This window comes from Chrysemys picta, chromosome 1 (assembly GCF_011386835.1).
Source record: "Chrysemys picta bellii isolate R12L10 chromosome 1, ASM1138683v2, whole genome shotgun sequence".
In the NCBI taxonomy this organism is placed as follows: domain Eukaryota; kingdom Metazoa; phylum Chordata; order Testudines; family Emydidae; genus Chrysemys; species Chrysemys picta.
In genome coordinates, this window is record NC_088791.1 from 356,347,582 (window position 1) to 356,419,346 (window position 71,765).

General features: G+C 46.1%; 3 protein-coding genes, 1 long non-coding RNA gene and 1 pseudogene across 4 annotated transcripts; 2 read left to right on the forward strand and 3 right to left on the reverse strand.

Annotated features, from left to right (window-relative positions):
• Positions 1-451: 451 nt before the first annotated feature.
• Positions 452-1,450, reverse strand: LOC135972532 (olfactory receptor 52E4-like). Its single transcript, XM_065550783.1, has one exon. The coding sequence runs from the start codon at positions 1,448-1,450 to the stop codon at positions 452-454; it is 999 nt and encodes a 332-aa protein (XP_065406855.1).
• Positions 1,451-10,047: 8,597 nt separating this feature from the next.
• On the reverse strand, positions 10,048-17,047 carry LOC135980989 (uncharacterized). The gene is made up of 2 exons (XR_010597950.1): positions 16,423-17,047; positions 10,048-12,416 (listed from the first exon to the last, which is right to left on the reverse strand). It is a non-coding gene; the product is annotated as an uncharacterized LOC135980989 (long non-coding RNA).
• Positions 17,048-20,673: 3,626 nt separating this feature from the next.
• Positions 20,674-22,800, forward strand: LOC135980988 (myb/SANT-like DNA-binding domain-containing protein 2). The gene is made up of 2 exons (XM_065581920.1): positions 20,674-21,599; positions 22,194-22,800. The coding sequence occupies exons 1-2, from the start codon at positions 21,059-21,061 to the stop codon at positions 22,358-22,360; spliced, it is 708 nt and encodes a 235-aa protein (XP_065437992.1). The 5' UTR covers positions 20,674-21,058; the 3' UTR covers positions 22,361-22,800.
• A 10,814-nt stretch (positions 22,801-33,614) lies between these two features.
• LOC135982344 (olfactory receptor 52R1-like) lies at positions 33,615-34,613 on the forward strand (annotated as a pseudogene).
• Positions 34,614-59,357: 24,744 nt separating this feature from the next.
• LOC112061477 (olfactory receptor 51E1-like) lies at positions 59,358-60,356 on the reverse strand. The gene has a single exon (XM_024114506.2). It carries the CDS (start codon positions 60,354-60,356, stop codon positions 59,358-59,360), a length of 999 nt encoding a protein of 332 aa, XP_023970274.2.
• Between the last annotated feature and the right edge of the window lie 11,409 nt (positions 60,357-71,765).

The window sequence follows — 71,765 nt, forward strand, 5'->3', positions numbered from 1 at the left end:
CAGCCAGGAGTCCTGATGGGATCTCTCTCTCCACAGAGGTAGTAACAAAGTAAGAATAAACATTAAAATTTTAAGCTTTACGTGACTTGCCAGATGTGAGAACATATTGGTTTAGAGATGACTGGGTCGCAGCTGACAATGGGAGGGGAAGACAGGAGAAAGTGACAGGGGCAGGGCCTTGGGGAGCAGGGTTGAGGCTTGACAGAAGAGGTGAGGCAAGATTGCAATTTCAGGGATCCCGCTACCAGCAATTAGAAAGGTGGCAACCCAGTGTAGTGTACATAGACTGATTCCCTAGTTCATCACATTGACACAGCACAGTAAGGACAGGGAAGGGTTTAATGTCTCTCTGTCTGTCCAGTAAGTGATTCAGGGATGAGGCCCCAGCACCAGGCACCAGCCAGCTCTGAGCAGAGCTCAATCTGAGAGCCAGAGCACAAGGAGGAAACATTTAGGTCTCTTTATGAGTAAAGACCTGGAGCAGCCTGTCCCGGATCTGTTTGGTCCTCACCCCGTAAATGACAGGGTGCAGCACAGGTGGAACGAGGTGGTACACACCGGTAATGAGAATGAGGAAATGCAGTGGCAGATTGTGGCCAAATCGCAGCATGAGAGAGGAAAATAAATCTGGGATGTACAAAGCTAAGATGGCACAAACATGAGAGATACAGGTCCCAAAAGTTTTGAGACGGGCATCCTTTGTGGGGAGGCGGAAGATGGCCCTGAGGATCTGGGTATAGGACACGGCAATAAAAAACCCATCCATTCCAATCACAGTGAGAAGATCAAACAGGCCATAGTAACTATTGATGCGGATGTCAGCGCAGGCCAGCTTCACCACAGCTATATGCTCACAATAAAAGTGGGGGATGATGTTGGTTCTGCAATATGGCCACCGTCTCACCAGGAAGGGATAGGGTAATGCGAGTATGCCACTGCGCAGCACCACAGCCAGGCCAATCTTGGCCACCGCGAGGTTTGTCAGGATGGTGGAATGTCTCAGGGGATGGCAGATGGCCACATAGCGATCAAAAGCCATGGCCACGAGGATTCCAGACTCCATCCCTGAGAGGGAGTGAACAAAATACATCTGGGTGAGGCAGGCACTGAAACTGATCTCCCTGGAATTGAACCAGAAGATGCTCAGCATTTTGGGAAGGGTGGATGTGGACATGACCAGGTCGCTGACGGCCAGCATGCAGAGGAAATAGAACATGGGCCCGTGGAGGCTGGGCTCCCTCTTCACGATGAACAGGATGGTGAAGTTCCCCAACACGGCTATGGAGTACATAGCACAGAAGGGAATGGAGATCCAGATATGCGCTGCCTCCAGCCCAGGAATGCCAAGAAGGATGAAGGTGGAGGGGTTGGTGAAGTTGGTTCTGTTAGAATCTGACATGGTGTAGGGGAGAAATTGTCCAACTTTGAGGCATAAGAGTGTCTTCAGCATTTACCATAGGCTCCCCTGACTTTCTATGTGTTCCCAGGATTTCGGGTGATGGTCACAGTAGAAATGCCTGAATGGAGAGACAACGTTAATATGAGACACTGCATGCAGTAGTGGAGGCTGTTTCACACACTGAAAAATGACATTTTCATTATTCAGAGAAAATAACTATGAATAATTACCCTACTAAATCCAATTCCATATTTGTATTGTGCTCCCTGGATGTATAATTTGTACACGTTGTGGTGGGGGAACCTCAAGAGGCACCAGCAGAAAACACAAGTGTGGATACTGGTTATCCATCATTGTTCCTTAATGCAATGAGAATCAGGAAAGGGAGTCCATAATGAAAGGAGTTCCCCTATTCATCCAGTTGCTTGAAATCAGTGAGGGGGAAAAAAACAAAATTTTGCAGATATGTGCTGAGAGAAACATCCCAACTAGAACATACATCAGGGAAAAGACCTTGACACCATTGATAGCAGCTCAAGAGAAACCCCTGCTGACTCACAGTAGTGAACAAAATAAAAGAAATGTTCAGATCCCTAAGATATGGGATGGAGCATAACATGTTCGGCAATGTGTTCAATTTTGGTCACCCAGTCTCTATTGAGGAACTAAAAGTCTGGGACTCTTTAGAGTATACAAGAGACAAAGAAGAGACCACATGATATAGGAGAGGAAAATAAACAAGGAAACTGATATACATTCAAATGGACAGTTCCCAACCAGTACTATCTATACACACTTAGTGCTCCAAGAGGACTAATTCCATAAAGCTGAGGAAAATTGTTAGCAAAACTGATTGTGAGGAAAAAATTAGACAGAAAAATATAAATGAATATTGGTAATTCTTGATAAGAATTTATTAGATATCAGAAAACTCACAATTCCAGAGTCAACAAAGTGAAGAACTTGGGTAAAAACTCAGTTTATTGGTAAAGTGAAGGCAGCAATTGAAGGGAGGGGGGAAGCAATATGTAACATAGAAGAAAAAGGGAATATAGCTAGCCAACAATATAAATCAGAAGAGGTTTTATTATAAAAGAATTGACAAGGTTAAGAAACAATGGAAAAGCGGGTATGGGATTAGTTAAAAAAAGTCTAGATGTGTAAGTAATGCCATTCACCAACAGGATTTATGCAAAACAGATCTTGTCAAATCAACCTGATTTCATCCTTTTATGAGAGTACACATTGGTTGATCAAGGGTACACATTTGGTGGATCAAGGGAACCACGCAGATGGAATGAACCTTGACTTCTCAGAGGCATTTGATTTAGTAGTGGAAAATACTGAGTTGGTGAATTGGAGCAGGGGAAGGATTTTACCTTTGCACATGGGATTGGTGAAATAAACTGCATCCAGTTCGGGGGTCCACATTTGAAAAAAGATGTTGAAAACTTGGAGAGGGTGCAAGAACGAGCCACAAAAATTCTTGGAGGATATAGAAAAAGATGGACTGTTAGACTTGAAAGTATAGAGCTCTTAACTTATCAAAAATATTATCAAGTGGAGACTTTCATGAGGAGAAAATCATGTAATCTACCAGACAAAGGCCGAGCGAGTGCAAAGGGCTGGAAGCTGAAGCCAGGTAAATTCCAGGTTGAAATTAGGGCCAAATATTTAGCACTGATGGTGATTAACCTTTGGGACACACTGAAAAGGGAAGTGTTGGATTCTCTAATTCCCCCTGTTGGCAGATCCAGACTGGATGTTTTTCTGGAAGATCTGCTTGAAGGGTTGTTCACATTTAAAATGTCACAACAGTGCTGCCATAGTGCTTCACTATAGACACTACTTACATGGATGGAAGAGTTCTCCCCTCAGCACAGGTAATCCCTGAGAGGTGGTAGCTAGGTCGGTGGAAGAATTTATCTCATGCTGTCTACACCAGGGCACAGATTATCCAATAAGTTCTTGAAATGTATTGGAGACAATTTTTTGTTCCAGAAGCTGGAGAAACCTACTTGGAGAGAGGCTGTTGTAGACTTGATTTTGACATATAAGGAGCAACCGGTTGAGAATTTGAAAGTGGAAGGCAACTTGGGGGAAAGTGATCATGAAATGATAGAGTTTATGATTCTAAGGAATGGTAGGAGGGAGAACAGCAAAATAAAGACAATGGATTTCAAGAAGGCAGATTTGAGCAAACTCAGGGGAGTAGGTAGGCAAGATGTCATGGGAAGCAAGTCTAAGGGTAAAAACAATAGAAGACAGGTATTTTTTCAGAGAGACATTATTAAGGGCACAAGAGAAAACTATCCCCCTGTGTAGGAAAGATAGGAAGTATGGCAAGAGACTGCAATGACTTTACCAGGAGATCTTGAATGATTTCAAAATCAAAAAAAGGATCCTACAAAAAGTGGAAACAATGTCACATTACAAAGGAGATATATAAGCAAATAATACATGTATGTAGGGGCAAGATTAGAAAGGCCAAAGCACAAAAGATCAAAATAACTCGAGACAAAAGGGTAACAAGAAAACATTCTACAAATGCCTTAGAAGCAAGCGGAAGACCAAGGACAGGGTAGGTCCATTACTAAATAATAAGAAGAAATGTGGAAATGGCAGAGTTGTTTAATGATTTATTTGTTTCGGTTTTCACCAAGACAGTTAGTGGTGTTTGGACACTTAACATAGAGAATGCCAGTGAAAATGGGGTAGGTTCAGATGCTAAAATAGGGAACGAACAAGTTAAAAGTTACTTGGACAAATTAGATGTCTTGAAGTCATGAGCGCGAAATGAAATGCATCCTAGAATACTCTGAAGGAACTGACTTAGGAAGGATCTGAGCCATTAGCTATTATCTTTGAAAAGTCATGGGAGACAGGGGAGATTCCGGAAGACTGGAAAAGAGCACATATAGTGCCTATCTATAAAAAGGGAAATAAGGGAAACCCAGGCAATCACTGACCAGTCAGTTTAACTGCTGTACCAGGTAAGATAATGTCGCAATTTATTATAGAATCAATTTGCAAAGGTCTGGAAGATAATGAAGTGATAAGTGATAGTCAGCACGGATCTCTCAAGAACAAAACATGTCAAATCAATCTCATAGTTTTCTTTGACAGGGTAACAAGCCCTGTGGATGTGTGGAAGCAGTAGATGTGGTATCTTTAGACATTGTTACAGCTTTTGACACAGCTTTGCCTAACTGTGGGGAGGGATAGCTCAGTGGTTCAAGCAGTGACCAGTAAATCCAGCATTGTGAGTTCAATCCTTGAGGGGGCCACTTAGGAGCCTGGGGCAAAAATCAGTACTTGGTCCTGTTAGTGAAGGCAGGGGGTTGGACTCAATGACCTTTTGAGGTCTCTTCCAGTTCTATGAGATAGTTATATCTCCATATTTTTTTTTACCTTTCTCATTAGTAAACTAGGGAAATACCACCTAGATGGAGCTACTATAAGGTGGATGCATAACTGGTTGGATAACCGCTCCCAGGGAGTAGTTATCAATGGTTCACAGTGATGCTGGAAGGGCATAACAAGTGGGGTTCCGCAGGGAGCAGTTCAGGGTCTGGTTCTTTTCAATGTTTTCATCATGATTTTGATCATGGCATAGAGAGTACACTTATGTTTGCAGATAAAAAAAGTTGGGAGGCATTGGAAGTCTTTGAGAATCGGATAAACATTCAAAATGATCTGGGAAAACTGGAGAAAAGGATGATTAGAGGTCTTGAAAACATGACCCATGAAGGAAGAATGAAAGAGATAGGCTTGTTTAGTCTGAAAAGGAGAAGACTGAGGGGGGAAATGATAACAGTTTTGAAATACCTAAAAAGTTTTTACAAAGAGGGAGAAAAAGTGTTCACTTTAACTTCTGAGATAAGAGAAGAAGCAGTGGACTTAAATTGCAGAAAGGGAGGTTTAGGTTGGACATTAGAAAAAATGTTTAAAAAAAGGCAAATGCAATGTTCGGTTAGATTAGCAGAAATATGACATGCAAGTCATGATACGAGATTGTATTCCTCTACTCGGTGTGGGTTAGGTCTCAATTGAAGTAATGTGTCCAATTTTGCACACCAATTAACAGAAAGGATGTAGAGAACCTGGAAAGGATCCGTAGGCAAATAACAAATGTTATGCAAGGGATGGAATACGAGCCGTATGAGCAAACCAAAGAAACTAATATGTTTACTTGGAAAAGAGGAGATTAAGGGGGGACAGGATAGTGGTCTTCAAACACGTGAAAGGCTGCCATAAAAAGGTGGTGGAAAGTTATTCTGTCTTACCACAGAGGGGCAGGACAAGAGGCAATGGGTTCAAATTTCAGCATAGCACATTTAAATTAAATTTCAGGAAAATCTTCCGAACTTTAACTACAGGAGGCCAATGGAACAGACTCCCAGAAAAGTCATGGAAGCTCCCTCTATGGAGGTTTTCCAAAGAGGTGTGAATAGCCATCAGTCTTAGATGACTAAGACAAAACAAATCGTGCATCTTGTCAGGGGGATAGACTAGCTGTCCTTTGCGTTCCCTTATAACTCTATGGCTCTACCATTCTATGATGTAAAATCCTAGTGTAGACCAGACACACACAAGTCTTTCAGATGAATCCAGAGGTAACTGAGTGAAATTTAATGGGCCTGTGTTTTACAGGAGGTCAGACTGGATGATCAAATGGTCCCTTCTGACCTTAAACCCTATGGATCTATTGATAAAGAAAGTAGATCAGGCATTTCTATTTCATGTGTCTCATAACATGAACACAGGAACATTTAGTTAAATTGAAAGTCATCTGAACATATAACATCGAGAAAAGGTAATTGCTACCGTAATTCATATTTGGCCAGTAGAACTCCTTGCTACCAACATTATTGGCATAAAGAACATAGAAGAATGGGATCACAACTGGATTGGCCTTTGTAGGTGGTGCTGGTGACATCACCTGTAGTTAAGGCTGTCTGACACCTTCCATTAGAAGACCTCATTTCCACTTGCTTTTTAGATCTTGCACGATCTAAAAAATAAAAAGGAGTCATATAAAAAATGGAAACTAGGACAGATTACAAAGGATGAATATAGGCAAACAACACAGGAATGCAGGGGCAAGATTAGAAAGGCAAAGGCACAAAATGAGCTCAAACTAGCTACGGGAATAAAAGGAAACAAGAAGACTTTTTATCAATACATTAGAAGCAAGAGGAAGACCAAAGACAGGGTAGGCCCACTGCTTAGTGAAGAGGGAGAAACAGTAACAGGAAACTTGGAAATGGCAGAGATGCTTAATGACTTCTTTGTTTCGGTCTTCACCGAGAAGTCTGAAGCAATGCCTAACATAGTGAATGCTAATGGGAAGGGGGTAGGTTTAGCGGATAAAATAAAAAAAGAACAAGTTAAAAATCACTTAGAAAAGTTAGATGCCTGCAAGTCACCCGGGCCTGATGAAATGCATCCTAGAATACTCAAGGAGCTAATAGAGGAGGTATCTGAGCCTCTAGCTATTATCTTTGGAAAGTCATGGGAAACGGGAGAGATTCCAGAAGACTGGAAAAGGGCAAATATAGTGCCCATCTATAAAAAGGGAAATAAAAACAACCCAGGTAACTACAGACCAGTTAGTTTAACTTCTGTGCCAGGGAAGATAATGGAGCAAGTAATTAAGGAAATCATCTGCAAACACTTGGAAGGTGGTAAGGTGATAGGGAACAGCCAGCATGGATTTGTGAAGAACAAATCATGTCAAACCAATCTGATAGCTTTCTTTGATAGAATAACGAGCCTTGTGGATAAGGGTGAAGCGGTGGATGTGGTATACCTAGACTTTAGTAAGACATTTGATACGGTCTCACATGATATTCTTATCGATAAACTAGGCAAATACAAATTAGATGGGGCTACTATAAGGTGGGTGCATAACTGGCTGGATAACCGTACTCAGAGAGTTGTTATTAATGGTTCCCAATCCTGCTGCAAAGGCGTAACGAGTGGGGTTCCGCAGGGGTCTGTTTTGGGACCGGCTCTGTTCAATATCTTCATCAACGACTTAGATACTGGCATAGAAAGTACGCTTATTAAGTTTGCGGATGATACCAAACTGGGAGGGATTGCAACTACTTTGGAGGACAGGGTCATAATTCAAAATGATCTGGACAAATTGGAGAAATGGTCTGAGTTAAACAGGATGAAGTTTAACAAAGACAAATGCAAAGTGCTCCACTTAGGAAGGAAAAATCAATTTCACACATACAGAATGGGAAAAGACTGTCTAGGAAGGAGTACGGCAGAAAGGGATCTAGGGGTTATAGTGGACCACAAGCTAAATATGAGTCAACAGTGTGATGCTGTTGCAAAAAAAGCAAACATGATTCTGGGATGCATTAACAGGTGTGTTGTGAGCAAGACACGAGAAGTCATTCTTCCGCTCTACTCTGCTCTGGTTAGGCCTCAGCTGGAGTATTGTGTCCAGTTCTGGGCGCCGCATTTTAAAAAAGATGTGGAGAAATTGGAAAGGGTCCAAAGAAGAGCAACAAGAATGATTAAAGGTCTTGAGAACATGACCTATGAAGGAAGGCTGAAAGAACTGGGTTTGTTTAGTTTGGAGAAGAGAAGACTGAGAGGGGACATGATAGCAGTTTTCAGGTATCTAAAAGGGTGTCATGAGGAGGAGGGAGAGAACTTGTTCACCTTAGCCTCTAAGGATAGAACCAGAAACAATGGGTTTAAACTGCAGCAAGGGAGGTCTAGGTTGGACATTAGGAAAAAGTTCCTAACTGTCAGGGTGGTTAAACACTGGAACAAATTGCCTAGGGAGGTTGTGGAATCTCCGTCTCTGGAGATATTTAAGAGTAGGTTAGATAAATGTCTATCAGGGATGGTCTAGACAGTATTTGGTCCTGCCATGCGGGCAGGGGACTGGACTCTATGACCTCTCGAGGTCCCTTCCAGTCCTATAATCTATGATTCTATGATTCTGTAAGTTGCCAAATTTTTGGAGTTTGGACTGAAATATCACATGTTGGGTGTCTGCTTCGAGAAGAATTGGTTTTTTTTGTTTTTTGTTTTTTAATTTCAGGCATAACAGTTCAACTGACTTCTCAAACGAAGCTAGGAGAAATGTGCGTTATCCATGTTGAAAAAATTTAATTATTTTTCTATCGAGGAACAATAGCACCTCCAAGCTTTCCAGCAGATAAAAGTCAGGTAACCGCCCCTGTCCCTCTGCCCCATTAACAGACAGAGACCTGATATGTAAGAGGATAGGGTGACAATGTCTGTATTAACACACAGTTGGCTCCTGACATCTGTACTCAGTTCTTGCTCCAAGGGGAGTTTTGCCTCACTGGGGCCTGAGCAAAGTATGGGCCGTGTCTCAGAATTTGGCTTTGTATTTCACATCTACTAACACCTTTCATTCTGAAGGTTTCACTGTGCCACTGAAATGCACCACCTTGGGGCTGGAGGCCATCAGGCGGGATGCGCAGGGGTGCACAGAAATCAGTGACATTTTGCCCAGTGATACTTTAGCAAACTCACCACTTATGGCAAGGGCCCTGGGATGATTCATGGTTGTGTGGAACGGAAAGGACCACAGACTTTCTCTCTATCCCCCCACACCCACGTTACAAAGGGTTTTTTGATCACGTGAGCTCCTCATCAAGAGATGGGTACCTGTGAATTATGAGATGGAAGTGTCCTCCCTAGGAATCCCGCTCAGGTATCCGTGACCCGCACCGCTCTGAATCCGGCATCTGCAGCATCATCTGATGCCGAGAGCAGACACAGTGTGCACAGTTCATAATATGGCTCTGTGTAATCCCAGTGGGGTTCGCTCAGCCTCTAGAGGACAAGGGAGCATCTGAATGTAAACAGACTGGAGACAAGCAACTCTCCGCTTCTGTGCTAATTATCCAGCTTTAGGAGTAAACAGCAATTAAGGAAGCTTCCCAAAGTGAGATGAGAACTCCTGGGCTCTGTGCTCAGTCAGAGAGGAATTGGCTGCTTTGTAGGTTTGTGTGGATATATTTAAAACATATAGTTAATAAGTAAGAAAACTAGGGATAATGCCTAACTCTCCTGAGGATCTGATATCCTGTAAATTCTCAGGATAGATGGGGAGATAGTAGACAGAGAGATCTGGAGAAACTTGACTAAGAGGACACACAAGCACTTACAGCAAACATGTGGGGCTTCCACTAAGGGATCAGAGATCAGTGCTTCTCATCAGTTACTATCATTATACTGTGTAGCCACTTTCATTGATGGATCTTCAAAAGCTAGCAAAGGAATGTCACTATGAACCAAACCCATTTCACTGATCAGTAAACTGAGGCACGGGGAGACATGACTTTTCCAAGGTCACACAGACATGGACTGACAGAACCTAAGTCTCCTGATTTCCCTTCCACAACCACAGTTTCTCTGTCAGTAAGTGACCACATGACAACAGGGAAATGGACTCCCAGTCTTGAAGGGCCTGATCACTGGGGGCAGAGTGGAAAGGAATTCCCTGGGTTGTAACCTGGAACTGGGGATTGCCAAGCCCTCTCGCATACCAATCTGGGCCCACTCTCACTGTGAGGCTGTGTTAGCCAAATGGGCTCGTTTCCCCCTGGAGCTGCCCAATTACCCCAAGGAGGCACGGGAGTCTAGAAGACGGCTTCAAGTTCTTTATTGATCAGTCAGCTGAGCGGGTGTCCCCCTCGACTCATGCCAGAGGGAGGAACACACCTTACAAGCGTAGAGCAAGCCTTTTTATACCCAGTAACAAATGACTTAACGTGCATACATTCTGCTGACCTATGGAATTTTTAAATTCCTTTTTAGGGGTAAATAGAATACATCTGTTGGGGCCGTAAATAGGATACATTTGTTGAGCCCCTTTGATTGATTGTCTTGCTATATGTTCATATATGGGAAAGGGAGTTTATGGCCATGGGGAACAGCTGAAATAATAGGCGAGTATTTGGCCTTTGTTCTAACAAGGTTCTCCCCCCTTAAAAGCATTTTGAGAGCCCTATGGCCCCCAATCCTCAACTTTAACCGGTTGATATAGTGCCATCATGCGTTGGCGTACAATTTGATTAGCCATTCGTCGGACTAATGCAACTACACAGGGAGCAAAGCAAGCTAGGGATAATAGGGTTGTAATAAAGAGTATAAAGAGAAGAAGGCCTTCTCGGAGCCATCCCATTTGTGGTAACCAGGACGGGAACCAGTCCGTATTCCACCCACCCCATGCTTGGACCGGGACGTGGGCCAGCTTTCTCATTTCTTTTGTTAGCTGTTTTACCGCCTTTCCATTATCATCTATTTGTAAACAGCAATTAGATTCGTTTAATTTTGCACAGATTCCCCCTTCCTCTGCCAGCAAATAATCAAGAACTAGATGGTGCTGGTAGAGCACATTCCTCATCTGAGTGGACTGATCGGCCAAAAGATCAAGAGCTGCAGCCGTCTGATTAGTTATTATTTCTAAAATGGCTTGCAGCCTAATTATCCGATTTAATGGGCTCCCTTGCCCCTGAGATCCACTCATTAGGATTCCATGTGGCTGGACCATAATGTTGTATAATTCTTTCAGGGGGCCACTCTTGAGCTCCCCACGTTTGGGAGCTTCCAGCGGTTAATGCGGGATCAACGGACTGCTTCTCCCTAATCAAGTCGTCATATACCTTAATTCCTAACTTATTTCCCTGAATTTGGGGTAGTAGAAAGAACAAGGGCCTAATGTACCCGACATAACATATTCCTGTCCAATTTGGAGGCAATCTCCGATATGCGTGTTGCCCACATATCCAGTAATGGCCTTTTAGGGCCCATTGTCCTTTTGCAAAGGGGCCATCCCAGGTCTCGGGGTAATCCTCGGGGCCCGGTTCTTCATAATACAAAGAGTTACCCATCTCCAGGGGTCCCCCTAATACAATAGATGTACCGTCAGGATTACAATAGTCACATTTCCAAGGCCCAGCCCCTTCCTTCCAAGCGCAATTACAACCAAATTTAGGGCTATTGGTAGTAGACCAAAAATGGTTAAAATGGGTTACCCGAGTTCCATTAGAATGTTGTCATGCCCACTGATACCAGCGTACCACGTGATCCTTACTGTCGGTATTATCTCGCTGGCAACTTAGAAAGAGGGCATCAAAGAACCCATCTTGTCCAACTGCCTTACAGCCTTCGCCAGTATGCTGTTGGTAGGAACATTGTACCCAGCTATGATTAGTGAGTTTTACGTGGGTATGGTTCCACCGTCCTTGATATTTAGAACAGTCATACGTATGGCAACTAGGGTGATCATAGCAGTCAAATCCTAGTCATAGAGTCCAGTCACATTGGCTTTTGCCCACATACACCCCTTCTGGTTTTGTTCGGTTGAGACAAAGGATCCCCATCTCAGAGGAATAGAGTCGCCAAGGGCTATTATCCTCATCCCAAACTTCTGTTCCTTTGTGGACTATACTTAAATTACTAATCCACCATTTAGCTGGCACTGGCTGGGCTACCCAAGGCCATTCATTCCAATCCCCTGGGCCTCCGCATACCCAACAGTTACTGAGGTTAAAGGATCCTGCTATTGTCTCCCCTAGCTATAAAAACCTATTCTCCCAACCATAATAGTGGTGGAAGCATATAAACAAAGATATTAGCAGCAATTTCATTATCTCTTTCTAAACAGTCCCTTTAGTCCGTCCAAGTACTGGTACTCCCAGGTAGAGTCTTCACCTGTGCCACCCCGGGCGTCCGGAGCCGGGGCGGGCAGAGGGCCGGTGTCCTCTTCTGCTAGTTCAGTCTCCGGGCTAGGGCTCAGAAACCGCTTTACCCGTGTATGGTGTGTCCATTTGTCGCTCCCGAGAACTTTGACTGCAGTTTGGCTGATGAGCGAGACAGTGTGCGGGCCGTCCCACCGTGGTGTAAGGGGGTCACGTTTCCACTTCTTGACAAGGACCTGGTCACCGATCCGGAACGGATGCACGGTCTGGTCCAAGGGGAGAGCCTGGAATGGCGCCGCGTATCGATAAAGCTGCAACAAGACAGATTGCAACCCGGAAACCTGTTTCCATAGTATTATATCTACGTTGTTCAGCCTCCGGGGCCCTTCCATGGGCACGCACATGTATCACGGCAACCCGGAGGGGAAGCATCAAAGCCTCAAGGAGTGTCTTGATGAGACTCCCATGTGCAATTCTTTGGCCTGACGCTGTGATAAATCCCCTCTCTCTCCACAGGGCCCCGTGAGCATGTACCACCATATAGGCATAGCGGCTATCAGTATACAGGTTAATAGTTTTTCCAGCTCCCAACCGGAGAGCCTCGATAAGGGCCACTAACTCCGCCGCTTGAGCGGACAAATTAGGGCTGAGTTTAAATTTGTATATTCCTTTGTCCTTAATTACTACTGCGGCTCCGGTAAACCGCTTGCCATCTATCACATAGCTGGACCCGTCAACGTACCCCTCAATTTCAGGGTTGGACCACGGCAAATCTGAGAGATCAGGGCGGGGTTTGGTTTCCTGTTGCAAAACCTCAATACAGTCATGAGTGGGGCTGGTCTCGTGGGAAACCTCAGGATTGGGCAGCAGGGTAGCTGGGTTTATGGAGCTAACTGTCCTAAAGGTTAAGTTAGGGGCTAGCAAGAGCCCTACTTCATATCTGGTATGTCGACTGGGATTTAAATGCTTTTCCCCAGCACCTGTCCCCAGTATTTGAGGCACCCCGTGGGGAACCACAACCTCAGTGTCCCCTCCCAGGGTCAATTTTTCAGCCTCCTGTACAAGGAGAGCGGTTGCTGCAACGGCCCGTAAACAGGCAGGCCACCCCTTGGCGACAGGGTCCAACACCTTTGAGTAGTATCCAATGGGTCGCCAGGTTGGTCCCGACCTTTGGCATAGAACTCCAGCAGCCACCCCTCCCCTCTCATGAACGTATAAAGTGAACGGCCTCCGAGGGTCGGGGAGGGCTAGAGCGGGAGGCTGAACCAAGGCTTCTTTTAGCTCTCGAAATGCTTTTTCCATCTCTTTGGTCCACGTCCAATGGAGCAGACCCTCTTTAGTTAAGGATTCATATAATGGTTTGGCTCTTCCCCCGTAGTCAGGGATCCAGAGTCGACAAAACCCAGTCAACCCCAGAAAAGCCCTCAACTCTCGGGGGTTTTGAGGTCGAGGGTTATTGAGTATCACCTGGATTCTTTCTTTACCTAGACTACGACTTCCCTGACACAAATGATACCCAAGAAAAGTGACCTGTCGCCTAACCAATTGTGCTTTTTCCTTTGAAACCTTATCCCCCTGTGCCCCAAGGTAATTAAGGAGCTTTACAGTCTGCTCTTTACAAGCTGCCTCTGTTTCAGTACTTAAGAGCAAATCATCGCAATACTGGACTATGTTACATGAGGGGTATCTAGCCAGGAATGGGGCAAGGTCCCTTCTTAACTGGCTGCCAAAAATCTCGGGTGCACAGGTAAGTCCCTGTGGGACCACGGTCCAGAGGTATTGAGCCTTATAGTGAGTATCTGGGTCCTCCCACTCGAAGGCAAACAGTTTCTGAGATTCCAAATCAAGGGGGATGGAAAAGAAGGCATCTTTTAAGTCTACTACAGAGAAACAATTGTGCTCTTTGGGAACTTGGCCCAAAATAGTATGGGGATTCGGGACGACTGGATAGGGAGCCTCCATTAACTTGTTAACCTGTCTCAGGTCCTGAACCAACCGATACTGCCCATTAGGCTTAGGCACTCCCATTATCGGAGTGTTATATGGGGACGTGCCTTCCCTGATCCACCCACACTGCAGAAACTTTTGAATCAGAGGTTTTAACCCGATTCTAGTAGTCAGCTTAAGAGGGTATTGTCAGATTCGGACCGGGCTGCTTCCTTCCTTAAGGGAAATATGCACTGGTGAAGCATTCCGGGCTCGAGCGACGCCTCCCTCCTCTGCCCAAACCTCAAGGTTAACCCCTGACAGCTGGCTTTCTTCATTCCTCCCCCGGCACTCCGGGAAGTGATTTCCAGCGCTTATCAGGGCCATCTGGTAATTTGAGGACTGCTGCTTAGGGATTCTAACTTCCATAGTCCCTTTATCAAACGAGATTTCTGCCTGTAGTTTAGTAAGAATATCTCGTCCGAGCAGCGCGATGGGGCAAGAGGGGCTGCAAACAAATTGGTGGGAAATTTGGCGGTCCCCTACCTTTACTAGGAGAGGCAAAGTTTTTTCCAAAGCTGTAGTTTGTCCCTCTATCCCCTGTACCATGGCACATTCCCGAGCTCTACCTCGGGGAGCCTTACTAAGAGTGGCCCCAGTATCAATAAGGGCTTCAATTGGGCGGCCCTCCACATTAATTTTTACCGTGGGATCCAGACTGGCAGCTTGTGCCGCCAGGAGGGGCCGCTGGGTCCCTCGGCTTCCCTATGGGGAAGATCCCTCCCCTGAACACCCCGTGTTGTTGTAAAGGATGGGAAGGGACGGGGTTTTGTTTTTACGTTCCTTTCCCATGGCCTGTCACCGGGGACATTCATTCTTCCAGTGCCCCTCTTTCCTACAGATAGCGCACTGATTTTGACCCAGGCGGGGGCCCCGGTGGCCCTGGCCATCCCTTAACTTTGTCCCCCCTTTCTTCATATCCTTCCCTTAGGGCCATGGCTAAAATGCAGGCCCCTTTCTTCTGAGAACGGGGGATTCTGTTGCTTCCAATTATATAGATCACTAGTGGTAAAGGGAACATATACCATAGTGAGATTGCCCTCAGGGGCTACAGTTTCCCGCAGTGGACACAAATAATTTTGTTGCAGGGGCCCTTGGAGTACCAGGCCACCCTTGCTCGATGAGCTAATAAGGGTAAACCGAATATCCCCAGGGTTATAGTCAGATGACAAGTTCCACTGCGTTTCGGAGCTCTGAGCTGTCACGGGGCCAGTCTTTCTCCTGGTGTGGTTAGACATTGAGGAGCTCAGAGAGGTTAAAGGGGACTCCTGTTTGGAAAGGTCCTCGTGGTTCGGCTCACCCCTTTCAGCTGAAGCATTATCCTCAGAGATGTGGGGGGGGATTTCAATTGAGGATGCCAGAACGGGGAGACCAGGATACAAAGGGGGAGGGGGCATAGGATCTGGGGCAGAGGGAATCACAGCCCACAGACAGGATTTCTTAACGGGGAAACAGGGTTTCCTAACAGGGGCACAGGCCATTAAGGTTTTAATAGTTTGTATTTTACATTTCTGTAACCATGGGGGAGGATTGGCTACGAGGTCCTGCCATATATCTATATAGGGATATTGGTCCCAATGCCCATCCCGGGTCACAATGCTATGTACTGCTTGTACAATTTCTGGCTTGAGTGTCCCCCCTTCGGGCCATTCCACCCCGAAGGTTGTCCACTCAAGAGTACAAAATCTTACAAGATTGTCTTTACATAATACAGTTCCATAATCAGCCTGGCGTCTAAACGCCTTCCAGTTATCCAGCATACATCCCAGGGGCGTACTGGAGAAGGTACTTTGTCCGGACCCCATTATGTTCTACCCAGGGGTTCGTTCAAGACAAAGGTATCAAGGGGTTTTTAGGGATCTAGTTTTAACTCAGATATCGCTGGGCCACGAGGTTCGGCTGACCCCCCTTGCAATCAAGATATCCTGGTCACCGGGTTTCCCCTCGCAGGAGTCTTGGGGCGGCTGAAGTCAGCTTAAGCCTCAGACCTGTCAGCGGCACTTACTCATTTTACACAGATCCCTTAATCAGTTACAATCTTGGTTTCCAACACACCATCAAGAGGAGAAACAAGATTACCCCTCCCACAAACAAGAGCAATCCCTGAGGCTGCTCCAAGTCCCAATAATTGTTAAGAACGGCCCATGGACTAGTGGAGTTAGTGACGTTACTCATTGGCCGTTGGCTGCTTTCCCTTTACCCACAAACACGACGACAATACACTTACAATACTACGACAATATTAATATACGGGCTGCCTAGGGGATTTCCACCGTCCAACCCACACCTCGGGGGCGTTATTCCTCAAACCCAGGAGGTAAACGCACTTACCGCCCGAAGTGGCCGCGTCCGGCAGTCAGACTTCCCCTTCTTCTGAAGCCATCTTGCTTCCGTGTCCTTCAGAGTTCTCTTTAGAGAGGACACAGCCGCCCCGGCCGATTGTGACGATCCGAGGCCCGAGCAAACCAACCGCTCGAGGTGGCCACTCCTCGGAATCGCCCTCGGCCGTCGGTCAGTGCCCTCTACAGGGAGAGAAGTCCCTTCGTGGTCGCCATTTGTTAGCCAAATGGGCTCGTTTCCCCCTGGAGCTGCCCAATTACCCCAAGGAGGCACGGGAGTCTAGAAGACGGCTTCAAGTTCTTTATTGATCAGTCAGCTGAGCGGGTGTCCCCCTCGACTCATGCCAGAGGGAGGAACACACCTTACAAGCGTAGAGCAAGCCTTTTTATACCCAGTAACAAATGACTTAACGTGCATACATTCTGCTGACCTATGGAATTTTTAAATTCCTTTTTAGGGGTAAATAGAATACATCTGTTGGGGCCGTAAATAGGATACATTTGTTGAGCCCCTTTGATTGATTGTCTTGCTATATGTTCATATATGGGAAAGGGAGTTTATGGCCATGGGGAACAGCTGAAATAATAGGCGAGTATTTGGCCTTTGTTCTAACAGCTGTGACAAGCTGCAATCCTCTCAGGTCTTGCACTTACACAGCTATACACAGACAGGGACACACCCAGCTGCAGTTACATGAATGATTTCACTAGCCAGTCATGAAACAACAATAGAGAGTCTCCAGCCAGTTCCCTCCAGCTCCCCGCCCTGGAACCCAAGAGCTGTACTGTCTTGCCCTGGCCAAAAGCCTGACAAGTATAAGTTTATTTCCCAGTCTGGCCCTCCCTCAGTGTGGAGAAGACAATACATCAGGCTGAACAGATTTCGCTTTTACGTTTAAAACAACATCCTTTATTAAGTATAACAATATAAAACAGATTTATTAATTACAGACAGATCGATTGTTTACGTGATTATAAGTAATAGTGTAAAGAACAAAGTTGAAATCTGAGAAATAAACAACATCAAAATCTAATACACTAGACAGGCTTTGAATCAAACACTGTGTCACCCCGATGGGACAAACAATCCACCAATCTTCCACACACAGGCTAGAAATCCCATCAGCCTGGGAGCACAGCCCCAGTTCAGTCCCAGTTTCTAACGTCTTTTGTATTCAGTTGTGGGGGAGTGAGGTGAAGTGATGATGTTGCTTCCACTTTTTATAGCTTCTGCCATGTGGAGGGAGCTTCATTTTTCCAAGCAAAAGCCCCCAGCACAGTTAGTGGAAAAGTACAGACACAATATAGAGTTCAGTGTCCCAGGAGCTGGTCACATGCCCTTGCATGCTTTCAGAACTTTAGGTACAAAATGATACATGCATACAAATAGTGTAATCATATTCAGCAAATCATAACTTTTCCATTGATCTCTTACATGACATATTTTATATACTTTGTAAAAATCACATTATAGTCATATCACTATGGTAAATATGGGGCTGCCAGGGTGTTGCTTTGGGGCACAGAATGTCACACCTCTCCCCTTAGTTTATTGCAGGAGTATTAGTCACTGACTGATGCAGGAGCAGTGTGCTCAAGGGCCACTTTACTTTTTGACCGTACAACCCTCAAGTGTTGCAAACATTGTAGTTTTTATCCACCGGTGTTCTTGCAAACTTCTGTGTACCTTTCAACACTTTGTAAATCAGCCTAGTGATCTCAAAAGTCAGCAAATGTGTGTTTTTATACTGCATTGTTAAGCATTGTGCTTTTCCAACTAGTTATAACTCAATACATATATTCATCGACACCATGAGGTGTTGTGCCTCAGTTTCCCACTCCAGAGAGCAGACCAGGTTTATTATCATTTCCCTCCTCTGACAAGATTTGAGCCTGTGAACAGGTGTTAGATGAGAAGCAGTATGGCTTAGTCACATACAGCTTCTTGTTGATTACTCCTAGTATGTCCAAAAGCTTTCCTCCAAAATCATGTCTGCTTCACCTTCTCATAGGTTTACCATCACGACCAAATTTTTATGTCATAAGATTTACCATTAGCAATTAACTTTGCATTTTGAGATTTAATAATCATAGAATCATAGACTATCAGGGTTGGAAGTGTCCTCAGGAGGTCATCCAGTCCAACCCCCTGCTCAAAGCAGGACCTATACCCAACTAAGTCATCCCAGCCAGGGCTTTGTCCAGCCTGACCTTAAAAACCTCTAAGGAAGGAGATTCCACCACCTCCCTAAGGAACCCATTCCAGTGCTTCACCACCCTCCTAGTGAAAAAGATTTTCCTAATATCCAACCTAAACCTTACCCACTGCAACTTGAGACCATTACTCCTTGTTCTGTCATGTGGTACCACTGAGAACAGTCTAGATCCATCCTCTTTGGAACCCCCTTTCAGGTAAATGAAAGCAGCTATCAAATCCCCCCTCATTCTTCTCTTCTGTAGACTAAACAATCCCAGTTCCCTGTGGGAAAAATTGGAAAAAGTACAGTCATGTGCTCCAGCCCCCTAATCATTTCTGTTGCACTCTGCTGTACTTTTTCCAATTTTTCCACATCCTTCTTGGACTGTGGGGCCCAAAACTGGACACAGTACTCCAGATGAGGCCTCACCAGTGCCGAATAGAGGGGAATAATCACATACTTCGATCTGCTGGCAATGCCCCTACTTATACAGCCCAAAATGCCGTTAGCCTTCTTGGCAACAAGGGCACAGTGTTGACTCATATCCAGCTTCTCGTCCACTGTAATCCCTAGGTCCTTTTCTGCAGAACTGCTGCCTAGCCATTTGGTCCCTAATCTGTAGCAGTGCATGGGATTCTTCCATCTTAAGTGCAGGACTCTGCACTTTTCTTGTTGAACCTCATCAGATTTCTTTTGGCCCAATCCTCTAATTTGTTTAGATCCCTTTGTATCCTATCCCTACCCTCAAGTGTATCTACCACCCCTCGCAGTTTAGTGTCATCAGCGACCTTGCTGAGGGTGCAATCCATGCCATCCTCCTCATCATTGAACAAAACTGGCCCCAGGCGAGATCCCTTCACTACAGAAACCAATGGAGAGAGAGCACCAGGCCTCTGTGCTGTTGCGTGGACCATATGAGCCATGCCTGAGAGAGACTAAGCAAGAGATTGGTAGCTAGGGACTCCTGGGCTATGTTCCTGGCTCAAGACACTTCCCTTCCTGCTGCCTCAGTTTTCCCATCTGCAAAAAAGTGGGTTATCTCCTGGGAATAGTGAGAAATAGTCTGTGAAGCACCTGTCAACAGTGAACCCTGTGTCCATGTGTTACCGTGCTTCAGTGGGACACAGCTGAGGATGCCAAATTGATGACAAACTGCTGAGAAATAGGGCAGAGTCACCCCAGACTGGTGGTTATTCTATCATTAGATTATACCAAGCCAACAACAAATGTAAATGTCTGTCTGACTTTTAGAGCGGATTATAAATTCAGCTGTCATTTGAAAAGCTGTCTGTGGGGGTGGAGTGGAGGGGAAAGCATGATGTCCCTGACATCTGAAAGGAATGTATGGCTGGAGTTTGCGGAGGTGTAACAGGGTGTATCAGCCCCGCACTGGTGCAGCATGAGTTGTCTCTTCTCTCCTGCCTGGGGAGGCCATGCCGCCTCAGCTCCATACCATGGATTTATAGAGAGGCAATATGATATTTTCTATCTTATTATCTGTCCCTTTCCTAATGATTCCCAACATTCTGTTTGCTTGTTTTGTCTGTCACTGCACACTGAGCAGATGTTTTCAGAGAACTATCCACAATGACTCCAAAATCTCTTTCTTGAGTGGAAACAGTTAATTTAGACCCCATCATTTTGTATATGTAGTTGGAATTATATTCTGCCATGTGCATTACTTTCAATTTATCAGCATTCAATTTCATATGCAATTGTGTTGTCCAGTCACCCAGTCTGCTTTGTACTTAATTATCCCGAATAGTATTATATCATCTGCAAGTTTTGCCACCACTAGTACTGTTTACCCCTTTTTCTAGATCATGGTCCTCTCATGGACTGGTAACTGGTTAAAAGATAGGAAGCAATGGGTAGGAATAAATGGTCAGTTTTCAGAATGGAGAGAGGTAAATAGTGATGTCCTCCAGGAGTCTGTACTCGGACCAGTCCTATTCAATATATTCATAAATGATATGTAAAAAGGTGCAAAGAGTGAGGTGGCAAAATTTGCAGAAAATAAACTACTCAAGATAAGAAGCAACTAAGGCCCGGTCTACACTACGGGTTTAGGTCGACTTTAGCAGCGTTAAACCGAATTAAGCCTGGACATGTCCACACAACGAAGCCCTTTCTTTCGACTTAAAGGGTCCTTTAAACCGGTTTCTTTACACCACCTCTGATGAGGGGATTAGCGATAAAACCGGTCTTTGCGGGTCGGAATTGGGGTAGTGTGGACGGAATTCGACGTTATTGGCCTCCGGGAGCTATCCCACAGTGCTTCATTGTGACCGCTCTGGACAGCACTCTCAACTCAGATGCACTGACCAGGTAGACAGGAAAAGACCCGCGAAGGTTTGAATTTCATTTCCTGTTTGCCCAGCGTGGAGAGCACAGGTGACCCCGCAGAGCTCATCAGCACAGGTAACCGTGATGGACTCCTCCCAGGATCGCAAAAGAGCTCCAGCATGGACCGAACGGGAGGTACGAGATCTGCTCGCCATATGGGGAGATGAAGCAGTGATAGCTGAACTCCGTAGCAGTAAAAGAAATGGAAAAGTATTAGAAAAGATCTCCAAGGCCATGAAGGACCGAGGCCATAACAGGGACACACAGCAGTGCCGCGTGAAAATTAAGGAGCTACGGCAAGCGTACCACAAAGCCAGAGAAGCAAATGGAAGGTCCGGGGCAGAGCCGCAAACTTGCCGCTACTACGCGGAGCTGCATGCGATCCTAGGGGGTGCAGCCACCACTACCCCAACCATGTGCTATGACTCTCTCACTGGAGAAACACACAGGGAAGACGGTTCGGGGAACGAGGAAGATGAGGATGGAGGTACTGTAGGTAGCTCACAGCAGCAAGGAAGCGGAGAAACCGGTTTCCCCAACAGCCAGGATATGTTTGTGACCCTGGACCTGGAACCAGTAACCCCTGAACTCACCCAAGACCCTCAGGGCACACAGGAGACCTCTGGTGAGTGTAACTTTGTAAATATTTGTAAACATTACCAAAAAAAAGCAAGCGTGTTTAATGATTACTTTGCCCTGGCAATCGCGGCCAGTACATCTACTGGAAAAGTCTGTTAACGTGTATGGGGATGGAGCGGAAATCCTCCAGGGACATCTCCAGAAAGCTCTCCTTGTTGAAATGGGGTGATTTTATTAAGGGGACATTCAGAGGCGCCCGTTCCTGCTCTTCTGACCAGAAATGTTCCCCGCTGTTAACCACGCGGTGGGGGGAGGGGTGAAGTGATCATCCCAGAGAATCGTGTGTGTGTGGGGGGGGGTGGTTTACTTGTGTTTGTGCCGCATGTTAACCGGGAAACCGCAGCCCCCTCCTTTTACATTGAAACCCCATTTTAAATGGACAACCCAATTCATCCTTGATATGGGAAATGCGCTGCTGTTTGCAACCTTTCCCGCATGTTAAGAAGGTTAAAAAAGCCAAAACACTGTGGCCTACGATGGCTGCCTGCAAGCCGAAATATGCGACCTTGTAATGAAAGAGTGTACCCATTGTTCTCTAAAATGTGTCTTTTTTAACCACCTCTCCCTTCTCCTCCGCCAGCTGCAAATGTTTCTCCTTCGCAGAGGCTCGTGAACATTAGAAAGAGAAAACGTAGGACGAGGGACGAGATGTTCACGGAGCTGCAGATGTCCGCCCACGCTGATAGAGCACAGCAGAATGCGTGGAGGCAGTCAATGTCGGAGATGAGAAAAGCCCAATATGAATGAGAGGAGAGGTGGCGGGCTGAATCGCGGGATGAACAGAGCAAGTGGCGGGTGAAGACGATAGGTGGCGTCAGCTTGCAGACAGACGGCAAGAGGCAATGCTCCGTCTGCTGGAGCATCAAACTGATATGCTCGAGCGTATGGTTGAGTTGCAGGAAAGGCAGCAGGAGCAGAGACTGCCGCTACAGCCCCTGTGTAACCAACAGCCCTCCTCCCCAAGTTCCATAGCCTCCTCACCAAGACGCCCAAGAACACGGTGGGGGGGCCTCCGTCCACCCAGTCACTCCACCCCAGATGATCGCCCAAGCATCAGAAGGCTGGCCTTCAATAAGACTTAAAGTTTTAAAATGCAGTGTGTCCTTTTCCATCCCTCCTCCCCCACCCATCCCAGGCTACCTTGGCAATTATCCCCCTACCTCTGTAAGGAACTAATAAAGAATGCATGAATGTTAAAAAAATGACTTTATTGCCTCTGCAAGCGGGAGGGGAGGGTGGGGTGGGGTGGTTGGTTTACAGGGAAGTAGAGTGAACCGGGTCGGGGGGGGGGGGGTTTGGAGGGTTCATCAAGGAGAAACAAACAGAAGTTTCACACAGTAGCCTGGCCAGTCACAAAACTCGTTTTCAAAGCTTCTCTGATGCGCACCGCGCCCTGCTGTGCTCCTCTAACCGCCCTGGTGTCTGGCTGCGCGTAATCAGCGGCCAGGCGAGTTGCCTCAACCTCCCAACCCGCCATAAAGGTCTCCCCCTTACTCTCACAGATATTGTGGAGCGCACAGCAAGCAGCAATAACAATGGGCATATTCTTTTCGCTGAGGTCTGAGCGAGTCAGTAAGCTGCGCCAGCGCGCTTTTAAACGTCCAAATGCACATTCCACCACCATTCGGCACTTGCTCAGCCTGTAGTTGAACAGGTCCTGACTCCTGTCCAGGCTGCCTGTGTATGGCTTCATGAGCCATGGCATTAAGGGGTAGGCTGGGTCCCCAAGGATCACGATAGGCATTTCAACATCCCCAATGGTCACTTTCTGGTCCGGGAAGAAAGTCCCTTCCTCCAGCTTTCGAAACAGAGCAGAGTTCCTGAAGACGCGAGCATCATGTACCTTTCCCGGCCATCCCACGTTGATGTTGGTGAAACGTCCCTTGTGATCCACCAGGGCTTGCAGCAGCATTGAAAAGTACCCCTTGCGGTTTACGTAGTCGGTGGCTTGGTGCTCCGGTGACAAGATAGGGATATGGGTTCCGTCTATGGCCCCGCCACAGTTTGGGAATCCCATTTCAGCAAAACCATCCACTATTGACTGCACGTTGCCCAGAGTCACTACCCTTGCTATCACCAGGTCTTTCATTGCCCTGGCAAATTGGATCACAGCAGCCCCCACTGTAGATTTGCCCACTCCAAATTGATTCCCGACTGACCGGTAGCTGTCTGGCGTTGCAAGCTTCCACAGGGCTATCGCCACTCGCTTCTCAGCTGTGAGGGCTGCTCTCATCTTGGTATCCTGGCGTTTCAGGGCAGGGGAAAGCAAGTCACAAAGTTCCATGAAAGTGCCCTTACGCATGCGAAAGTTTCGCAGCCACTGGGAATCGTCCCATACCTGCAGCACGATGCGGTCCCACCAGTCTGTGCTTGTTTCCCGGGCCCAGAATCGGCGTTCCACGGCATCAACCTGCCCCAGTGACACCATGATTTCCACATTGCTGGGGCCTGTGCCTTGTGAGAGGTCTATGTCCATGTCAATTTCCTCATCACTCTCGTCACCGCGCTGCAATCGCCTCCTCGCCTGGTCCGGGTTTCGCCTTGGCATGTCCTGGCTCTGCATATACTCCAGGACAATGCGCGTGGTGTTCATAGTGCTCATAATTGCCGCGGCGATCTGAGCGGGCTCCATGATCCCAGTGCTAGCTATGGCGCCTGGTCAGAAAAAAGGCGCGAAAGTAGTATCTTATGGACCAGGAGAAGGAGGGAGGGCGGGAGGGAGGGAGGGCCGAGTGACGACATGGCGTACAGGTACAGGAACAGGGAGAAACACAAACAACTGTCACACAGAATGGTCCCCCCAAAGATTAAACTGAAAACCCTGGGCTTAGCAGGCCATTGATTTCACGGAGGAAGGGGAAGCAAATGAATACAGAACAAATCTATTTTTTACATCTTAAGCTGGCAGCCGACGGTGCAGCATGAGTGATAGCCTCTCCAGTACGATGATGACGGATACCAATCATAAAATACCATCATCTGCCAAAAGGCAAGGGGCTGCTGCTGTGTAGCAATGCAGCCCCACGTCTGCCAGCCCCACGTCCGCCAGCACCCAGCATCGCCCTCGGCCTCTTCTGGGTGCTTAGCAGACAATACTGGGCAATTGGCAGAAAATAGTATATTATGACTGGTAGTCATCATCATCGAAACAGTAGCATGTCTGCCCAGGTGGCCATGATTGACAGCCACACCAATACGATGACGATGGGTACCAGTCATAATATACCATCGCCTGGCAAGGGGCTGGTGCAATGCAGCCCTACGGCTGCTAGCCCCACGACTATCTCTCATGCTACACCGTCTACCGCCAAAAGGCAGTTAGCAGCTGCTGCTGTGTAGCAATGCAGTCCCACGTCTGCCGGAACCCAGAGGACATATGGTGACGGTGAGCTCAGCTGAGCTGAGCGGGCTCCATGCTTGCCGTGGTATGTTGTCTGCACAGGTAACCCAGGTAAAAAGGCGCGAATCTATTGTCTGCGTTGCTGTGACGAGGGGGGAGGGGCCTGACGACATGTACCCAGAACCGCCCGCGACACTGTTTTGCATCATCCGGGCATTGGGATCTCAACCCAGAATTCAAAGAAAAGGCGCAAACCGCTTCTCGGCTCTCTGAGCTGTGGCGCAAACGTAGTATCTGACGGACTAGGGGAAGGAGGGAGGGCGGGCCGAGTGACGACATGGCGTACAGGCACAGGGAATTAAAATCAAGAACGGTGGCTGTGCATCAGGTAGAAACACAAACAACTGTCACACAGAATGGTCCCCACCAAATATTAAACTGAAAACCCTGGGTTTAGCAGGCCGTTGATTTGACGGAGGGAGGGGGAAGCAAATGAATACAGAGCAAATCTATTTTTTACATCTTAAGACGATGGTGCAGCGTGACTGATAGCCCTCGGCATCTTTCTGGGTGCTTGGCAGCAAATACGGGGCGGCGTATGACGATGGTCTTCAGGCCTATTGCACAATTGGCTGCTCGGGGAAGACTCTGCTAACGTGCGATGACCCGACTTGTAATAGGACGGCTAATAGTCGTAATACACCATTTACTGCCAAAAGGCAAGCCCCACGGCTGCCAGCACCCAGATCGCCGATGAAGGCTACCAGTCTACTGCACCGTCTACCGCCAAAAGGTAGTTAGCAGCTGCTGCTGTGTAGCAATGCAGTCCCACGTCTGCCGGCACCCAGAGGACATATGGTGACGGTGAGCTCAGCTGAGCGGGCTCCATGTTGTCTGCACAGGTAACCCAGGTAACCCAGGTAAAGAGGCGCGAATCTATTGTCTGCCGTTGCTGTGACAGGGGAGGGAGGGGCCTGACGACATGTACCCAGAACCGCCCGCAACACTGTTTTGCATCATCCGGGCATTGGGATCTCAACCCAGAATTCAAAGGGGCGGCGGAGACTGCGGGAACTGTGGGATAGCTGTGGGATAGCTACCCATAGTGCAATGCTCCGGAAGTCGACGCTAGCCTTGTACTGTGGACGCGGTCCGCCGACTAGAGCACCTAGAGCATTTTATTGTGTGGACACACACAATCGGCTGTATACAATCGATTTCAATAAAACCGGCTTCTATAAATTCGAACTAATTTCGTAGTGTAGACATACCTTAAGGGTCCTGTGGCACCTTTAAGTCTAACTGAAGTATTGGGAGCAAAAGCTTTCGTGGGTAAGAAGCTCACTTATTCAGACGCAACTAATGGAAATTTCCAGAGGCAGGTATAAATCAGTGTGGAGATAACGAGGTTAGTTCAATCAGGGAGGGTGAGGTGCTCTGCTAGCAGTTGAGGTGTGAACACCAAGGGAGGAGAAACTGCTTCTGTAGTTGGATAGCCATTCACAGTCTTTGTTTAATCTTGATGTGATGGTGTCAAATTTGCAAATGAACTGGAGCTCAGCAGTTTCTCTTTGGAGTCTGGTCCTGAAGTTTTTTTTTGCTGTAAGATGGCTACCTTTACATCTGCTATTGTGTGGCCAGGGAGGTTGAAGTGTTCTTCTACAGGTTTTTCTATATTGCCATTCCTGACACGGCTACCCCTCTGATACTTGACTACTGAAGATAGTTAAGTCCCAGGCAGATTGCAAATAGATACAAAAAGATCTTTCAAAACTGGGTGACTGGGCAACAAAATGGCAAATCCCAACTATACATATAAAAGGATATGGTCTAAATAAGCTGTTATCACTCAAGAAAGAGATCTTGGAGTCATTGTGGATAGTTCTCTGAAAAAAATCCTCTCATTCGGCAGCGGCACTCAAAAAAGCGAACAGAATGTTGAGAATCAGAAGGAAAGGGATAGATAATAAGACAGAAAATATCATATTGCCTCTATATAAATCCATGGTATGCCCACATCTTGAATACTGTGTGCAGATGTGGTTGCCCCATCTCAAAAAAGATATATTGGAATTGGAAAAGGTTCAGAAAAGGTCAAGAAAAAAATATTAGGGCATGCAAAGGGTGCTGTATGCGGACACATTAATAAGACTGGAACTTTTTACCTTGGAAAAGAGATGACTAAGCAGGGATATGATAGAGGTCTATAAAATCATGACTGGTGTGGAGAAAGTAAATAAGGAAGTGTTATTTATTCCTTTTTCATACCAAAAGGACTAGGGGTCACCAAATGAAATTAATAGACAGCATGTTTAAACGAACAAAAGAAAATATTTCTTCACACAATGCACGGTCAACCTGTGGAACTCTTTGCCAGAGGATGTTGTGAAGGCCAAGACAAAGAGTTCAAAAAAGAACTAGATAAATTCATGGAGGATAGGTTCATCAATGGCTATTAGCCAGGATGAGCACGGGTGGTGTCCCTAACCTCTGTTTGCCAGAAGCTAGGAATGAGTGACAAGGAATGGGTCACGTGATGATTACCTGTTCTGTTCATTCGCTCTGGTGTACCTGCCATTGGGCGCTGTCAGAAGACAGGATACTGGGCTGGATGGACCTTTGGTCTGACCCAGTCTGGCCGTTTATATATTTTTATATTATTTATATATACTGTGAACATCAATGGTCCAAGGACTGACGTCTGGGGGACACGGCTTTTTACCTCTCTCCATATGGAAAACTGACCCTTTATTTATACTCTTTGTTTCCTAATGGAAGTGCCTGTCAATGCTTTCAGGATCATCTAATGATCCTTAATTTAATTTAATGACTTCAGGTAGGAAAATTGGGGGGGGGGTGTAGAACCCCCGCCAGCTCCCCTAAATGGCACCCCTGCCCAGCTGGGTGCTTTCCGCTCCCAGGCTGGGATGGGAGCTGCTGCAGCCTGAAAAGGATCCTCCCCGCAGGTAGGAGGCAGCCCCGGCTGACCAGGGGCTGGCTTGGGTTAATGACCCGATGCCTCCCCCCGTCCTGCAGTAACTGGACACTGCCAGGGTCCATTTCCAACATTCTGGTTTAAAACTAGGTACCTGGCAACCCTAAATGGCACCCAGACACAGAAGCCAAAAACCAGATTGTATGGGCAAAATCGTGATGATGTGTGCCTTTATTTCTTAGATAGCCAACTTTGTAGAGAGCCAAGTTCAACAAGGACAAGTACAGCTGGGTGTGTCCCTGTCTGTCAAAAACTGCATACGTGCAAGACCTGGAGAGGATTGCAGCTTGTCACAGCCTCACAGTGTCAGTGGGGCTTCATACTGGTATGCCAGAGGGCTTGGCGGTACCCAATTCCAGGTTGCACCATGAAGAAATCATCACACCCACCCAATGAACAGGCCCTGGGAGATTGTGAGTCCATTTCCCGTTTCTAGTGCACACAGTTACTGACGGAGAGACCGTTGTTATAGCCAGGAAATCAGGACTCCTGGGTTCTGTCTGTTATTCTCTGTGTGACTTTGGCCAACTCATATCTCCCTGCACCTCAGTTTACCAATGGGTATAATGGGGATATGTATATGTTCATAGTGACTTCCTTTGCTAGGTGTTTTGAACATCCTTCAATGAAAGTTTCTACGCTGAATGATGATAATTACTGATGAGAATTACTGATCTCTGATCCCTTAGCCACAGCCCCATGTGCCAACAGAAAGTGTTCATGTCTCCTATCAGTCATCTTTCTCTAGCTCTGTCTGTCTACTACTGTTTAGCCTGGGCATTTACACAGTATCAGACCCTATGGGACCTAGGCATTATCCCTAGTTTTTTTAGTAATCAACAATAATTTTTAAATATACTCAATTACAAAGAACAGGTAATTCCTCTCTGACTCAGTGAAGAGCCCAAAGGGTCTCAACTCCCTCTGGGAAGGTCCCTTAATTATTGTTTACTGCTGGATAACAAACACAGAAGTGCGGCCAAAGAGAGAGAGTCATTGGGTAGAGTGTCTCTAGTCTCCAGCCTGTTTGCATCCAGATGCCGCTTCTCCCCAGAGGCTGAGCGAAACCCACTGGGATTGCATACAGCTATATTTAAATGGTGCACACCTCTGTTTTGGCTATTGGCGTGGGATGCTACTGCAGATGCTGGGGTCAGAGAGATGCAGGACACAGCCACTGGAGGGTGATTCCCAGGGAAGACGCTTCCATATCAGAAATCACAGGTACCCATCTCTTTCTGTTCGACGCGCGCAGTGGAAGGTGCGCATGCTGGGACAGGGAATAGGTCTGCAGTCATTTCCACTCTGCACGGGCATTAAACATCCCACAGCCCTTTCCACAGCGGATGAGTTTGCTCCAGTATCAGGGGCCAAAATGTTGCTAGGACTCCTCACTAGAATAAATATAATAAATTTTCAACATGGGCAAGACATCATTTCTCCTGCTGAATTTGAGAAGTTGGCTGAACCGTTATGCCTTAAACTTTCAAAATGCAATTCTGCTGGATGCAGACAACCAGCATGGGAAATTTCAATCCAAACAGTTAATGTTTGGCAAATGTATAAGCATCTTAAAATGTCGTCTTCTCCTTGAAGTTGTCAGACAGCCTTAACTAACTGTGATGCCACCAGCACCATTTACAATGGCCAATCCATTTGTGAATCCCATTCAGCTAAGCTCTTTGCTCTACTAAGAGCTGTGGTAAGGAGTTCCACAGGCCAAATATGGGTTTTATAAACAATTTTCTTTTTTCAGTGTTATATGTTCAGACTATTAATGTAATTGAATGTTCCCTTCTCGTGTTTTATGAAATAGAGTAAATATAAATGCCTGATCTACTTTCGTTACCAATAGATTCATAATGTTCAAGGTCAGAAGGGACCATTAGATCATACAGTCTGACCTGTATAATGCTGGCCACTAAATTTCACAGTTACACTGGTATTGAGCTCCATAACTTGTGTTTGACGAGGATCTGGTCTACATTAGGATTTTATATCATGGAATCATAGATCCACACTAGCACTGAGTGGTGGGATCGCATCGTTATGCAGGTCTGGAATGAGGAGCAGTGGCTGCAGAACTTTAGGATGTGGAAAGCCATCTTTCTCAAGTGTGTGCTGAGCTCATCCCATCCCTGCAGTGCAAGGACACGCAAGTGAGAGCTGCCCTCTTGGTGGAGAAGCACTTGGTGATCACAGAGTGGAAGCTGGCGACACCAGGGTGCTACCGGTCAGTTGCAAATCAATTTGGAGTCGGAAAATCAGCCACTGGGCTGTGTTAAGGCAAGTGTGCAGGGCATTAATCACATCCTGCTACGAAGGACTGACTCTTGGCAACGTGCATGAAATTGTGGATGGCTTTGCAGAAATGGGGTTCCCTAACTGCGAAGGGGAGATAGATGGCATGCATATTTCAAATTTGGCACCAAACCACCTTGTGATGGAGTACATCAATTGGAAGGGGTACTTCTCCATGGTGTTGCAAGTGCTGATAGATCACCAAAAGCGTTTCATTGACATCTATGTGGGGTGGTCCGGAAAAGTGCATGACACACGAGTCTTCAGGAACACCGGCCTTTACTGAAAGCTGCCAGCGAGGACTTTCTTTCCAGACAAGAAAATCCTCACAGCAGGTGTCGACATGCATATAGTGATCCTCGGATACCTGGGATACCTCTTAATGCCATGGCTCATGAAGCCGTACATGGGAAACCTGGATAGCAGTAAGGAGCATTTCAACAATAGGCTGAGTAGGTGCAGGATGATCGTGGAATGTGCATTTGGCAGATTAAAGGCACACTTGTGATGCCTTTATGGCAGGTTAGACCTCAATGAGGATAATATTTTGATGGTCATAGAACGCTTGGCTGCTGATTTTGGGCAGCCACATACCAAGGCTATTAGAGCGGCACAAGAGGAGGCAACTTGAATCAGGAGGCTTCGAGGCAACACATTGAAGATGAGAACCAGTAATGTCTGTTGCTATGCTTGGGATTGCAATGCATAATGAAGTTCAGTTTTCGTAGGGTAGGAACCAGTTCTGATTGTTCAGGCCCAGGATCCAATGAAGGAAATGATAAAAATGCTTCTTTGTTTGCTCCTGCCAGATGCTATCATAACTTCCATGGAAACAAATAAAGAATGCTTATTAATGAAATCACTTTGCTTTTGTAGCCAAAAAACCCACAACACTATGAGCTCACACACAGACACACGCACATTCATGGTTGTGTGGGGGTACCAGAGGAGAGGTGAATTTTAGAGTTAAGTGTAAGTCCAGCTGTCTTTTGAAAAGCTGTTTGTGGGGGTGTAGTTTAGGGGAAAGCTTGAAGTCCCAGAAATCGGAAATGGATGTGAGGGTGGAGTTTGGGGAGGGCATGGGAAAGAGCTCTGAATGTTCTGAAGGGGAAGGCAGACATGCATCTTCTCAGTGTGGAGGGTTACGAGGGACAGCAGTATGTTGGTTTGCTGCTCCAAAACTTGTATCAGCCTCTCTGTTGCATTCCTAGTTTATGCCTCAATTTCTTTTCTTTCCTGCTTGTCGCTTTCCCTCCACAGCCTGAGTTCCCTCTTGTCTATATCAGAGTACTGCAGCACCTCCCAGAACATATCTTCCTTGCTCCCTCTTGGGAGCTTTCATATCCAGCGGAGATGCTCAGCTTGAGTGGAGGGGGTGTCTCCTTTCAAGGACATGTCGGGTGAATCACAAATAATAATAAACAGAAGCATTATTGTTAAGTACATTTACAGCATTGAAATGCTACATTAAAATCCAGCGCTGGTAACACACCAATCACTTTCTGGCTGACCCTTGGTAAGCACACATACCGGGAAACACTGCAAGGCTGGTGAGTGTACCCAGCACCGGAGGACATTGTGCCTGGGAGAAAAGCAATGTGAGAGGGGTCGCAAAGCACTTCTCATGGGACAACACTATATGTTTCCCACCCATTCCCACAGGAGGGGTCATTGTGGCAGATATTTCTCTCCTGAGGGGAAGCAATGAAGCAAGGTTTCATATAGTACATGCTTGTAGCTTCCACCCCGGTCCCTATGCTGCTCACCTGTTCTTGCCCAAGTAATTGCAGAATGGGGCAGGAAAGTGTCATTCAATTCCGGAAGGAAGAAAGCAGTTCTGCCAAGGAATCTCCAGCACAGGACAGTGGAGTACCTACAGGAAAGTTTCCTAGAAATTTCCCTGGAGGAATCCTGTGAAATCTCGGTGAGAATCAACAGCCTGCCCCCCGCACTGCCTAGCTGCACGGGGAAATGCCCAGCACACAGAAACGCAGCCAGTCTTGGACATTTCTCTGCCCTCAACCAACCTCCACACTTCACAAAGCAAAACCACTTACCAGGGGTCTATTTTCCTGCTTCTGGATTGTAACTGTTGAGACTGGCTGGACACCTCCAGAGTCGAGAACGGCTTCTGACTGGGCACAGCTCTGGGCAATCCCAGCATGGGCTCCATATCTTCTAATGCCTCCACCTCTTCACCAATGACTTTCTCCTGTGGGTTAAGTCCAGTTTGCATCATCTGCAAACCTACCAAAATATCCACGGGGCTCATGGCCATGGAGGTGATGTCACAGATGAGGATAGCATCCAACTCCTTATAAAAATGGCAGGTCTGGGGAGCAGCCCCTGACTGACCATTTGCCTCCCTTGCCGTCAGGTTCATAGCACTGCTGATACATGGTACTTCTGGTATGTGGCACTCAGCTCCTTCACCTTTCCTGTGCACTGCAGTGTGTCCTAATCATGGCTCTTTTCCAACAAGCTGCACGAAATCTGCCCTTAGGTGTCGAAATTCCTTCAGCTGGAGCACAGCTGGGACTGCACAGCCTCCTCTCCCCAAATACGGAGCAGATCCAGCAGCTCCGCAGTGGTCCAAGAGGGAGAGTGTGTGCTGTGTGGAGCCACAATGGTCCCCTGAAAACAGGCAGTGTGAGCTCTCCACGCCAAACAGGAAGGGGAATTTCAAAATTTCAGGGCCTTTAAAGGGGAGGGAGCGGAAGGTATTTACCTTGGTACAGGGCAGAGGAGTTGAAACTACTGACAGCAGCGGTCAGGATGGGCAATGTGGGACGCTTTCAGGAGGCCAATTACAGCGATAAAATCAAAGCGCAAATGCTTACACTGGCACATCGGTGACAAAACTTTTGCGTAATGAACCTTACAAGTCTTTTCAAGGTGGTTTTATTATGTCACTGAAATTGAGGAGTTCTGTCATAGAAAGTGGATTTGCAGTGTGGACACCGCCACTGTCTCTTCACCAAAAGCTTCTTTTTCCCGAAAAAACTTGTCAGTGTAGAGAAGGCCTAAGGAACAGTGTTGGATAACCAGTATCCACCATCGTGTTTCCTGCTGGGGTCTATTAACGTTTCCCACACCAAGATGTGTAGGAATTATTGAGGCAGAGAACACCATAAAATGTGGAATTGTCATTAGTTGGGTCATGTGTTCATAAATCATTTATCTGAATAATGAAAATGTCATTTTTCAGTGTGTGAAGAGAGACCAATCTGCTACACCCATGAGAACAGCCTCCAGTAGTGCATGTAGTGTCTCATATTCACATTGTCTCTCCATCCAGGCATTTGTACTGCGACCATCACCCTAAAGCCTGGGCACATACAGGAAGCCAGTAGAACGTACAGTACATGCAGGAGACACCGTTCACCCTCTGAGCTGGACACCTTCTCCCCTACTGCATGTCAGATTCCAACACAACCGACTTCACCAACCCCTCCACCTTCATCCTGCTGGGCATTCCTGGCCTGGAGGCAGCTCATGTCTGGATCTCCATCCCCTTCTGCATCATGTACGCAATAGCTGTCTTGGGAAACATCGCCATCCTGTTCATCGTGAGGAGGGAGCCGAGCCTCCATGTGCCCATGTACTATTTCCTCTGCATGCTGGCCATCACCGACCTGGTCCTGTGCATGTCCACCCTGCCCAAAATGCTGAGCATCTTCTGGTTCAATTCCAGGGAGATCGATTTCCATGCCTGCCTCACCCAGATGTACTTTGTTCATTGCGTCTCAGTGATAGAGTCTGGGATATTTTTGGCCATGGCTTTGGATCGCTATGTGGCCATCTGTGATCCCCTGAGACATTCCATCATACTGACAAATCCCGTGGTGGCCAAGGTAATCCTGGCCGTAGTGCTGCGTGGCAGCATGATCGTACTGCCCTATCCCCTCCTGACGAGGCAATGGCCATATTGCAGAACCAACATCATCCCCCAGTCGTACTGTGCGCATATAGCTGTGGTTAATCTGGCCTGCGCCAACACCCGTGTCAATAGTTACTACGGCCTCTTTGTGCTTTTCGGTGTGTTGGGTCTGGATGCAATTTTTATTGCCATGACCTATATCCAGATCCTCAGGGTCATCTTCAGCCTCCCCACAAAGGATGCCCGGCTCAAGACTTTTGGGACCTGCGGCTCCCACCTCTTTGTCATTTTAGCCTTTTATATCCCAGGGCTCTTCTTCTCCCTCATGTACAGATTTACCCAAAATGTGCCCCTGCATTTCCAAGTTCTCTTTCCCAGCATGTACTTCTTTATTCCCCCCATGCTAAACCCCATCATCTATGGGATGAGGACCAAACAGATCCGGGACAGGCTGCTCCGGCTCTTTACTCATAAAGGACCCTAAAGTTTTCTCCTGGTGCTCTGACTCTGAGATTGAGTTTCCGTTCAGAGCTGGCTTGTGACATAGTGCTGGGCCCTCTTCCCTGAAACACTGACTGCACTGTCAAAGGGACATGAAATCCTTTCCTGGCCTCACTGTGCTGTGTCTGCCTGACAAACGGAGGAATCAGTCTGGGTACAGCTCATTAACTCATAGGGTTGCCACCTTTCTAATTGCTGGTAACTGGATACCTGAGGCCCTGTGCCCTACTCCACCTATTCCCCAAGTCCTTGCCCCCTGCCCCTGTCCCACGCATTTCCACAAAGGCCCCTCCCACTCTCCCACCTATTCCTCCAAAGCTCCACTCTCTTATCCACCTCTTCCTCCAGGCCCCGCCTCACTTCTGCCTCTTCCCCAAAAGCGCCACCCCTTTTGCTGGCTCCTCCCCTCCCCAGCCCCAGTCACTCTCTGGATTATCTCCACCTCCCTCCACGCCCCCCCCAGCTGGGGTCCCTCTGCTCTGGGACAGGAGCTGCTGCAGCCTGACAAGGAGCCTGTAGTGAGTGCAGTGAGGACACAGTGCTGGGGCCGACAGACCAATGAGGAGCGGAGAGGGAAGCTAGGAAACCCTATAAGAGCAGTGGATGATTGGTAGCAGGGTTGTAAGGCAGGTGGGTGAGATTGTGCATCATACAACTTGTGGGCCCTAAAGGTCAGCCACAAAGTCCTGAGGGAAGAGACCATTGTGTGGCTTGTTTCCTTAGCTTTCAGTTCCCTTTTGTTCCTCTTGGCTGGGGGCCTGTAGCTGGCAGTGTTCCTGCAATGAGTATGGGCTGGGAGCCCTTTTCCCTGAGCCAGGTCTTGGGGGCAGGGTAAGTGATTAGCTTTGAAGCTAGAGGGACAATAGCTGAGTGAGGTGACAGGATAAGCCCTCATGTTAGCTGGGAAGGTGGGATGCTGGGCATAGGACAGGGAGGCTTTGGTAGCTCACAGCAAAGGAGATAAATGGTGCATCTTCTATTATCTGGCTATTTAAACACGTACATGGCACCTTATCTGGAACTGCAGGGCACCATATTCTCAAGGTGAAACTGAACACTGAAGGTGAGTCTAACATATGCTCTGCATGACAATTTTGATCACTACATCTAGAATCTCCTTAGCTAAGCAGCTAGATGGCCTCATTATACAATTGCAAAATCATAGAAAATTAGCGGTGGGAGAGACCTCGGGAGGTCATTGCAACGGTCGGTGCCCCCCATAAGGCTTTATAGAAATATGCTTATGTATGTTTATATATAACATAACTAGAATATGTTTTATGCTACATATGCCATGTAACATATCTATGTAAAGGTTATGAGCTACTGAAACTATTCATCCTATTTGTATGCATGTATCATTTTTGTATTCAAAGTTATGAATATTGGCTCCGTACTGGCTTGATTTCTAAATAACCTGAGTAGAGCATTTAAATCTTGGAATGTTCCAGCCACATAAGAAGTCTTCCTGGAGACATTCAAGATACCATATGGGCAATGGCTTCTGCCTGTAAAAACTCAGTGTCATGCATGGACATGTGACTTCCCCATGTGATTCTAAAACTCCATCTTGGAGCTGGACTTTGCATAGGAGAGAGGAGGAGGTCTCCACCCACAAGAGAAAGTCTATTTAACCCCCTGGGAGACTCCTCCATTTTGTCTTCAGCTGGCTAAAGAAAAAGCCTCTCCACCCCCAAAGATACCTGAAAGAAACTGGAACAAAGGACAGTAACTGCAAGGGGCGTGAGTGATTGCTGCACCCAGACTAGAAGGAGATTAGTCTGTAAAACGAAGCATTCTGAAACTGGTGAGAATTTTATTTGTATTCAGTTTGATTAGACATAGACTTGCATCTTTTATTTTATTTTGTATGGTAATTCAATTTGTTCTGTCTGTTACTACTTGAAACCACTTAAATCCTGCTTTCTGTATATAATAAAATCACTTTTTACTTATTAATTAACCCAGAGTATATATTAATACCTGTGATGATCTCAAGTTGCAGTGGGCGAGGTTTAGGTTGGATATTAGGAAAAACCTTTTAACTAGGAGGGTGGTGAAGCACTGGAATGGGTTACCTAGGGAGGTGGTGGAATCTTCTTCCTTAGATGTTTTTATGGTCAAGCTTGACAAAGCCCTGGCTGGGATGATTTAGTTGAGGATTGGTCCTGCTTTGAGCAGGGGGTTGGACTAGATGATCTCCTGAGGTCCCTTCCAACCCTGATATTCTATGATAATTCTCATAACTTCATATGCAATAATGATATACATATATGGATAGAGAAATGACTTTCAGCAGATCATAACCTTTACCTTGATACCTCACAAATCATGCTTTATATGCAAGATCACAATCATATACAAATGAGCAATATGGGGGTTTCAAGACACTCCCCCAAGGTATAGAACAGTGACATACTTTGTACAAGTTTTCTCACAATTGTATAACAGTGTTAGCAACAATGATATAAATGGTCATATTCAATCATACAGCATCCCACCATGTTCTTGTCAAACGATGGTGCTACAGCTGCTAGCCACCTAAGGAAGGGGTATTGCCCGGGTGCTAGCAGGGAAGCAACTGGGACACCAGAGCCACTGGAGGGTGGGAAGAGCAGATATAAAGCTGTTTTACCTCAGGGAGCCTGATCCTTGTTCAAAGAAAGGAGGAAAGAGTTCGTTAAAAGTGAAAGGTGGAGGTCTGTGAACTTGGCTGTTTCATCCAAGCGTCGCCAGCCAGCCCCCTTGGCTTCAAACACCCTGCTCAACCAGGGGTTCTTTTGTGAGTCCCTGTATTTTCTGGGACTAGCCCAAGGACAGAACTCCTGTGATGGGGTCCCTGGAGTGCAACCAGGACTCTGGGACCTCTGTCCCACCAACCTGGGGTATCCCTCTCACACTGTGATGCTGAGACAAGCTAAAACCTCTGGCAGGAATGGCACTTACACATCCATACACAGACAGGGACAAACACAATTGAGTTACATGAATAAACTCCCAGACACTCATAACTAACACTAGAGAGGCTCAAGCCACTTCCCCTGAGATCCCCAGCCTTGCATCCCAGAACTGCACCGTCCTGCCCTGATCCAAAGCCTGGCCAGTGTCAGTTCATTACCCAGTCCACCTCTCCCTCAATATGGAGAGGACACACACCAACCTGTGTAATCTGAGCTGAGATTTCCTAAGCACTTCAACCAAAACACATGTTTTAGGTAAAATATAAAACACCTTTATTAACTACAGAAGATATATTTGGAGTGATTATAAGTAGCAGGCATAGCCTGTCTCCTTATAGGCCATTCATCCAATCCATACTTCTTTAAATTGCTGGCAAGAATACTATGGGAGAGCGTACCAAAAGCTTTGCTAAAGTCAAGGTATATCACATCCACCACTTTCCCCATGTCCACAGAGACAGTTATCTCCTCATAGAAGGCAATCAGATTGGTGAGGCATGATTTGCCCTTGGTGGATCCATGCTGAATATTCCTGATCACCTTCCTCTCCTCCAAGTGCTTCAAAATGAATTCCTTGAGGACCTGCTCCATGATTTTGCCAGGGACTGAAATGAGGCTGACCGGTCTGTAGTTCCCTGGGTTCTCTTTATTCCCTTTTAAAAAACATGTGCTGTATATTTACCTTCTTCCAATCGTCCGGGACTTCCCCCAGTCGCCATGAATTTTCAAAGATAATGGCCAATGGCTCTGAAATCACATCAGCCAACTCCCTCAGCACCCTTGAGAGCTATAAAATCATGACTATTGTTATGATGCATTAGATCTGGACCCATGGACTTGTGCATGTCCAGCTTTTCTAAGTAGTCCTTAACCTGTTCTTTCATCACTAAGGGCTGCTAACCTTCTCCCCATACTGTGTTGCCTAGTGCAGCAGTCTGGGAACTGACCTTGTCTGTGAAGAGCGAGGCAAGAAAAGCATTGAGTACTTCAGCTTTTTGCACATCATCATCTGTCATTTTGTTGCCTCCCCCATTCAGTAAGGGTCCCAGACTTTCCCTGACCTTCTTGTTGCCAACATACCTGTAGAAACCATTATCGTTACCATTCACATCCCTTGCTAGCTGCAACTCCAATTGTGCCATGGCCTTCCTGATTACACCCCTGCATGCAGTAGCAATATTTATATACTCCTCCCTCATCGTCTCTTCAAATTATCAGTTCTTGTAAGCTTCCTTTTTTAGTTTAAGCTCACTGAAAATTTCACTGTTAAGCCAAGTTGGTCGCCTGCCATATTTGCTATTCTTTCTGCACATTGGGATGGTTTCTTCCTGCACCCTCAATAAGGCATCTTTAAAATACAGCCGGCTCTCCTGGACTCCTTTCCCCATCATATTATCCTCCCAGGGGATCCTGCCCATCAGTTCCCTAGCGGATCAAGTCTGCTTTTTTTGAAGTCCAAGGTCCGTATTTTGCTACTCTCTTTTAATCCTCTTGTCAGGATCCTGAACTCAGCCGTGTCATGGTCACTGATGCCTAGGATGCCACCTAGTTCTACTTCCCCTACTAATTTTTCCGTTTCTAAGCAGCAGGTCAAGAGGAGCATGGCCCCTAGTTGTTTCCTCCAGCACTTGTACCAGGAATTTGTCCCCAACACTGTCCAAAAAACTTCCTGGATTGTCTGTGCATAGCTGTATTGCTCTCCTAGCAGATGTTAGAGTGATTGAAGTCCCCCATTAGAACCAGGGCCTGTGATCTGGAAGCTTCAGTTAGTTGTCCGAAGAAATCCTCATCTACCTCATCCTTCTAATCCGGTAATCTATAGAAACGCACTCACCACAACACCACCCTGGTTGCTCTCACCTCTAAATTTAACCCAGAGACTCTCAACAGGCTTTTCTCCAGTTTCATACTGGAGCTCTGAGCAATCATACTGCTCCCTTACATACAGTCGGAGGTTAAGGTAAGCCGATATGGTATGGTATGATGTACCAGCAAGAGGCAGTGCACTGTGCCGGACTGGACCCCTTCCCCAGGCTGGCGATTTAAGGGTCCCAGGACTCTCTGCAGTGGCCGGAGCCCTGGGCCCTTTAGATCGCCTCCTAAGCCCGTTGGGCGGCGCTTTAAAGGGCACGGGCCTCCCTGCAGTGGCCAGAGCCCCTGGCCTTTAAATCACCACTGGTGCCCTGCCACCGCTACCCCGGGGCTCCGGCACCAGGGCTTGGAGGCACTTTAAAGAGCCAGGTAAATCACCACCCAACCCCCGCTGCCGGAGCCTCCCTGGATCCCCATGACAGTGCTCCAGTCATGTGAACTGTCCCACCAAGTCTCTATTATTCCAATCACATCAGAGTCCCTGGATTGTGCCAGGACTTCCAATTCTTCCAACTTGTTTCCCAGGCTTCTTGCGTTCGTATATATGTACCTAAGATAACTAGCCAATTGCCATACTTTCTCAGTATGAATCAGGAGGCTTCCCATCTTGTACCCTCCTCCTTGTGTTTCCTCCTGGTATCCCACTTCCCCACTTACCTCTGGGCTTAGGACCCCATCCCCCAGTGAACCTACTTTAAAGCCCTCCTCACTAGGCTAGCAAGCCTGCCTGTAAAGATGTTCTTCCATCTCTTTGTTAGGTGGATCCCATCTCTTTCTAGCAACCCTTCTTCCCAGAACAACATCCAATGGTCGAAGAATCCAGAGCCCTCTCTCCGACATCACCTGCATAACCACACATTCACCTACACTCATGGGCGATGTTCCTGGCTCAAGACACTTCCCCTTCTGGTGCTTCAGTTTTCCCATCTGTAAAAAGGGGATACCTCCTGGAAGTAGTGAGCAATAGTCTGTAAAGCACCTATCTGTGGTTTCCATGTGACACCGTGCCTCAGTGGGACAGAGCAGAGGATGCCAAATTCAGGACAAAGAGCTGAGAAATAGGGCAGACTCACCCGAGAATGGTGATTATTCTATCATTAGATTATATCAAGCCAGTAACAAATGTAAACTTCTGTCTCGCCACACTGGTTAACTAGAAGCAAAAATATCGTCTCCTTAGGCATCCCAGCCCTTGGCTCACCACTCGAACACTGGACACCATGATGATCATAGTGAAACCCAATTTCACCACATATAGAGTCCTCTATTCTCAAGAGATCAGCCAATTTGACAGGCCAATATATGATTCAGATGTTACCAATAATCACACTTTGCCAATCCATTAGTAACTGAACACTTAAGGTTAAATAATAAAAGAAAAGTAGAAGAGATATAAATGGTTAATAAATGAGATACATATAAGTGATTTTTCAGTGTTCATAGATCAGGATCATAGCAGTGATTGAATAAACTGCTAGCTTGCAAAAGTCTCTGTGAAAATTACATGAGCAGGTTGGGGGTCATCAGTCCTTGTTCAGAGTTTCCAATTTAGATACCCAGTCCATAGAAATGAAGACAAGATGGAGATGTCTCAGGGGTCCCTCCATATCTTCTCCTCCTTGCATGGAATTTTACAGTCCCAAACAAAGCCCACAGTCCACGTGCCTGGTAAATTATTCTCCCAAGTTGGAGTCCAGGGTCACACGAGTATATCACGTGTCTTGTGTCTTTACATGCTTTGATGGCAGAGAAGAGCAGCCGTTGATCATATTCTTAGAGAGGTGTATTGATTCTATGGCCCATTGTGAGAGGTAAGTGTCCTTGATGGTCCATCAGCACATAGCTGTGTGGCCTTATCTACCACAGCAGTGTTACCCAGGAACACAACACGTGTGTTTGATAAAAGTCCATGGCCAATATTCAATATTTCACACAGAAAGATTATATATAAATTAGGACAGAAAATATCATATTGCTTCCATATAAATCCATGTTACAGCCACATCTTGACTATTGACTGCAGATGCAGTCGCCCCATCTGAAAAAAAAAAGATATATTGGAACTGGAAAAGGTTGAGAAAAGAGCAACAAAAATGATTAGGGGTATGGAACGGCTTCTGTATGAGGAGAGATTAATAAGACTGGGACTTTTCAGTTTGGAAAAGAGTCGGCTAAGGGGAGATATGATTGAGGTGTATTAAATCATCACTGGTGCTGAGAGAGTAGACTGAGCTTCGTGACAAGCTGGCTGGTGACAGGGTGCTGGGCTCTCTTCCCTGAATCTCTTACCGGAGAGTGAGAAAGACTTTAAACTCTTTTCTGACCTAACTGTGCTATGTCAGCATGACAAGTGGGGGAACTCTTCTTTCCCTGTCCTGCCAAGGACCTGGCCCTGTCGCTTGCTCCTTTCTTCGGCTTCCAAACACTGGAATGGATTACCTAGGGAGGTGGTGGAATCTCCTTCCTTAGCAGTTTTTAAGGTCACTCTTGACAGAGCCCCGGCTGGGATGATTTAGTTGGTGTTGGTCCTGCTTTGAGCAGGGGGTTGGACTAGATGACCTCCTAAGGTCTCTTCCATCCCTGATATTCTATGATTCTGACACAGTTCATTTTCACAAGCATGCCAGGAATGAATTCCTGAAAAAACTGGAACCTAGATTGGAGTACCCTCTGTCACCCCCTCTCTGTCACCAAGTGGTCAATGTTAATTGTGAAACAAGAGGCTACTTAGATTATTGAAAACTCTAGGTTTTCTTTGGCAAAAGCACAGTATCTAATTCCTACATAAATGAAGGAAAATTAATCAAATATGAGACCTCCCTCAGGTATAAAATTCTAATGTATATTCTTTCTTTGTTACTAACTTTGTGGGGAGAGGGACCCTGTCAGGACTCCTGGGTTCTATCTCAGCTCTGGAAGGGGAGGGGTTTGCCTGCAGTGGGCAGATAAATCTGCTGCCTATAAATTTCATAGGGTGACCCCTAGTTATTCTGTTACGTGAAGGAATAAATAACATTTCCTTATTCATGTTTTCCACACCATGCATGATATTACAGACCTCGTATCTAACCTTCGTTCTCTCTTTTCCAAGCTTTCTAATCTCTCCTCATATGGAAGGTGTTCCATACCCCTTATCATTTCTGTTGCCTTTCACTGTGTCTTTTCCAGTGCCCCAGAAGAAGAATCAGAGAGAGTAAGTGTTGTTCAGCCCTTCAAAACCAGAGAGATTGGATGAGTCAAGAGAAGCTGGAGGAGGAGAGAGGCACAAGGGTGCAGAGGGGACTCTTGGGTTGCAGGGCTATGGCTGCAGCGGAAAGACAGATTCTAGATGCAGGAAAAGCCATGAGTATGCTCCAGGGACGTGTGGACAATGTGGACAGTGTAATGGCTATTGGAAAACATAATCCCAATTGTACGTATAAAATGATGGGGTCTAAATTAGCTGTTACCACTCAAGAAAGTGATCTTGGAGTCATTATGGATAGTTCTCTGAAAACATCCACTCAGTGTGCAGCAGGGAATCAGTTAGAAAGGGAAAGATAATAAGACTGAAAATATCATATTCCCTCTATATAAATCCATGATACGCCCACACCTAAAATACTACATGCAGAACTGGTGTTCCCATGTCAAGAAAATCTATTGTAATTGAAAAAGTTATGGAAAAGGGCAACCAGAATGATTAGGGGTATGGAACAGCTTCCATATGAGGAGAGATTAATAAGAATGAGTCTTTTTAACTTGAGAAAGAGACAACAAAGGGGGGATATGACAGAGGTCTATAAAATCATGAATGGTGTGGAGAATGTAAATAAGGAAGTGTTATTTACTCCTTCTCATAACACAAAAACTAGGGGTCACCCAATGAAATTAATTGGCCGTGTTTTATAAGAAATGAAAGGAAGTATTTCTTCACACAACACACAGTCAACCTGTGAAGCTCTTTGATAGAGGATGTTGTAAAGGTCAAGACTGTTACAGCTTTTAAAAGAATGAGATAAATTCATAGAGGAGAGGTCCATCAATGACTATTGAGGGGGAAGGGATAGCTCAGTGGTTTGAGCATTGGCCTGATTATGAGATCAATCCTTGAGGGGGCCATTTAGGGGTCTGGGGCAAAATCAGTACTTGGTCCTGCTAGTGAAGGTAGGGGGCTACACTCAATGACTTTTCAAGGTCCCTTCCAGTTCTAGCAGATAGGATATCTTTATTTATTTATATAATTTATTATTTATTTATTAGCCAGGATGGGCAGACATGATGTCCCTAGCCTCTGTTTGCTGAAAGACGGAAAAGGTTGATGGGGAGTGGATCCCTTGATAATTATCTGTTCTGTTCATTCCCTCTGAAGCATCTGTCATTGGCCACTGTTGGAAGACAGGATACTGGGCTACATGGACCTTTGGTCTAACCCAACATGGCTGTTCTTAAGTTCACTGAAGAAGGAAATGGTATGACGATATTGTGCTGTGCTGTGTTGTGTTTAGCTGAATCTGGGTATCTCTTCTGCTGTGTAAACTAGAGGAATTGTTTTCGCACCTGTGAATGGGGTTCCAGGGGCCCCCATTCTGAGATTGCTCAATTAGGGCAAACTGCAAAGAACGGGGCAATCTCCCAAATGGGTGGTTATTCTAATACTTGGATTTGCCAAGGAAGCAGCAAAACTGTTTTCACATTGTTTTACTGCTTACAGTGAAGCCAAAACACAGTTCCCTTAAAGCACCCCAGCCTTGGGCTTCTACCCAGACAGCCAAGTCAAGTATGCTGATGATTATTGACAATCTTGTACATCATATAATAAAGCTCTACCAATTCCAAAGGATTCTGCACATCACTGCCCAGGTGAATCAATATTTCAGATATTACCCAAATACTCAATTAGAGCCAATTCTTATTAACTAAATTAAGATTTATTTAAAAAGAGAGTATTGGTTAAAAGATAAGTATACACAGAGACATGATTAGAGTTTTTAAGTCAGTTTCATAGTAGAGATGGCTGGCTTCAGAGTTCCACATAGTTCTTACAGAATTAGTCAAGAAATTAGTCAAGATGGGGGAGGGATAGCTCAGTGGTTTGAGCATTGGCCTACTAAACCCAGAATTGTGAGTTCAATCCTTGAGGGGACCACTTAGGGATATGGGGCAAAATCAGTACTTGGTCCTGCTAGTGAAGGCAGGGGGCTAGACTCAATAACTTTTCAAGGTCCCTTCCAGTTCTAGGAGATAAGATATCTTTATTATAGTCCAATGTTGATATCTTCATTATCAGGTCAGTCTAGGGTATAACTGGAGACCAGAGTCTTGTGACTCATGCTTTCCCTGATGTTGCTTAAGCAGATCCAAGATAAAAAGGATCAGGTTCCAAGAGCCCTTTATACAGTTCGTGGACAGCACAGCAGTACTTGAGTGAACAATAGGCTTTTGAAGTAACCTTCTATTTCCTAAACATCACTGGTAATTAATACCTGGATTAACATAAGGTTATTATCCATTAAGCAGTTTATAGAGAGTTCACAGGAAATGATAAAGAGACATATAGAAAAAGATACTATTGCACACAAGTTCCATCTAATAATATTTCCTTTTCATCTCTGAATTAATCAAATACCGCTACAGACAGGAATCATTTGGTTACACTGTTAACCTCTAACAAGGTGTCAGTAAACAGAGACTACTAGAGTCACTAACTTCTTCCAGTATCAGGGGGTAGCCGTGTTAGTCTGTATCTACAAAAACAACAAAGAGTCTGGTGGCACCTTAAAGACTAACAGATTTATTTGGGCATAAGCTTTCGTGAGTAAAAACCTCACTTCTTCGGATGCATCTTCTTCCAGTTCTTTAATAATACAAGTCTACATTTCAAAGCTCTAGCCTATCTAAGATGGAATGGTCCTAATTTCCATTTACATACTTTTCTAACCTGATTGTAAAGGGTGAATCTGGGTCAATAGTCTGCAAGTTGCTTAACTCTTTCTAGCCATGTGTCACACAACCCCTTTTGCAAGGCCTGGGGCTGTTTCCTTTTGCGATCATATGACTCAAAAAAGAGAAACTAGAAACAGCGTGCGCCCAAGGGGGAGCTCTGGGAAGGGTGGGCTGAAGTAATTGAAGAGTCTGGGGGAGCCAAGCCAAAGGTAGCCTTAGGGCCTTGGTGCTTGGTGTGCAGGTTTCTGCTCCCAGAGGGAGGCACTAGAACGGAAGCTGCACTGCGAGAGTGGGCCTAGAAACCCAGAGCCAGGGGCAGGGCCTGAACAGTGCTGTGACTCAAAAGCACCTGGGTCTTGTTTGTGGGCCCCAAACATGCTTAGCTGGTGAGTGTCCAGGTGTACAACCTTGAACAGGGCTGTGACAGCAAACCTCAAGTTGCTACGCGCCAGGAAAGTGTCACAAGATATTTTCTTCACCCAAATGTGTCTCCTCTGCAGTCTGTGTTTCCCCAAGTGCTCTCGTTCCAGAACTGATCCAGCCGGGCTTCCCTGAAGGAAATGTTTCTGGCACACACAGTGCCTGTTTGGGGTCAGGGAGAGAGTTTGTGTCTCCCTCAGAAAGTGCTCCCCAGAACGGCAGAGACAGGGAGTCCCTGTTCTAGTGGGTTTTGTCCCATCTCTCTCTCTCTCTCTCTCTCTCTCTCTCTCTCTCTCTCTGTGTTTCCTGGTGCATTTAGGTCCAGCTCTCTCTTTGCTTTGTAAGTCACCCCCACACAAACATGTGCCTCCCTCTCTCTGTCAATTCTAAGTCCCTGGCCATTAGCAACTAGCAGGCTGCAGCTATGGTAACCTACAGTCTAGCCTACTTGGTGCCTATACATATTTTCTTTTAAGATTCTTATTTTCTTAGGGTTTGATTATTTGTTTTATAATAAGTTTACAGATTTAGATTAGAGAATTTTCACCTATAACACAAGTGGCCTGCAGGCCACATCCTCCTGTATGTTGAGCTAAAGCTGGAAGCTTTATATATATATATATATATATATATGAAAAGGTGTGGAGAAAAGGAGAAAAGGGCAGACAAAAACTCCTGTGGAGGAGTTAGAATAGGGGCTGTAACCTTCCATGTTCTAGATAGGCATTGTCATAACTATAAAGGGAAGGGTAACAGCTGTCCTGTGTACAGTATTATAAAATCCCTCCTGGCCAGAGACTTCAAAATCCTTTTACCTGTAAAGGGTTAAGAAGTTCAGGTAACCTGGCGGATACCTGACCCAAAGGACCAATAAGGGGACAAGATACTTTCAAATCTTGGTGGGGGGAAGGCTTTTGTTTGTGCTCTCTGTTTTGGGGGTTGTTCGCTCTTGGGACTGAGAGGGACCAGACATCAATCCAGATTCTCCAAATTTTTCTAAACAAGTCTCTCATATTTCAAACTTTTAAGTAAACAGCCAGGCAAGGCGTGTTAGTTTTTATCTTTGTTTTCTCAACTTGTAAATGTACCTTTTTGCTAGAGTGTTTATCTCTCTTTGCTGTAACTTTGAACCTAAGGCTAGAGGGGATTCCTCTGGGCTCTTTAAGTTTGATTACCCTGTAAAGTTAGTTTCCATCCTGATTTTACAGAGATGATTTTTACCTTTTTCTTTAATTAAAAGCCTTCTTTTTAAGAACCTGATTGATTTTTCCTTGTTTTTAGATCCAAGGGGGTTGGATCTTGATCCACCAGGAGTTGGTGGGAAGAAAGGGGGGGGGGGATGGTTAATTTCTCCTTGTTTTAAGATCCAAGGAGTTTGGATCTGTATTCACTAGGGAATTGGTGAAGAGTCTCTCAAGGCTACCCAGGGAAGGGAATTAGCTCATTTGGGAGTGGTGGCAGCAGACCAGATCTAAGCTGGTAGTTAAGCTTAGAAGTTTCATGCAGGCCCCCACATTTGTACCCTAAAGTTCAGAGTGGGGAAGCAGCCTTGACAGGCATGCACCAGGGTCTGCCTCGTGACACAAAATGGGCAGGCATGTGGAATGGGGGTGAACTGTGCCATGTACATGCCTGTGCTCATGGCTTCATGAAGGAGCCACCAACCGATATCCCCAGTGGGCAATGGGGTCAGGGTGGAGTACTTTGTGGCCCACCGGGATTCGTCACCCTCTGAAGGTGGTACTAGGTCCCGCCACTTGGTATCAGGACATGTGAGGAAGTGAAGCATTTGGAGCATGAGCATGTAAAGTTTTTCCATTGGTGGAATTCAGAAGTGAACCAGCTGCAGCGTGTTCAGCTGGCTTGGGTCATGAAAGGGAGGGAACCGGAGGGACACATGGGACAGGAACCCAATCAAGAATTCCAGAGGCATTGGGGTGAGGGGTGGGTGGGGAGCACCCTCTTGTAGGACTCGTTCAAGGAAAACCCGAGCATTAGGCAATAAGGTGGCCCCACCTCTTGGAGTATGTGCAGGGGTGTCTGAAGGGTGAACAGCCCCAGGTGAGCTCCGAGATGAAAGAGGCCATTGTGGCCACTAAATGGTGGGTGAGAACTGGGCCAGTCAAATGCTGGAGGAGTGGGCCTGGGCAAGATGGAAACAAAGTACATACATGCCGTCCAACCAGGAGTGGTGCAACCGATCCACCTCCTCGTGGACGTAGGTAAAGATGGAATTCTCAGCCGGGTGTTGGTCGTGCCAGACATCCAGCAGGGAGTGATGATTGACGATCTCTCTGAGGATGCCTGCAGCAGCCTGGCCGCTCTCAATCCCTGTGAGATTCTGGTCCTCAAAGATGGTATTAAAATCACCACCAAGGCCCAGCACTCGTGAGGATCCAAGGTGCTGAGGAAGGCAGACACCTGCTGATAGAAACACACCCACTACGGGTCTGCACTCAGGGGTTAGACATTGAACAGATTCAATATCATCCACTCCACACTGGCCTGGAGGTGCAGCAGGCCACCTGGCATGACCTCAGCAACTCCCAATATCTCAGGCTGTAGGTAGGGGGAGAACAGGGTGGCCACCCAAGCAGAATGAGTGCTGAGGTGTCTAAAATATACACAATCCCGCCACTCCAGCCACCAACTAGTCTCCGCAGCTGGATCCATGTGGGTTTCCTGCAGGCAAACCACAGAATATCCTAAGTCACAAAGGAAGCAGAGCACCTGGCAACTGTGGAGACCCACCCTAGAGCCTCTGGAGTTCAATGTTGAAAAGATGGTTGGCTTCATTCTGAGGGCTGAGGAGGATCCTCGTGGGCAAGGAATTCCCATCCAGCCCTTTGCAACAATCAATGACCCACCTGAAAGGCTTTTCACAGAATTTGTGGGCCCACCTGTAGACCAGGATGTCCTGCCTCCCGGTTAATAAGAACATCAGAACATAAGAATGACCATACTGGGTCAGATCAAAGATCAATCCAGCCCAGTATCCTGGCTTCCAACAGTGGCCAATAACAGGTGCCCCAGCAGGAGTGAACCTAACAGGCAATGATCAAGTGATCTCTCTCCTGCCATCCATCTCCACACTCTGACAGACAGCGGCTAGGGACACCATTCCTTAACCGTCCTGGCTAATTGCCATTAATGGACTTAACCTCCAGGAATTTATCTAGTTCTCTTTTAAACCCTATTATAGTCCTAGCTTCACAACCTCCTCAAGCAAGGTTGACTGTGCACTGTGTGAAGAAGAACTTCCTTTAATTTGTTTTAAAATTGCTGCCCATTAATTTTATTTGATGGCCCCTAGTTCTTATATAAAGGGAGCAAGTAAATAACTTTTCCTTATTCACTTTGTCCACACCACTCATGATTTTATATACCTCTATCATATCCCCACTTAGTCTCCTCTTTTCCAAGCTGAAAAGTCCTAGCCTCTTTAATCTCTCCTCATATGAGACCTATTCCAAACCCCTAATCATTGTAGTTGCCCTTTTCTGAACTTTTTCTTATGCCAGTATATCTTTTTTGAGATGAGAAGACCACATATGTACGCAGTATTCAAGATGTGGGGGTACCATGGATTTATGTAAGGGCAATAAGATATTCTCCATCTTATTCTCTATCCCTTTTTAAATGATTCTTAATATCCTGTTTGCTTTTTTTACTGCTGCTGCACACTGCATGGACGTCTTCAGAAAACTATCCACGATGACTTCAAGATCTCTCTCCTGATTAGTAGTAGATAAATTAGCCCCCATCATATTGTATGTATAGTTGGGGTTATTTTTCCCAATGTGCATTACTTTACATTTAGCCACATTAAATTTCATTTGCCATTTTGTTGCCCAATCACTTAGTTTTGTGAGATGTTTTTGAGGTTCTTCACAGTCTGCTTTGGTCTTACCTATCTTGGGAAGTTTAGTATCATCTGCAAACTTTGCCACCTCACTGTTTACCCCTTTCTCCAGATCATTTATAAATAAGTTGAATAGGATTCGTCCTAGGACTGACTCTTATGGAACACCACTAGTTACCCCTCTCCATTCTGAGAATTTACCATTAATTCCTACCCTTTGTTCCCTGTCTTTTAACCAGTTCTCAATCCATGAAAGGACCTTCCCTTTTATCCCATGACAACTTAATTTACGTAGGAGCCTTTGGTGAGGGATCTTGTCAATGGCTTTCTGGAAATCTAAGTACACTATCACCATTGGATCCCCCTTGTCCACATGTTTGTTCACCACTTCAAAGAACTCTAATAGATTAGTAAAACATAATTTCCCTTTACAGAAACCATGTTGACTTTGACAATTTTATTCCTTACTATTAGTTCAACTAATTTGCCCAGTACTGACGTTAGACTTACTGGTCTGTAATTGCTGGGATCACATCTAGAGCCCTTTTAAAATATTGTCGTTACATTAGCTATCTTCCAGTCATTGGGTACAGAAGCAGATTTAAAGGACAGGTTACAAACCATAGTTAATAGTTCTGCAGTTTCACATTTAAGTTCTTTCAGAACTCTTGGGTGAATGCCATCTGGTCCTGGTGGCTTGTTACTGTTAAGTTTGTCAATTAATTCCAAACCTGCTCTAGTGACACTTCAATCTGTGACAGATTTGTCACCTACAAAAGCCAGCTCAGGTTTGGGAATCTCCCTAACATCCTCAGCCATAAAGACTGAAGCAAAGAATGTATTTAGTTTCTCCGCAATGACTTGATTGTCTTTAAGTGCTCTTTTTTTATCTCGACCATCCAGGGGCCCCTCTGGTTGTTAAGCAGGCTTCCTGCTTCTGATGTACTTAAAAACATTTTGTTATTACCTTTGGAGTTTAAGGCTAGCCATTCTTCAAACTCCTCTTTCTCTTTTCTTATTACATTTTTACACTTAATTTGGCAGTGTTTATGCTCTTTTATATTTACCTCACTAAGATTTGACTTCCACTTTTTAAAATAAGTCTTTTTATCTCTCACTGCTTCTTTTACATGGTTGTTAAGCCACGGTGGCTCTTTTTTAGTTCTTTTACTGTGTTTCTTTATTTGGGGTATACATTGAAGTTGGGCCTCTATTATGGTGTCTTTGAAATGTGTCCATGCAGATTGCAGGGATTTCACCCTAATCACTGTAACTTTTAATTTCTGCTTAACTAACCTCCTCATTTTTGCATAGTTCCCCCTTTTTGAAATTAAATGCCACAGTGTTGGGCTGTTGAGATGTTCTTCCCACCACAGGGATGTTACATGTTATGGTCACTATTTCCAAGCGGTCCTGTTATAGTTACTTCTTGGACCACCTCTTGTGCTCCACTCAGGACTAAATTGAGAATTGCCTCTCCCCTTCTGTGTTCCCGTACCAGCTGCTCCAAGAAGCAGTCATTAAAAGTATCCATAAATTTAGTCTCTGCATTTCGCCCTGAGGTGACATATACCCAGTCAACATGGGGATAATTGAAATCCCCCACTATTATTGAGTTCTTAATTTTGATAGCCTCTCTAATTTCCCTTAGCATTTCATCATCACTATCACTGTCCTGGTCAGGTGGTCGATAATAGATCCCTAATGTTATATTCTTATTAGAGCATGAAATTTCTATCCATAGAGATTCTATGGAACATGTGGATTCATTTAAGATTTTTACTTCATTTGATTCTACATTTTCTTTCACATATAGTGCTAATTCCCCCCTGCATGTCTTTTTCTGTCCTTCCGATATATTTTATACCCCGGAATGATTGTGTCCCATTGATTGTCCTCAGTCCACCAGGTTTCTGTGATGCCTATTATATCAATATCCTCCTTTCACGAGAGGCACTCTAGTTCACCCATCTGATTATTTAGACTTCTAGCATTTGTGTACAATCACTTGAAAAACTTGTCAGTGTTTATTTGTCTGCCCTTTTCGGATATGTCAGATTCTTTTAATGTGAATGTTTCTCATCTGATCTGGCTCATAGTTTATCCTCTTCCATCCTCTGCTCCTGACTAGAACCTACAGAATCTCTATCAATAGACTCTCCTCTAAGAGAAGTCTCTGTCATATCCACGTGCTCCGCTGCAACAGTCGGCTTTCCCCCGTCTCTTAGTTTAAAAACTGCTCTGCAAGATTTTAATGTTAAGTGCCAGCAATCTGGTTCCACTTTGGTTTCGGTGGAGCCCATCTTCCTGTAGAGGCTCCCCCTATTCCAGAAGTTTCCCGAGTTCCTAATAAATCTAAACCCCTCCTCTCTACACTATTGTCTACACCATTCCCCGCCACTCCTCCAAAACAGCCCTCGTGGCCCAGAAGACGAGATGGGGGTCTCCCCAACGCTGGAGAGGGAGCTTCACCTTGGCCTTTAAATCGTGGGTGTCCACCAGAAAACGGTGAAGCTCATCCCATAAAACAGTGTGGGACGATGTCGTGGACCCATGTTGATCCTCTGGCGGGGGCCCTGTTACGATCCTGTAGCTCACAGAAATGAGCATAGAGGGAGCAGACCACCGGTGCGGCGACAATACCAGTGGTGCCATGAACCTGCCTATATCTCCAGAAAGGGTAAGGGAGAGGAGGGAAGTGAGCAGCCCCTAAAGAGTCCAGGAGGGGAGACATAAAAACTACCCCCTGAGGTTCATCTAAGGCCCGGGGAAATGAGACAACCCCTGGTTGGCAGCAGTATGGAAGATAGAGAGGACAGAAATAAGTAGGGCTTCTCTCCCCCCGCCAATGCTCTGTGGCTGCGGCTAGGGCTCAGGGCAGCTGGAACTGACAGATTCTTCTGCCACTCCATCCGGGGCAGCCTGGTTTCTTCCCCTCCTCCAGACGCTCCTACTAGAGCTGGAGGCTTGAACTCCTGCCACCTGAGTCTGAGACAGCCCAGACTCAGGGCTTCTGCTCCCTTCTGCTGACCTGCTCCACAGGAATCACATTGTGATTGCCATGTTCTGTTCAACCCCTCTGAAGCACCTGGCACTGGGCACTCTCAGAAGACAGGCTACTGGGCTACATGGACCATTGGTTTTACCTGGAATGGCCATTCTGATTAGGGTGACCAGATCGCAAGAGTGAAATATCAGGACACACTGGGCGAGCGGGGGGGGGAAGAGAGACGACGATGACAGACCCAGGTGCACACAGCCATGAGCGGGGGCCCTAGCAAGCTGCGAGAGGGGTTGTACGGCCCTGCTGCAGCCCGCACCACAAGACACAGGGCAAGGACTCATGGCCCCAGCTCCAGCCCCCAGTAGAAGCCATGGGGCCAGGGGCACAGGGCTCCGGCTCCAGCCTCCGCCTGAAGCTGCAGGACAGGGGCGCAGGATCCTGGTTGCAAAATCAGAGCCAGTTGCAGGGCAGGGGAGTGACGGGTCCCGGTTCTAGCCGCAGTCACAGAGGGGAGGCCCCCAGTCCTGCCTTCAGCCCCAGCTTCAGCCACTGACAGCTGAAGCAAACTACATCACAAAGGTCTGGAATCAGAGAGTCTAAATTATAGACTTAATCATAATACATATTTAAATAAACAGATTTATTTGAACACTAAACAAAGAACAGGGGTAAAGGGCCAGGTTTTTTATTCAGTCAATAAATCAACTTCCCAATTTGCATCTCTCTCAGATATGCCAGAAATCTAGTACTTTTTGGCTGACTTTGCCATAGCCATAACTTGCTTCTGGGCAATCACAAATTTGTAGAAGTCCTTGCAACTCATCTGGAAATTCATTTTGACCAGGGTTTCACTCTGCACCAAGTCTATGCTGCTTCGATTCCGGACATCAGTCCATGCACCTTTCAGGATTGAAAATGCACGCTCAGAGTATGCATTGCTTACGGGTATACTGAGCACGTATGACACCAGCTTTGCCATGTTCGGGAATTCAGTGCTACTGTCCTTGTTTCTCAGCAGTTGAGACCAGAGTTCCCCAACTGAATAGTTTCCAGGCTCCAACTTGGAGTTGATGTCTTTGATGATACAGTACTCATCATAGAGCTGATCAAGATCCACTGTTTTCTGAAGGTTTACAGCTGTCACGGCTGCAGACAGATCCTTGAATTCGAATACCCTATTAACTTTGATGTTCAAGCACTGGGTATTGAACAAGTAGCCAGCTGTTGAAAAATCAAACCATTTCTCCAAATATAGGATCGACACATTGTAAAAGTTCAGGAAGTCTTTCTGGAGACATGCAGCAGTGACAGGCAGCATCTCAGTTAATGCACTTTCAACTTTGGAGCCAAAGAATATGTCATTTTTCCGTTGCTGAAGTTTAATTCTCAGAGTATTCATTATGCCGTACACTTCACATGCTGTCATACTCTCATTTTCCAAACACAGCACAGTATCATTGAAGATTTTCAGGACATTCTGGAGGAAAAACAGATGAACCTCAACTTTGCTAGGCCCCTCACCTTGTTCACCATTTTCCCTGTCCGAGAACAGCATCCATAGAAATTTTGGGCACTTCTCACTGCCCAGAGAAACAAAGTAGCACTTAACAGCCTGCCACGTATTTACAAGCTTATTTACAGCTGGGAAAAGACTCAACCAGCGCGTCGGAACATGGCGCAGTAAAGTGGAATACTCCATATCCACAAAGTCAAACATATCCTTCAATGCTGCTACTCTCTTAGCAGAACTGCTGAAATGATTGAACATCTTAATCACCAGAGTCTCACTGTCAACTTGTAGGGTATTGCTACCATGTTTCACGGCATTGTGCACAATATGGGCAGGGCAGTTTGCTGGCAAGATATTTTCATTTTGTTTTTTTAAATTCTGGTACACTGATTGTCGCTTTCCATCATTCACATTTGCACTATCAGCACAGTAGGAAGACACTTTGTTTAGGTCTAGTTTGTGTGTCGCAAGTTTTTCAAGTAACGTGTTGCTTATTGCCTCTGCGGTCTCTTCGCTTTGCTCATAGAAGTCTAACAGTTTATTTTGGACCCCATGTTCAGGTGTCCAGTATCTCAGTGATAAGGGGAAAGTTTTCACATTGCCCTTGTTAGATGCGTCTGTGGCAACTGAGAAATAGGGACCATCTGGCTTGCGGAGGTCTTTTAAAAATTCAGTTGAGAGTGGTGACAGCACATTTTTGAGCAATGCCTCCGCTTTAGTCCGGCCACAGCTGATATGCTTTGCAATCATTGAATCTGGATAGAAGGTAGGTGCCAGTTTAAGTTCACAGTCACACGAGCGATAGGAGTGTTGATGGACTACTGTGTGGTAAACTTGAGTTAGCTCAACAGTGATAACCTTGTTATTGAAGGATTCATTTGGCTTGCTGAAAAAATGTGAGACCATGGTATTGCTCTTGTGAGTCTGGGTGTTTTGTCCATGATTTTTTGATTCAGCATGATGCTTAACATCAGACTCACCGCCATGGCAAATGGTAAATTCCTTCCTGCATGTTTTACAAAAGGCTTTTGAATCACACACATAGGATTTCCGAATCCAGGTGTAAGTGGCTTCCCATTCTGTCCTGTATCTGCACTGTCTCTTTTGTTTTTTGGTAGTTGGCTCCTCCCTTGCCGTTGCCATTTCGGGTGGGGTTTTCGGCTGAAGACCGTTAGCTAGATAGCTAGCCACTGAAAAGAACTGCGCAGTCTCTGTGCTTCTTACGTGTTCTTATGTGCCCACTGTAGTTTGTCCTACGGTATGCACTGTGGTTCAGAACTGTACACTACCGTAAATTTGCGTTACACCGGAAAACAACCTGAAAAACCAAAAATGCTAGTAGATAACCAATCACAATCAGGTTTAATGGGACATTCCCAATCAATTAATTTTCTATTTCACTACCAAATGTAAAATTTTACCTGAATATCGGGACAATGGCATCCCGAATGTACATCAAGCAGATGCCTGCTTCAATATACAGTATTATATTTTGTTGCACCTGTTGTGACAAAGTGGGAATGTTCTTAATGTTTTCTCTGAATACTGTGTGGGTGCCTCAGTTTCCCATGCAAGGTGCCAATGGAAGGTGTTGGGGACAAAGAGATCAGATGGCCTCCTTGTCCGGAAGAGACACAAAGGCCAGAGGAGGGAGTGTCAGTTTGGAGCTGGCTGGGGAAATGGGGAGAGGCCCAGAACTTGGGTCTGGGCTTTCCATCCCCCCACCCCGCCACAAAGATGGACCTGACTGAGGGGTCCTGTTTTCTGTACCTACAAGCTCTGTTTTAGACCGTGTTCCTGTCGTCTAATAAACCTTCTGTTTTACTGGCTGGCTGAGAGTCACGTCTGACTGCAGAGTTGGAGTGCAGGGTCCTCTGGCTGCCCCAGGACCTGCCTGGGCGGACCCGCTGCGGGAAGCGCATGGTGTGGAAGGGGATGCTGAATGCTCCGAGGTCAGACCCAGGAAGGTGTAAGCTTCTTGCCCTGGAGACAGTATGCTCAGAGAGAGGAGGCTCCCCCAGAGTCCTGATTGGCTTTGAAGGAGTGGTTCCAAAGCATCCCAGCATCCCCTTCCACACCATGCGCTTCCTGGAAGTCCGCACAGGCACTGACACTCCCTGCTCTGGCCTTTGTCTCTTTTCCAGGCATTAGGAGGCCACCTGATCTCTTTGTTCTCCAACAACTTCAGTTGGCATCTTGCAGGAGAGCGGCCCAGGCCATCGGTTGCCCGGAGGCAGGGTTTTGGCCATTCTCTGTGCAGCTGGCATCACACTGGCCCTCTAGGGCTTTACAACAATCATACCCCCTTATCCCAACATCTGGATCCTTAAGAACTGCATAGGGGAAACTGAGGCACCCACACAGTATTCAGAGAAAACATTAAGAACATTCCCACTTCGTAACACCTGTATACAACTAGTTATATACTTTAAAGGGTGTAAAATAATCAAGTATTGTGCTAAACACAATGATACTCCAAACGGACCACCAACTTTAAGTTGCGTGTTTTTCCCCTCAGATAAGGGCTCTGGGGTGGGCTGGGGTGTGGCCACCCCCCAAATCCTGCCGCCCTAGGCGACCGCCTAGTGGAAGCGCCGGCCCTGCATGTGTGGCCTCCCCTGCTCCTGCCCCTCACCATAGCCTCACTGGGGATGGGGCTGCCCCTTGCCCAGTGTGGGGCAGGAGTGGGGACTGCAGGGTGGTGGCTGTGGTGCGGGGGGGGGTTTCACAAAATTCACCCAAGCCCCAGCTGCTCAGGACTAGGAAGCCCCCCTCCCCCATCTCCCCTCTGGTGGGTGGGTGGGTGCTGGGAGTGGAGGGGGCTGCCATCACATGTGGCTTCCTTCCTCCCCTGCTGCAGCCTGTTGCCCCTCACTGGGGGTGGGGGGTGGGGATGCCCCTTGCCCAACGTTGAGCAGGAGTGGGGGCTGAGGGGGGGTGGGTGGATCATAGGGTCAAACACTCACCAAAGCCCCAGCAGCTGCTCAGGCGAGTGAGATCCACTCCAGATGTCCATCTCCTGGCAAGAAGTCCCCTTGGCGTCTCCTCCAGGTGGTTGCCGGGGGAGGGGAGGGGGGCTGCCAAACACATGTGTGCCTCCTCCCCCATCCCCCCTTCTCTCTCCCCCTCCTGCTGCTCTTGTGCGATAGCCCTTAGGCAGAAGCAGAAGCAAGCAAGGGAGAGGCACTGGGCTCTTTTCTTTCAGGCAGGGAAGCTCTGGGGTGGGGGAAGGGACTTGGGGGGTGGCCTACAGGGGCCGGGGCCCGCTCCAGGCAGGGCCAAGGGAGAAACCCAGCTCCAAATATTGGTGGAGCACAGCCCCCAGCCTTGAATATTCCTGGTGCTCGGGCACCACGAGCCCATATAACCTGCCGCCCCTGCCCCCAAGCGGGGCAGATTGGCAAGAGCAAGAGAGGTAAGGGCTGGGCTCACCCCGTTTCCTAAAGCCTTGCAGCCCCCAGCTGGGAGGTAGCGGGGGTGTCCCCTGAGCCCACCCCGCTCCCTTCTCCGCAGCTGTTCAGAATCGGAGTCACTTCGCCCACACCCTCCCTGGGAGTCCCCCCTTTGGCCTCCAGGTTTCACAACTGCTTGGCCATTCCCCCACTGGGTAGCCATGCAAAATTTAGGGGAAACTGAGGCACACAGGATTCATTGAAAACTTGAGAACATTTGTCACAACTTGAGCCTCCCTCCCCCCAACCCTGCTGGACAGTCGCCCTCGTTGGCTTATTTCTTTCCTCCCCTATTTTTTATTTTATTTTCACCCCCCCTCCCAATCACTCAATGTCCCCACCCCCCACTGGCACCTTCCTCCACAAGAGAGGAGCTGCTTCCCAGCGGGCTGGGGGGTGTAGGTACTACTATGCTTAGCCCCCTCTGAAAGAATGTAGCTCCCTGCCCCCATGCTCACCAGGCCAGCAGCCCCCTGCATCAGCAGAGCAGAACAGCGACTCTACAAAAGCCCCCCCAGCACCCCGCGCTCTTGCTGCCTCCCGGCAGATCCCCCCCCCCGCACACATACAGCCAACTAGCCACAGCAAAAGCAGACGGAGTAAGTTGATTGCTTACCACGAGGCTGGAGCAGCAGCATGCAGCAAGCAAGCACCCAGCAGGCAGAGGCAGGTCCCGCTCTGGCTCCTAGCCTGGAGGGTCGCGTGGCTGGGGGTCGGGTCAAGTTGAGGCAAGCGCGGGAACTCAGTCTCTCTGTGTCTACAAGCCACGCCCCCCCAGCATGCAGCCCCAGCCCTGCTGTGGAAAATTCCTCCCTGCTGCCTCACTCTGTGTGCCTGGGGCTGCTGCTGGATTCTTTAGGTTCCTGCCGGCTGGCAGGCGGACACCAGCTGAGAGCTCAGCTGTGCAGCGCTGCCCCAGGGCCCGGGAAGAACACGTGGGTGGCGCCGGCTTGCCACGGTCGCCGGATATCGGGACAAACTGCCGTCCCGACCAAGGTAAGGTCGGGACGCGAGACAAGTCCCCTAAAATCGGGACTGTCCCGTCAAAATCGGGAGGTCTGGTCACCCTAATTCTGATCTTCTTATTGACACCCCAGATGTATCTGCCTCCTGCTGTAACATATTATAGCCCATCCCCCTCCCAGAGCTGACATAGATCCCAGGAATCATAGAATCCTATAATATCAGCGTCATCTAGTCCAACCCCCTGCTCAAATCAGGACCATTCCCCAACTAACACATCCCAGCCATGGCTTTGTCAGCCAGGAGTCCTGATGGGATCTCTCTCTCCACAGAGGTAGTAACAAACTAAGAATAAACATTAAAATTTTAAGCTTTAAGTGACTTGCCAGATGTGAGAACATATTGGTTTTAGAGATGACTGGGTCGCAGCTGACAAGGGGAGGGGAAGACAGGAGAAAGTGACAGGGGCAGGGCCTTGGGGAGAAGACACACAGCAGGGTTGAGGCTTGACAGAAGAGGTGAGGCAAGATTGCAATTTCAGGGATCCCGCTACCAGCAATTAGAAAGGTGGCAACCCAGTGTAGTGTACATAGACTAATTCCCTAGTTCATCACATTGACACAGCACAGTAAGGACAGGGAAGGGTTTAATGTCTCTCTGTCTGTCCAGTAAGTGATTCAGGGATGAGGCCCCAGCACCATGCACCAGCCAGCTCTGAGCAGAGCTCAATCTGAGAGCCAGAGCACAAGGAGGAAACATTTAGGTCTCTTTATGAGTAAAGACCTGGAGCAGCCTGTCCCGGATCTGTTTGGTCCTCACCCCGTAAATGACAGGGTGCAGCACAGGGGGAACGAGGTGGTACACACCAGTAATGAGAATGAGGAAATGCAGTGGCAGATTGTGGCCAAATCGCAGCATGAGAGAGGAAAATAAATCTGGGATGTACAAAGCTAAGATGGCACAAACATGAGAGATGCAGGTCCCAAAAGTTTTGAGACGGGCGTCCTTTGTGGGGAGGCGGAAGATGGCCCGGAGGATCTGGGTATAGGACACGGCGATAAAAAACCCATCCATTCCAATCACAGTGAGAAGATCAAACAGGCCATAGTAACTATTGATGCGGATGTCAGCGCAGGCCAGCTTCACCACAGCTATATGCTGACAATAGAAGTGGGCGATGATGTTGGTTCTACAATATGGCCACTGTCTCACCAGGAAGGGATAGGGTAATGCGAGTATGCCACTGCGCAGCACCACGGCCAAGCCGATCTTGGCCACTACGGGGTTTGTCAGGATGGTGGAATGTCTCAGGGGATGGCAGATGGCCACGTAGCGATCCAAAGCCATGGCAACGAGGATTCCAGATTCCATCCCTGAGAGGGAGTGAACGAAATACATCTGGGTGAGGCAGGCACTGAAACTGATCTCCCTGGAATTGAACCAGAAGATGCTCAGCATTTTGGGTACGGTGGATGTGGACATGACCAGGTCGCTGACGGCCAGCATGCAGAGGAAATAGAACATGGGCCCGTGGAGGCTCGGCTCCCTCTTCACGATGAACAGGATGGTGAAGTTCCCCAACACGGCTATGGAGTACATAGCACAGAAGGGAATGGAGATCCAGATATGGGCTGCCTCCAGGCCAGGAATGCCAAGTAGGATGAAGGTGGAGGGGTTGGTGAAGTTGGTTCTGTTAGAATCTGACATGGTGTAGGGGAGAAATTGTCCAACTCTGAGGCATAAGAATGTCTTCGGCATTTACCATATGCTCCCCTGACTTTCTATGTGTTCCCAGGGTTTCGGGTGATGGTCACAGTAGAAATGCCTGAATGGAGAGACAACGTTAATATGAGACACTGCATGCAGTAGTGGAGGCTGTTTCACACACTGATTTATGACATTTTCATTATTCAGAGAAAATAACTATGAATAATTACCCTACTAAATCCAATTCCATATTTGTATTGTGCTCCCTGGATTAATAATTCGTACACGTTGTGGTGGGGGAACCTCAAGAGGCACCAGCAGAAAACACAAGTGTGGATACTGGTTATCCATCATTGTTCCTTAATGCAATGAGAATCAGGAAAGGGAGTCCATAATGAAAGGAGTTCCCCTATTCATCCAGTTGTTTGAAATCAGTGAGGGGAAAAAAACAAAATTTTGCAGATATGTGCTGAGAGAAACATCCCAACTAGAACATACATCAGGGAAAAGACCTTGACACCATTGATAGCAGCTCAAGAGAAACCCCTGCTCACTCACAGTAGTGAACAAAATAAAAGAAATGTTCAGATCCCTAAGATATGGGATGGAGCATAACATGTTCGGCAATGTGTTCAGTTTTGGTCACCCAGTCTCTATTGAGGAACTAAAAGTCTGGGACTCTTTAGTGTATACAAGAGACAAAGAAGAGACCACATGATATAGGAGAGGAAAATAAACAAGAAAACTGATATACATTCAAATGGACAGTTCCCAACCAGTACTATCTATACACACTTAGTGCTCCAAGAGGACTAATTCCGTAAAGCTGAGGAAAATTGTTAGCAAAACTGATTGGGAGGAAAAAATTAGACAGAAAAATATAAATGAATATTGGTAATTCTTGATAAGAATTTATTAGATATCAGAAAACTCACAATTCCAGAGTCAACAAAGTGAAGAACTTGGGTAAAAACTCAGTTTATTGGTAAAGTGAAGGCAGCAATTGAAGGGAGGGGGGAAGCAATATGTAACAAAGAAGAAAAAGGGAATATAGCTAGCCAACAATATAAATCAGAAGAGGTTTTATTATAAAAGAATTGACAAGGTTAAGAAACAATGGAAAAGCGGGTATGGGATTAGTTAAAAAAAGTCTACATGTGTAAGTAATGCCATTCACCAACAGGATTTATGCAAAACGGATCTTGTCAAATAAACCTGATTTCATTCTTTTATGAGAGTACACATTGGTTGATCAAAGGTACACATTTGGTGGATCAAGGGAACCACGCAGATGGAATGAACCTTGACTTCTCAGAGGCATTTGATTTAGTAGTGGAAAATACTGAGTTGGTGAATTGGAGCAGGGGAAGGATTTTACCTTTGCACATGGGATTGGTGAAATAAACTGCATCCAGTTCGGGGATCCACATTTGAGAAAAGATGTTGAAAACTTGGAGAGGGTGCAGGAACGAGCCACAAAAATTCTTGGAGGATAGAGAAAAAGACGGACTGTTAGACTTGAAGGTATAGAGCTCTTAACTTATCAAAAATATTATCAAGTGGAGACTTTCATGAGGAGAAAATCATGTAATCTACCAGACAAAGGCCGAGCGAGTGCAAAGGGCTGGAAGCTGAAGCCAGGTAAATTCCAGCTTGAAATTAGGGCCAAATATTTAGCACCGATGGTGATTAAGCTTTGGGACACACTGAAAAGGGAAGTGTTGGATTCTCTAATTCCCCCTGTTGGCAGATCCAGACTGGATGTTTTTTCTGGAAGATCTGCTCGACGAGTTGTTTACACTTAAAATGCTACAGCGGTGCTGCCATAGTGCTTCACTATAGACACTACTTACACGGATGGAAGGGTTCTCCCCTCAGCACAGGTCATGTCCGAGAGGTGGTAGCTAGGTCGATGGAAGAATTCATCTCATACTGTCCACACCAGGGCACAGATTATCCAATAAGTTCTTGAAATGTATTGGAGACAATTTTTTGTTCCAGAAGCTGGAGAAACCTACTTGGAGAGAGGCTGTTGTAGACTTGATTTTGACATATAAGGAGCAACCGGTTGAGAATTTGAAAGTGGAAGGCAACTTGGGGGAAAGTGATCATGAAATGATAGAGTTTATGATTCTAAGGAATGGTAGGAGGGAGAACAGCAAAATAAAGACAATGGATTTCAAGAAGGCAGATTTGAGCAAACTCAGGGGAGTAGGTAGGCAAGATGTCATGGGAAGCAAGTGTAAGGGTAAAAACAATAGAAGACAGCTATTTTTTCAGAGAGACATTATTAAGGGCACAAGAGAAAACTATCCCCCTGTGTTGGAAAGATAGGAAGTATGGCAAGAGACTGCAATGACTTTACCAGGAGACCTTGAATGATTTAAAAATCAAAAAAAGGATCCTACAAAAAGTGGAAACAATGTCATATTACAAAGGAGATATATAAGCAAATAATACATGTATGTAGGGGCAAGATTAGAAAGGCCAAAGCACAAAAGATCAAAATAACTCGAGACAAAAGGGTAACAAGAAAACATTCTACAAATGCCTTAGAAGCAAGCGGAAGACCAAGGACAGGGCAGGTCCATTACTAAATAATAAGAAGAAATGTGGAAATGGCAGAGTTGTTTAATGACTTATTTGTTTCGGTTTTCACCAAGACAGTTAGTGGTGTTTGGACACTTAACATAGAGAATGCCAGTGAAAATGGGGTAGTTTCAGATGCTAAAATAGGGAACGAACAAGTTAAAAGTTACTTGGACAAATTAGATGTCTTGAAGTCATGAGCGCGAAATGAAATGCATCCTAGAATACTCTGAAGGAATTGACTTAGGAAGGATCTGAGCCATTAGCTATTATCTTTGAAAAGTCATGGGAGACAGGGGAGATTCCGGAAGACTGGAAAAGAGCACATATAGTGCCTATCTATAAAAAGGGAAATAAGGGAAACCCAGGCAATCACTGACCAGTCAGTTTAACTGCTGTACCAGGTAAGATAATGTCGCAATTTATTATAGAATCAATTTGCAAACGTCTGGAAGATAATGAAGTGATAAGTGATAGTCAGCACGGATCTCTCAAGAACAAAACATGTCAAATCAATCTCATAGTTTTCTTTGACAGGGTAACAAGCCCTGTGGATGTGTGGAAGCAGTAGATGTGGTATCTTTAGACATTGTTACAGCTTTTGACACACATTTGCCTAACTGTGGGGAGGGATAGCTCAGTGGTTCAAGCAGTGACCAGTAAATCCAGCATTGTGAGTTCAATCCTTGAGGGGGCCACTTAGGAGCCTGGGGCAAAAATCAGTACTTGGTCCTGTTAGTGAAGGCAGGGGGTTGGACTCAATGACCTTTTGAGGTCTCTTCCAGTTCTATGAGATAGTTATATCTCCATATTTTTTTTTTACCTTTCTCATTAGTAAACTAGGGAAATACCACCTAGATGGAGCTACTATAAGGTGGATGCATAACTGGTTGGATAACCGCCCCCAGGGAGTAGTTATCAATGGTTCGCAGTGATGCTGGAAGGGCATAACAAGTGGGGTTCCGCAGGGAGCAGTTCAGGGTCTGGTTCTTTTCAATGTTTTCATCAGGATTTTGATCATGGCATAGAGAGTACACTTATGTTTGCAGATAAAAAAAGTTGGGAGGCATTGGAAGTCTTTGAGAATCGGATAAACATTCAAAATGATCTGGGAAAAATGGAGAAAACGATGATTAGAGGTCTTGAAAACATGACCCATGAAGGAAGAATGAAAGAGATAGGCTTGTTTAGTCTGAAAAGGAGAAGACTGAGGGGGTAAATTATAACAGTTTTGAAATACCTAAAAAGTTTTTACAAAGAGGGAGAAAAAGTGTTCACTTTAACTTCTGAGATAAGAGAAGAAGCAGTGGACTTAAATTGCAGCAAGGGAGGTTTAGGTTGGACATTAGAAAAAATGTTTAAAAAAAGGCAAATGCAATGTTCGGTTAGATTAGCAGAAATATCACATGCAAGTCATGATACGAGATTGTATTCCTCTACTCGGTGTGGGTTAGGTCTCAATTGGAGTAATGTGTCCAATTTTGCACACCAATTAACAGAAAGGATGTAGAGAACCTGGAAAGGATCCGTAGGCAAATAACAAATGTTATGCAAGGGATGGAATACGAGCCGTATGAGCAAACCAAAGAAACTAATATGTTTACTTGGAAAAGAGGAGATTAAGGGGGGACAGGATAGTGGTCTTCAAACACGTGAAAGGCTGCCATAAAAAGGTGGTGGAAAGTTATTCTGTCTTACCACAGAGGGGCAGGACAAGAGGCAATGGGTTCAAATTTCAGCATAGCAGATTTAAATTAAATTTCAGGAAAATCTTCCGAACTTTAACTACAGGAGGCCAATGGAACAGACTCCCAGAAAAGTCATGGAAGCTCCCTCTATGGAGGTTTTCCAAAGACGTGTGAATAGCCATCAGTCTTAGATGACTAAGACAAAACAAATCCTACATCTTGTCAAGGGGATAGACTAGCTGTCCTTTGCGTTCCCTTATAACTCTATGGCTCTACCATTCTATGATGTAATATCCTAGTGTAGACCAGACACACACAAGTCTTTCGGCTCAATCCAGAGGAAACTGAGTGAAATTTAATGGGCCTGTGTTTTACAGGAGGTCAGAATGGATCATCAAATGGTCCCTTCTGACCTTAAACCCTATGGATCTATTGATAAAGAAAGTAGATCAGGCATTTCTATTTCATGTGTCTCATAACATGAACACAGGAACATTTAGTTAAATTGAAAGTCATCTGAACATATAACATCGAGAAAAGGTAATTGCTACCGTAATTCATATTTGGCCGGTAGAGCTCCTTGCTACCAACATTATTGGCATAAAGAACATAGAAGAATGGGATCACAACTGGATTGGCCTTTGTAGGTGGTGCTGGTGACATCACCTGTAGTTAAGGCTGTCTGACACCTTCCATTAGAAGACCTCATTTCCACTTGCTTATAAGTTGCCAAATTTTTGGAGTTTGGACTGAAATATCACATGTTGGGTGTCTGCTTCGAGAAGAATTGGTTTTTTTGTTTTTTGTTTTTTAATTTCAGGCATAACAGTTCAACTGACTTCTCAAACGAAGCTAGAAGAAATGTGCGTTATCCATGTTGAAAAAATTTAATTATTTTTCTATCGAGGAGCCCTAACACCTCCAAGCTTTCCAGCAGATAAAAGTCAGGTAACCGCCCCTGTCCCTCTGCCCCATTAACAGACAGAGACCTCATATGTAAGAGGATAGGGTGACAATGTCTGTATTAACACACAGTTGGCTCCTGACATCTGTACTCAGTTCTTGCTCCAAGGGGAGTTTTGCCTCACTGGGGCCTGAGCAAAGTATGGGCCGTGTCTCAGAATTTGGCCTGGTATTGCACATCTACTAACACCTTTCATTCTGAAGGATTCACTGTGCCACTGAAATGCACCACCTTGGGGCTGGAGGCCATCAGGCGGGATGCACAGGGGTGCACAGAAATCAGTGACATTTTGCCCAGTGATACTTTAGCAAACTCACCACTTATGGCAAGGGCCCTGGGATGGAACGGAAAGGACCACAGACTTTCTCTCTATCCCCCCACACCCACGTTACAAAGGGTTTTTTGATCACGTGAGCTCCTCATCAAGAGATGGGTACCTGTGAATTATGAGATGGAAGTGTCCTCCCTAGGAATCCCGCTCAGGTATCCGTGACCCGCACCTCTCTGAATCCGGCATCTGCAGCATCATCTGATGCCGAGAGCAGACACAGTGTGCACAGTTCATAATATGGCTCTGTGTAATCCCAGTGGGGTTCGCTCAGCCTCTAGAGGACAAGGGAGCATCTGAATGTAAACAGACTGGAGACAAGCAACTCTCCGCTTCTGTGCTAATTATCCAGCTTTAGGAGTAAACAGCAATTAAGGAAGCTTCCCAAAGTGAGATGAGAACTCTTGGGCTCTGTGCTCAGTCAGAGAGGAATTGGCTGCTCTGTAGGTTTGTGTGGATATATTTAAAACATATAGTTAATAAGTAAGAAAACTAGGGATAATGCCTAACTCTCCTGAGGATCTGATATCCTGTAAATTCTCAGGATAGATGGGGAGATAGTAGACAGAGAGATCTGGAGAAACTTGACTAAGAGGACACACAAGCACTTACAGCAAACATGTGGGGCTTCCACTAAGGAATCAGAGATCAGTGCTTCTCATCAGTTACTATCATTATACTGTGTAGCAACTTTCATTGATGGATCTTCAAAAGCTAGCAAAGGAATGTCACTATGAACCAAACCCATTTCACTGATCAGTAAACTGAGGCACGGGGAGACATGACTTTTCCAAGGTCACACAGACATGGACTGACAGAACCTAAGTCTCCTGATTTCCCTTCCACAACCACAGTTTCTCTGTCAGTAAGTGACCACATGACAACAGGGAAATGGACTCCCAGTCTTGAAGGGCCTGATCACTGGGGGCAGAGTGGAAAGGAATTCCCTGGGTTGTAACCTGGAACTGGGGATTGCCAAGCCCTCTCGCATACCAATCTGGGCCCACTCTCACTGTGAGGCTGTGACAAGCTGCAATCCTCTCAGGTCTTGCACTTACACAGCCATACACAGACAGGGACACACCCAGCTGCAGTTACATGAATGATTTCACTAGCCAGTCATGAAACAACAATAGAGAGTCTCCAGCCAGTTCCCTCCAGCTCCCCGCCCTGGAACCCAAGAGCTGTACTGTCTTGCCCTGGCCAAAAGCCTGACAAGTATAAGTTTATTTCCCAGTCTGGCCCTCCCTCAGTGTGGAGAAGACAATACATCAGCCTGAACAGATTTCGCTTTTACGTTTAAAACAACATCCTGTATTAAGTATAACAATATAAAACAGATTTATTAATTACAGACAGATCGATTATTTACGTGATTATAAGTAATAGTGTAAAGAACAAAGTTGAAATCTGAGAAATAAACAACATCAAAATCTAATACACTAGACAGGCTTTGAATCAAACACTGTGTCACCCCGATGGGACAAACAATCCACCAATCTTCCACACACAGGCTAGAAATCCCATCAGCCTGGGACCACAGCCCCAGTTCAGCCCCAGTTTATAACGTCTTTTGTATTCAGTTGTGGGGGAGTGAGGTGAAGTGATGATGTTGCTTCCACTTTTTATAGCTTCTGCCATGTAGAGGGAGCTTCATTTTTCCAAGCAAAAGCCCCCCAGCACAGTTAGTTGAAAAGTACAGACACAATATAGAGTTCAGTGTCACAGGAGCTGGTCACATGCCCTTGTATCCTTTCAGAACTTTAGGTACAAAAATGATACATGTATACAAATAGTGTAATCATATTCAGCAAATCATAACTTTTCCATTGATCTCTTACATCACATATTTTATATACTTTGTAAAAATCACATCATAGTCATATCACTATGGTAAATATGGGGGTCCCAGGGTGTTGCTTTGGGGCACAGAATGTCACACCTCTCCCCTTAGTTTACTGCAGGAGTATTAGTCACTGACTGATGCAGGAGCAGTGTGCTCAAGGGCCACTTTACTTTTTGACCATACAACCCCCAAGTGTTGCAAACATTGTAGTGTTTATCCACCGGTGTTCTTGCACACTTCTGTGTACCTTTCAACACTTTGTAAATCAGCCTAGTGATCTCAAAAGTCAGCAAATATGTGTTTTTATACTGCATTGTTAAGCATTGTGCTTTTCCAACTAGTTGTAACTCAATACATATATTCATCGACACCATGAGGTGTTGTGCCTCAGTTTCCCACTCCAGAGAGCAGACCAGGTTTATTATCATTTCCCTCCTCTGACAAGATTTGAGCCTGTGAACAGGTGTTAGATGAGAAGCAGTATGGCTTAGTCACATACAGCTTCTTGTTGATTACTCCTACTATGTCCAAAAGCTTTCCTCCAAAATCATGTCTGCTACACCTTCTCATAGGTTTACCATCACGACCAAATTTTTATGCCATAAGATTTACCATTAGCAATTAACTTTGCATTTTGAGATTTAATAATCATAGACTATCAGGGTTGGAAGGGTCCTCAGGAGGTCATCCAGTCCAACCCCCTGCTCAAAGCAGGACCTATACCCAACTAAGTCATCCCAGCCAGGGCTTTGTCCAGCCTGACCTTAAAAACCTCTAAGGAAGGAGATTCCACCACCTCCCTAAGGAACCCATTCCAGTGCTTCACCACCCTCCTAGTGAAAAAGATTTTCCTAATATCCAACCTAAACCTTACCCACTGCAACTTGAGACCATTACTCCTTGTTCTGTCATGTGGTACCACTGAGAACAGTCTAGATCCATCCTCTTTGGAACCCCCTTTCAGGTAAATGAAAGCAGCTATCAAATCCCCCCTCATTCTTCTCTTCTGTAGACTAAACAATCCCAGTTCCCTCAGCCTCTCCTCCTAAGTCATGTGCTCCAGCCCCCTAATCATTTCTGTTGCACTCTGCTGTACTTTTTCCAATTTTTTCACATCCTTCTTGGACTGTGGGGCCCAAAACTGGACACAGTACTCCAGATGAGGCCTCACCACTGCCTAATAGAGGGGAATAATCAAATACTTTGATCTGCTGGCAATGCCCCTACTTATACAGCCCAAAATGCCGTTAGCCTTCTTGGCAACAAGGGCACAGTGTTGACTCATATCCAGCTTCTCGTCCACTGTAATCCCCATTTGGTCCCTAGTCTGTAGCAGTGCATGGGATTCTTCCATCTTAAGTGCAGGACTCTGCACTTTTCTTGTTGAACCTCATCAGATTTCTTTTGGCCCAATCCTCTAATTTGTTTAGATCCCTTTGTATCCTATCCTTACCCTCAAGTGTATCTACCACCCTTCGCAGTTTAGTGTCATCTGCGACCTTGCTGAGGGTGCAATCCATGCCATCCTCCTCATCATTGAACAAAACTGGCCCCAGGCGAGATCCCTTCACTACAGAAACCAATGGAGAGATAGCACCAGGCCTCTGTGCTGTTGCGTGGACCATATGAGCCATGCCTGAGAGAGACTAAGCAAGAGATTGGTAGCTAGGGACTCCTGGGCTATGTTCCTGGCTCAAGACACTTCCCTTCCTGCTGCCTCAGTTTTCCCATCTGCAAAAAAGTGGGTTATCTCCTGGGAATAGTGAGAAATAGTCTGTGAAGCACCTGTCAACAGTGAACCCTGTGTCCATGTGTTACCGTGCTTCAGTGGGACACAGCTGAGGATGCCAAATTGATGACAAACTGCTGAGAAATAGGGCAGAGTCACCCCAGACTGGTGGTTATTCTATCATTAGATTATACCAAGCCAACAACAAATGTAAATGTCTGTCTGACTTTTAGAGCTGACTATAAGTTCAGCTTTCATTTGAAAAGCTGTCTGCGGGGGTGGAGTGGAGGGGAAAGCATGATGTCCCTGACATCTGAAAGGAATGTCTGGCTGGAGTTTGCGGAGGTGTAACAGGGTGTATCAGCCCCGCACTGGTGCAGCATGAGTTGTCTCTTCTCTCCTGCCTGGGGAGGCCATGCCGCCTCAGCTCCATACCATGGATTTATAGAGAGGCAATATGATATTTTCTATCTTATTATCTGTCCCTTTCCTAATGATTCCCAACATTCTGTTTGCTTGTTTTGTCTGTCACTGCACACTGAGCAGATGTTTTCAGAGAACTATCCACAATGACTCCAAAATCTCATTCTTGAGTGGAAACAGTTAATTTAGACCCCATCATTTTGTATATGTAGTTGGAATTATATTCTGCCCTGTGCGTTACTTTCAATTTATCAGCATTCAATTTCATATGCAATTGTGTTGTCCAGTCACCCAGTCTGCTTTGTACTTAATTATCCTGAATAGTATTATATCATCTGCAAGTTTTGCCACCATTAGTACTGTTTACCCCTTTTTCTAGATCATGGTCCTCTCATGGACTGGTAACTGGTTAAAAGATAGGAAGCAATGGGTAGGAATAAATGGTCAGTTTTCAGAATGGAGAGAGGTAAATAGTGATGTCCTCCAGGAGTCTGTACTCGGACCAGTCCTATTCAATATATTCATAAATGATATGTAAAAAGGTGCAAAGAGTGAGGTGGCAAAATTTGCAGAAAATAAACTACTCAAGATAAAAAGCAACTAAGGCCTGGTCTACACTACGGGTTTAGGTCGACTTTAGCAGCGTTAAACCGAATTAAGCCTGGACATGTCCACACAACGAAGCCCTTTCTTTCGACTTAAAGGGTCCTTTAAACCGGTTTCTTTACACCACCTCTGATGAGGGGATTAGCGATAAAACCGGTCTTTGCGGGTCGGAATTGGGGTAGTGTGGACGGAATTCGACGTTATTGGCCTCCGGGAGCTATCCCACAGTGCTTCATTGTGACCGCTCTGGACAGCACTCTCAACTCAGATGCACTGACCAGGTAGACAGGAAAAGACCCGCGAAGGTTTGAATTTCATTTCCTGTTTGCCCAGCGTGGAGAGCACAGGTGACCCCGCAGAGCTCATCAGCACAGGTAACCGTGATGGACTCCTCCCAGGATCGCAAAAGAGCTCCAGCATGGACCGAACGGGAGGTACGAGATCTGCTCGCCATATGGGGAGATGAAGCAGTGATAGCTGAACTCCGTAGCAGTAAAAGAAATGGAAAAGTATTAGAAAAGATCTCCAAGGCCATGAAGGACCGAGGCCATAACAGGGACACACAGCAGTGCCGCGTGAAAATTAAGGAGCTACGGCAAGCGTACCACAAAGCCAGAGAAGCAAATGGAAGGTCCGGGGTGTTGTGAGAGGCTACCAGTGTGGTGCTTCTGCTTTCTCCTGTTGATATCACTCGGCTGCGTGCGTGTGTTCCCTCTGTGTGCTGCCCCAGCTCTGCGCAGATAGCTGACACAGCAGACCCGACGAGAATCCCCAATAACCACAGAGTCTACTAAGATACAAAGGCCCCTCGGCCAGGTTTATTGCGACCCTGACACAATTTCAGTTCCCCGTAGATTACTTAGTCTACCGGGCATACTGCTAGAAAGTGCCGCTCGGCAATGGACTCAGCTCAGTGGCGGGACTTTCCACTGCCCCCTCAGCCGGACAAAGACACCACCCCAGGGACACATTCTTATACACAGGTACAAACAAGTTACACATCACTCCTGACGTATTGAGGTGCAACCCCTCTACGTAGCAAGGTACAACCCCTCTATGCAGTAAGGGGCCGCCTCGCACCTTGTACTTGTTGGTTCGATCAAAACAACTCTATCCATCATTTTACCCTTTTGCCCCTGTCATTGGGATGGGTCGGCCTGTTCCATGTTATCTGTGGAATGTTCCCGTATGGTATGTCTTGGTACCATGTTTATACTATAACTATGCTAAATGAATATGTATTTCTGCAACATCAGCCCTTTCCTTGCCAGCTTCTGTGAGCAGGGC

Bases quoted from the DNA above. Each gene is read 5' to 3' on its own strand.
- LOC135980988 (XM_065581920.1), top strand. From the start codon at position 21,059: ATGGACTCCTCCCAGGATCGCAAAAGAGCTCCAGCATGGACCGAACGG. The intron at 21,600-22,193 runs GTGAGTGTAACT...CTCCTCCGCCAG, and splicing joins GGGCACACAGGAGACCTCTG to CTGCAAATGTTTCTCCTTCG.
- LOC135972532 (XM_065550783.1), bottom strand. From the start codon at position 1,450: ATGCTGAAGACACTCTTATGCCTCAAAGTTGGACAATTTCTCCCCTAC.
- LOC112061477 (XM_024114506.2), bottom strand. From the start codon at position 60,356: ATGCCGAAGACATTCTTATGCCTCAGAGTTGGACAATTTCTCCCCTAC.